At 61.1% G+C, this 65,231-nt stretch overlaps 4 protein-coding genes and 1 long non-coding RNA gene across 20 annotated transcripts in view; 3 read left to right on the top strand and 2 right to left on the bottom strand.

The window, feature by feature from the left end:
• Positions 1-4,758, bottom strand: part of AMHR2 (anti-Mullerian hormone receptor type 2) — a 9,600-nt gene extending 4,842 nt beyond the window's left edge. For 5 of the 7 annotated variants that reach the window (XM_064141014.1, XM_064141016.1, XM_064141015.1 and 2 more), the window contains exons 1-8: positions 4,713-4,758; positions 4,291-4,443; positions 3,074-3,226; positions 2,483-2,578; positions 1,881-1,984; positions 983-1,210; positions 272-386; positions 1-126 (exon numbers count right to left, since the gene is read on the bottom strand). The exon at positions 1-126 is cut by the window's left edge and continues 23 nt beyond it. In XM_064141014.1, coding sequence (XP_063997084.1) covers positions 1-126; positions 272-386; positions 983-1,210; positions 1,881-1,984; positions 2,483-2,578; positions 3,074-3,226; positions 4,291-4,443; positions 4,713-4,737 — 1,000 coding nt within the window. In that variant the 5' untranslated portion in view covers positions 4,738-4,758. The remainder of the gene's footprint in view (positions 127-271; positions 387-982; positions 1,211-1,880; positions 1,985-2,482; positions 2,579-3,073; positions 3,227-4,290; positions 4,444-4,712) is intronic. The other 2 variants (XM_064141018.1, XM_064141020.1) reach the window with 2 other exon arrangements.
• A 6,154-nt stretch (positions 4,759-10,912) lies between these two features.
• On the bottom strand, positions 10,913-24,489 carry SP1 (Sp1 transcription factor). Of its 3 annotated transcripts, none has more exons than XM_064141046.1 (6): positions 24,335-24,489; positions 22,886-22,980; positions 20,608-22,129; positions 14,803-14,971; positions 13,532-13,731; positions 10,913-11,279 (listed from the first exon to the last, which is right to left on the bottom strand). In XM_064141046.1, exons 1-6 carry the CDS (start codon positions 24,339-24,341, stop codon positions 10,960-10,962), a joined length of 2,313 nt encoding a protein of 770 aa, XP_063997116.1. In that variant the 5' UTR covers positions 24,342-24,489; the 3' UTR covers positions 10,913-10,959. The 3 variants fall into 3 exon arrangements, with proteins under 3 accessions (XP_063997116.1, XP_063997118.1, XP_063997117.1); XM_064141048.1 differs by lacking the exon at positions 24,335-24,489 and adding an exon at positions 23,752-23,824; XM_064141047.1 differs by lacking the exon at positions 24,335-24,489 and adding an exon at positions 23,674-23,686.
• Positions 24,490-37,051: 12,562 nt separating this feature from the next.
• Positions 37,052-38,825, top strand: SP7 (Sp7 transcription factor). The gene is made up of 2 exons (XM_064141007.1): positions 37,052-37,987; positions 38,042-38,825. The coding sequence occupies exons 1-2, from the start codon at positions 37,052-37,054 to the stop codon at positions 38,144-38,146; spliced, it is 1,041 nt and encodes a 346-aa protein (XP_063997077.1). The 3' UTR covers positions 38,147-38,825.
• A 3,601-nt stretch (positions 38,826-42,426) lies between these two features.
• On the top strand, positions 42,427-55,398 carry AAAS (aladin WD repeat nucleoporin). 7 transcript variants are annotated; one of them, XM_064140982.1, is made up of 17 exons: positions 42,427-42,504; positions 43,247-43,381; positions 44,223-44,368; positions 44,777-44,835; positions 44,962-45,053; positions 45,340-45,386; positions 45,881-45,979; positions 48,547-48,690; positions 49,184-49,304; positions 49,970-50,094; positions 50,382-50,442; positions 50,595-50,685; positions 52,098-52,191; positions 52,303-52,370; positions 53,408-53,489; positions 54,190-54,274; positions 55,028-55,398. In XM_064140982.1, the coding sequence occupies exons 2-17, from the start codon at positions 43,259-43,261 to the stop codon at positions 55,160-55,162; spliced, it is 1,572 nt and encodes a 523-aa protein (XP_063997052.1). In that variant the 5' UTR covers positions 42,427-42,504; positions 43,247-43,258; the 3' UTR covers positions 55,163-55,398. The 7 variants fall into 7 exon arrangements, with proteins under 7 accessions (XP_063997052.1, XP_063997053.1, XP_063997050.1 ...); XM_064140983.1 differs by lacking the exon at positions 42,427-42,504 and adding an exon at positions 42,571-42,646 and having other exon boundaries at positions 44,241-44,368; XM_064140980.1 differs by lacking the exon at positions 42,427-42,504 and adding an exon at positions 42,571-42,646.
• Positions 55,399-57,961: 2,563 nt separating this feature from the next.
• Positions 57,962-62,078, top strand: LOC135173815 (uncharacterized). Of its 2 annotated transcripts, none has more exons than XR_010301444.1 (3): positions 57,962-58,263; positions 60,898-61,077; positions 61,714-62,078. It is a non-coding gene; the product is annotated as an uncharacterized LOC135173815 (long non-coding RNA). The 2 variants fall into 2 exon arrangements; XR_010301443.1 differs by lacking the exon at positions 57,962-58,263 and adding an exon at positions 60,160-60,218.
• The last annotated feature ends 3,153 nt before the right edge of the window (positions 62,079-65,231 follow it).

Genomic DNA, 65,231 nt, shown 5'->3' with positions numbered 1-65,231 from the left:
CAGCCTGGCACCCTGGCGGCAGTGCCAGCGCCAGCCCGAAGTCGCCGATGGCACAGGTGCCATCCTCCCGCACCAGCACGTTCTGGCTGCTCAGGTCCCGGTGCGCCACGCTGGGCTTGTACAGGCCTGGCACGGGGTAGGGGGCAGGGCACAGGGACAGAGTGAGGGAGAGGGAGTGGCACAGGCTGGGGAGGGGGCAAGGGGTCAGTGCCACCCGGTGCCAGCTGAGGAGCTGGAGGGGGCGGGGGGGGTGGGGTGGGGGTACTCTCACCGTCCCGCCAGAGCTCCTGGTGCAGGAAGGCGAGGCCGCGGGCAAGGGACAGTGCCAGGCGCACGCTGCCAGCCCAGGTGCCCACATGCTGTGCCAGGAAGTGTCGTAGGGAGCCCTGGAGACACGAGTTGGGGGGGCCATGGGGCACCCTCCGTGTGTACCCACCCCCTCTACCAATACAGGGACTCCCATGTCCCGGTGTGGGCGTGGCTGGGGGGGCAACGTGTGTGGGCACTCCAAAAGCAGCCCGGGCACATCCGTGCGACCCTGCCGCATCCCTGCGCCCCCCCCCCCCAGCACCTTCCTGAGCGCCCCCCCGCAGGCTCCCGAAGCCATGAGGCACTGATGCCTACCCTGACCCCCGGAGACTTCCCACCCCCGTGCCCATTCTGACCCCCAACACCCTCCCGATCCCACCAACCCCATGCCCACTCCAAGACTCTCATGCCCACGCTGACCCCCCCCCCCCCCAACACTCTCCCACCCCCCATGCCCACTCTGGCCCTACATGCCCTCCCAGACCTATGCCCACCTCATGCCCTCCATCCCGCCCTAACCCCCAACGCCCTCCCACCCCTCTGCCCACCTCAAACCCTCCATGCCCACTCTGACCCCAGCCCCACTCCTATGCCCACCCTAACCTCCAACACCCTCCCATCCCTATGCCCACCCTGACCCCCACCCCACTCCCCCCATTTCCCCCTCCCTCACGGCAGGGTAGAGCTGCAGCACCAGGAGCCCCCCGCGGGCACGGTGCCCGCCGGCGCGGGCGGTGCGGAGCAGCTTGGCCACGTTGCGGTGCTCCATCAGCGGCAGCTCCAGCACCGCTCGCTCCGCCGCGAACCGCCGAGCGCCGCCGGCCGCGAACGCCTTGATGGCCACCGGCTGCCGCCGCAGCGTGCCCTGCCACACCGCCGAGAAGCGCCCAGCCTGCAGCACCTGGCAGCGCCGCCGCGGGTCAGCCGCCGGGCACTGGCGCTCTGCCCTCCCGCGGGGTTGTAGGGTGCCAGCTGGGTCAGCTGAGAATGACCGCGGCGCCCGTGGGTGACTCTAGTGGCATCCCAGTGTGCCCCCCGAGTGGCGGGATGCCAGCTGTGGTCGGGTGAGACCGATCGCGGTGCCCACGGGTGGCCTGCGTGGCACCAACGCTGTGCCCTCCCGGGGGTAGTGGGATCGAGCATGGCTGGGTGGGGCCGACCACAGTCCCGTGGGCGATCCGCCTGGCGCCCCCTGCGCAGCGGGATCCAGGCGTGGCTGGGTGGCACCAAGCACAGCACCGACGGGTGACTGTCGTGGCACCCCGCAGGTGCCCCTGGCGCGGCAGAATGCTAGCTGCGGGTGGCACTGACCACAGCACTCACGCGTGACCTGCATGACGCCAGCGCTGCGCCCCTCACCGCGGGGTGGAGAGATGCCAGCTGCGGTTGGGCGACACTGGCAGCGGTACCCACGGGCACTGCCGCGGGTGCTGCCCCAGTACCGCCCCCTTAAGTGCCCCCGGTTTGGGTGCCCTCCCCCCACCGCGCAGCAATGCCCCCATCCTGGATGTCTCCTCCTCGCATCCTCCCTGGGTGCCCTCTGCGGGTGCCCCCCCCCCCCCCGTGGGCACCTGCAGGAAGCGCAGCGCTGCCAGCTCCGGGCTCGGGGGTTCTGGGGGTGCCGTCTGACCCCTCCGGAGGGGTCGCCCTGGGGGGTTCCTCACCCGTCGTAGCCCTGGCAAGGAGACAAATGAGGCATAGGGGGGACTGGGGGCACACCCCTCTGGGCACGAAGGGGATGTGGCACCCCAGGGGCCCTGTGCCTGGGGGCATCTGAGTCCTGGGCACGCTGGGACACCCCCACCCAGAGACGCCCCCCCCATAATGCGGGTCAGAGGACTGGGGACCCCCAGGGGATGTGGCACTCCAGGACCCCCATATCTGGGCACATCTGAATCCTGGGGGCACCCCCACCTGGGCACCACCCGTCGAGGGCCCCTCCCCCAGAATGAGTGACACAGGAACTGGGGACACCTTGGGGACCCCCACCCTGGGGACTCCCAGCACCCCCACATTTGGGGACATCTAACCCCCCGCCCATAACGAGTGACACACGAACTGGGGGCACCAGGGACCCCCCACCCCGGGCAAGGGCGTGTGGCACCCCAGGACCCCCACATTTGGGGACATCTGTGGTCTGGGGACTTCCCCCCTCCAGTGTCCCGGTCCCTACCGAGAGCTGCCAGGCAGGTGAGGAGGAAGAGGAGGAGGAGGAGCAGGAGGGGAGGCGCAGCGCCTCCCAACCAGGAGGTGCCCACGGGGCCGGGCACTGCGGGACAGAGGCTGCGGTGACGCAGGGGACTCCCAGCCCTGGCGGGGGGGGCAGGGGAGGGACAAGACCCCGCTATGGGCGTGGGGGTCACCCCTTTGTGGGGAACATCTCGCGGGGGTCCCAGAACCGACACCTCCCGCACCACCACCCCCTGCCAGGGGTCCCCTGAAGGTCTCAGGGTCCCCATTAGGTCGCTCAGTGTCACCCTCTGAGTGCACCTGTGGGACCCCCCCCAACCCCCCCAACACGGCCCCTAAGGGTCCCAGGACCCGCCCCCGGCATCCCCCAGCCCCCTCCCCACAGGTCCCCCAAGAGTCCCAGGACGCCCCTCCCCCACCATGGGTCTATCACAGGTCCCCAGTGCCCCCTCCATGGGTGTCCCCCCCCAGGGCGCCCTTCTGTCTCAGTGCCCCCCGCCATGGGTGCCCTGAAGATTTCAGGGTGTCCCCCGCGCCCCTTCTTGGGTCCCCCCCCTCCAGTGCCTCTCAGTACCCGGGCCGTGGCGGTGCCCCCCCCCCGCGGGGGCGATGCCGTTGCAGAGGTGCCCATGGCACAGACACACCAGGAGGGGCCCTCCGGGGGGCCCCGCGGGGCTGGGGGTGCAGTTGGCAGAGGGGCAGGCGACCCCCCCGCTCCCCCAGCAGCCTGGGGACATTGATGGCGTCAGTGGTTCGGGGGAGGGGGTCCCCCTCTCAGGCAGGACTCCCTGCCCGGGACCCCACCCCGTCCTCTGGATCCTCCCTCCCCCCTGCACCCCCCCATCGCTACCGCCCCCTCCCTAGGACATCCTCATCCCTTGGAGCCCCCTCCCTGAACCCCCCCTGCTTGAACCCCCCCCCCCCCCATCTTCACCTCCCCCCCCGGGGACTGCCTCTACCCCGGGTCCCCCCCGTCAGAGGACCTCCCCCACACTTTCCCTGAGCCCCCCCCTCCCCAGGACCCCCCCACTCTGAGATCGTTCCTGAGACCCCCGCAGGCCCCAGAAGCCTCTCCCCGAGACCCCTCCCCGAGGCCTCTTTCCCCCGGACCCCTCACCCTAGGACTCGCCCTCCTTGAGACACCCCCCCCCGAAACCTCTCTCCTTGGGACCCCCTCCTTTGGGACTCCCCCTCGCTGAGACTCTCCCTCGTTGGGACGCCCCCTCGGGACCCCCTTCTTTGGGACTCCCCCCCGGCTCTTCCCCACGCCCCCCCCTCGCCAAGACCCCCACGCAGCCTTCCCAGCATCTCCTCAAGGCCAAGGTCGAGCGCAGCAGCTGGGAAAGGACCCAGACTCCCCCCGCACCCAACGGCTGCCCTTCCCCCCCCCCGCCAGGATTAGGCCCCTCCAACCTGCCCCAGCCCCTCCTGAACCCCCCCCCCCCCAAAATTAGGATCCCACCCCGGGGGGGGTCTCACCTTGCTCCACCTCCTGCCCCCCCAGAACAGAGCCAGATTCTTCCCTCCCCAGATCAGGATCTTATTCCGGGGGGGGTCTCACTTTACCCCTTCTTACCCCTCCCCCAAACCTGCATCCCACCCCGGGGGGGTGGGTTTCACCTCATCCCCTTCTGCCCCCCCAAAGAACCCAGACCAGGACCAGAACCATCTCCCCCCTAAATTAGGATCACACCCCGGGGGGGGCTTATCTTACCCCCACCTCCTGTCCCCCCCCCCGAACCAAGCAAGACACCCCCCAAAGCAGGACTCTCCTCCCGGGGGGGTCCTCACCCTGCACCAGCGCATGGCTCTGGTTCCAGATCCCGATGCAGCACTGCCGGGGGGGGCACCGGACGGTGCCAGCCTCGCGTCCCCCCCCTGCCCCGTCCAGCCCCCCCCTCACGCTGGGGTCTTTGTAGGAAACGCAACTCAGGTTCTGAGGGGCTGAAGAAATTGGGGGGGGGGGAGCGCATGGGGGTGATAGCTCCCCCGCAGCCCCTGGAAATCATCTCCCCCCCCGCAATTAACTCTCTCGGACCCTAAAACTCATCTCCTACAAATTCAGCCCCCTAAAAATCACCCCCCCAGATTTACCATCCCGGACCCTAGAAACCCTCCTGCCCCCCCGGGTTGACCCTCTCAAGGGCAGGGGCAGGAGGCTGTGCCCCGGGGGTGTTTCTCTGGGTGGGGGGGGGGGGGGGGGCAGCACCCACCTGGCAGCCCCAGAGCCTGCCCCATGGAGCCTCTCCGGCGGGTGGGAGGTGCAGGATGCTGCCGCGGGGAGGGGGCGCAGGGAAAGCAGCCCCCGGGGGGAGGAGGAGGAGGAGGGAGGAAGGTGCTGCCCCCGCAGCAGGGAGGAGAGAGGGTGAAAGGGAGGTGGGGGGGGGGAGTGGGACAGGATAGGAGCCTGGCATAGGGTGTGTGTGTCCCCCCCCAGGTGTAGCTGCAGCCTCCCGAATGGAGTTTCCTGCCCCTCTGTTCCCCCCCCCCAACTTGAGCTCTGGGCACCCCCAGTTAAAGTGCCCCCCCCCAAACGCAGCTTCCTGCCCGGTGCTGTTCCCCCCCCATTAAAGTGTCCCACTCAGTCTGAGCCCTGAGACCCCTCTCAAATTAAAGTGCCCCTCCCAAACGGAGCTCCCTGCCCCCATTATTGTCCCCCCCCCAAATCCGCCTCCCTGCCTCGTTACCCCCCCCATTCCCTCTTTCCCCCTCCCCTTTCCCAACCTCATTCTCCCTCCTCTCAAACCCACCCCCCCCACCTTCCTCCCGACCGCACTCCCCACCCCTCCGTCACCTCCCCCCCATCCCAAACCCCCTCCCCAGCCCCATCCTCCCTTCTCCCCCAACTCAAACCCAACCCTCAGCCCTTCCCCCCCCCCGCGGCCTCCCCCTCTTTCCCTCCTTGCCTCACCCCCCCATCCCCAACTCATCACCCCCAAAATTCAACCACGCCCCCCCCCCATCCCGTGTCTGTGTCCGTCCCCCCCCATCTCGTGCCCCCCCCGTCCCCTCCCCCCCCCCCCTCAGGTCCTCTCCAGCGACTTCATCTTTATTATCAAAATCTTTTCTCTCCTGTCTCTGGTACAAAGAAGCTCAAAAAAAGAACAAATACAACAAAGCAGCACTTGGGGCTGCCTCCCCCCGCACCCTCCCCAAACTTCTCCTTTCCCCCTCCCCAAACATTTTTTTACATTAACAAATCCTCCCCCCCAAAAAAAAAAGAGAAATCGAATTTGGAGCCCCCCAAAATGCTTTGACAGAAAATTATTGCCTAAGGGGGAGGTCGTACGAGGGGGGGGGCACATTCTAACCCCCAAATCACTTCAAGCCCCCCCCAGTCTTTTTCTGCATAGAAAATTAAGGAGTGTCCCCCCCCGAATTAAGGAGAGGGGAAAGGATTTTGCCCCCAGACTTCCACCTCCACAAGGCTGTGAGGTGAGGGGGGGGAAAATTGAGGGGGGGTTGGAGAGGTTTGCGGGGGGGAAGAAAGTTGGGGGGGAGGGGAAAGGGTGTGTGGGGGGGGAAGGTTGCGGAGGAAATAAAAGTTCGGGGGGGGGAGGGAGACAGCCCCAAGCTGTCCCCCCTAAATCAAGGCACATTTGTGGGTGTCCCCGCAGGGGGGGGGTCCTGGGCGGGTTCTGGGGTGGGGGTCTGCTGGGGGCGCTTTGAGGGGGGCACAGGGCCGGTTTGGGGGGGGGGGAAAGTGGTTGGAGGGGGGGGCTGCTGGGTTGGATTTGAGGGGGGTCTGCTGGGGGCACTCTTGGGGGACACTGGGGGCGTTGTTTGAGGGAGGGACAGACAAAGAGGGGGAGGAGTGGGCTCGGCTGTGACCCCCCTCCAACCTCCCCTCCCCAAAATTCCTCAAGGTACCTTAAAATTTCTTAACCCCCAAAAGTCTTCAGAGCATGCAAAATCCTGAGCCCCCCCCCCAAAGTCTTCTGAGCCCCCCAAAACCTCCATCCCCCTCCCCAATTTTTCTGAGTCTCCCCAAATCCTGAGCCCCCCTAATTGTCTGAACCCCCCCAAAAATCTTTTGGCACACCCAAACCTCCAACCCTCCCTTCCCAAATCCTGAGCCCCCCAAAATCTCCTGCCCCCCAAGCCTCTAACTCTCCCTCCCCAGAGCCTCTCCTAACCTTCCTGAGCCCCCACTCACACGCGAGGGGGGGTCCCCAAGCAGCCATTGCGGGGGGGGACTTTCTGGGGAGGCCTCCCCCTCCCACCACATTTCCATAGCAAAGTTCAAATTCCTTTGGGGAATACCACTTGGGGGGGGGGGGGGCTGCACCCCCAAACTCTCAAGGCAGGGAGGGAAGGGGAGGTTGGCACTTGATTTTCGGGGGGGGGGGGGGAATGACCAAAACCTTCAACAAATTAAATTAACCAAAATTCCTTTTTTTTGACTTTTTTCTTTTGTCTTTTTCTCTCTACAAATGATAAATGGGAAGGGGAGGGGGGAGAGGGTGTTAAAAAGGGGGTGCAAAGAGGTCTTTTTTCGGGGGGGGGGGGCAGCTCATAGTGCTTCACAGATTTGATTATTAAAATACAAAGGTTAAAGTTTTTGTTTCTTTCGTTTCTGTTGTTTTTTTCCTATATAAAAATATACAAATGCAAAAATAGAGCTCCAGAGAGAGAGAGGAGGAGGAAGAAAAAAAAGGGAGGGGGGTAGATTTTGGGGGTACATCCCTCCGCCCCCCCCCCCCCCCAAAATAAACCCCCAGAGCTTTGTACAAGAGACACAAAAAACCCAAACCCCAATACAAAGACTTTGGAGCTTCAGGGTTTGGCCACCCATGGGTCAGGCCCCCATGGAGGGGCTTAGGAGGGAGCTTAGGGGGGGCTGCAGAGGTTCAGAGGGGTCTGGAGGAGTTTATGGGTGGCTGGAGGGATTGGGGCGGGTCTGGTTGGGCTTAGAGGGGGGATGGAGGGGTTTAAGGGAGCCCTGGTTAGCTTTAGGGAGTCCCTAGAGGGGTTACAGGGGTCTCTAGTTTGGTTTAGGGGGGCTGGTTAGCTTTAGGGGGTCCCTGGTGGGCTTCAGGTGGTGCCAGGAGCAGTTTAGGGAGGTCTCTGGAGGGGTTATTTGGGGAGGGTCAGGTTTGGTTTAAAGGGTCCCTGGAGGGGTTATGGTGGTCCCTGGAGGGTTATGGTGGGGGGCTGGGTGGCTTCAGGAGGTGCCTGGAGGGGTCTGGTTTGGCTTAGGTCGGGGAGTCTGGAGGGGCTGAGGGTCCCTGGGGGGGGTGTGTGTGTGAATGGCTCCATAAGGCTTTATGGAGGTTTGGGGGTCCCCTAGCGGGTTCTGAGGGGCTCTCGGGGGACCCAAAGGGATCTAGGGGGGACCTGGGTGTGCCCCAAATGAGCCTAAGGGTGACCCAAAGGGGTCTAGGGTTGACCTGAAGGGATATGGGAGTGATCCAAGGGGATCTGGGGGTGACCTGAATGGATCCAGAGCTGATCCATGGGGATCTGGGGGTGCTTTCGAGGTCCCCCCAGGGCCAGCTCAGCCCAAAGCCCATCCCGGGGAAGTGGAGAGGCACAGCTGGGAGCCTCTCTGGATCCCAGGGGACTTTCCTGCTTCTCCCCGGGGACCTGCAGGAAGCTGCCAGGGCCAGGCAGGATCCAGGGATGGGAGAGAACTGGGAGAGGAGAACCGGAAACTTCCCACGGCCCCCTGGGAGCCTCCCACTGGGATCTGGGCACCACTCCAGATCCAAACCGGGAGCCAGACTCCCGATTCCTGGGACTGGAGTCCCCCTCCCTGGGACTGGACTCTGCTCCTCTCTTCTCCTCTCTCTCCTCCTCAGATCCCTCTTGGTCCTCGTTTCACCCCAAAGTTCCTGCTGGAAAAGGAGGATTTCCCTCCTTCCCTCCCCCCCCACGAGGGGGACTTTGGGATCCAGATCCCAGCACTAGTGGTGGGTGGGGGGGAGAGGGGACAAAAGCTAAGCTGCCCCACAGCACCCCTGAGCTGAAGTTCTCACCTGGGACCAGAACGGAAGCTGGGATCCCTTCGGGATTAGGATCCCTGTTCTCCCCCTCCCTCTCCCCCCGCGAGATGCCTCCAGCTGGAAGACAAAGGGCAGGAGCCAGCAGGAAGAGGAAGGTGTGGGAGGAAGAGAGGAAGAGGCCGGAGCCATCCCTGCTTCTTCCTGGGGTGGGAAAAGCCAGGAACTGGGAAAACAAAAATGGATTTTCCCACCCCAAAATTCCTCATTTCCAACATCTTTCTTTTGGGGGGGGATGCATAAGGAGGTCCAAGAGGTGACCTCCTCCTCCCCCTACTGTGTCCCCTTCACTGGGGGCCAAACCTCATCTCCTGCTGAGGAATTCCAATTTTGGGGATAATTCTTAATTTTCAACCCAAAGGTAGCCAAAAATCACCAAGTTTTGCTCCCCCCTAGCCCCATCCCCCCAAAAAAAAATCCAAGAAGCTTTGGAACCATTCCAAGTGGGAACCTGGACAAAGCCCCCCTGGAGAAACCCACCATGATTCCAAAGAGGAAAAAACAGGGACTGGGGAGGGGGGAAAAATCCCAGGGATTGAGGAGGGAAGAAAAAAATGATTGGGGGGAGAGAAAAAAACAGATTGGGGAGGAAAAAAGGCTTGGGATGGGGGAGGAAAAATGGGAATGGGGAGGGAAGGAAAGAACAGGTTGGGGAGGGAGAGAAAAAGGGATGTGGAGAAAAGGGGACTTGGGAAAAAGAAGACAGAAAAGAGATCTGGGAAGACGGGGGAAGGGATTTGGGCTAAGGAAATAAAAGATTTAAAAGTCCAAAGAGAGGGAAAAAAATTCCACCAGGGATGGAGGAAGACCCAAAAAAGACAAAGAGCAAAACAGCTTCAGCCCGAAGGAAGCTGGGAAAAGGAATCAGCTGCAAAGCAAAGCCAAGGCAAAGAGGGGTGGGGGGGAAAGGGGGAAAGGGAAAGGGGGAAAGGGGAAAGGGAAAGGGGGAAAGGGGAAAGGGAAAGGACTGCCCCCGAGGGCCACCTGCTGCGGGCTAAGGCGTGGAGCCGCGGGCGCGGCTGAGGCTCTCTCTCCGCTACACCTCTCAGACTTTAGGTACAATAATACAGACTCTGAGATCTGCTTTTTTTTTGGCTTTTCCTTGCTTTTTTTTGTCTTTTTTCTTGCCTTTTTTTTTTTTTCTTTTTAACCTTTTTTGTTTGGGATTTTTTTAAGCTTTTTGGGCCTTTTTTCGTCTTTGCTTTTTTTTCCCTTGGGGTTTTTTGGCCTTTTTCGCCCTTTTTTGTTGTTTGGGTTTTGGTTTTTTTGGGCCCTTTTGGCCATTTCCTCCCCATTTTTTGGTTGGGTTTTTGGCCTTTTTTTCTCCAATCCTTTTTTGTTGTTTTGGCTTTGTTTTGGCCATTCCTCTCCCTCCTTTTTATTGGTTGGGCTTTTTTTTTCCTTTCCCCTCCTTTTCATGGCCTTTTTTTCCTATTTTTTTGTTGTGGCTTTTGGGCTTTTTTCTTCCTTTGTTGTTTTTTTCTTTTAATTTGCCTTTTCCTCATTTTTTTGCTTTTATTTCTCTTTTTTGGGCATTTTTTTTCTACTTTCTCCCCCTTTTTTGGCCTTTCTTAGGCTTTTGTTTGCCTTTCCTTGGCCTTTTTTATATTTTTTTCCATTTCCCCCTCATTTTCTCCTTTTTTTTTTCTAGCCTTTTTGTTGTTTTCTTCCTTGTTTCCCTCCTGTTGTTTTGGGTTTGGTTTTTTGGGGAATTTTCTGGGTTTGGTTTCATTTTCATTTGGTGTTTTGTTGTCCCACTCAAGTTTTGAGTTTCTTTTTCGTCAGGTCTGGTTCCTAGGTTGGTTTTTTTGTCTTCTTTCGGTTTTTTTCATGGCTAAAAAGTAATTTTGGGTTTTTTGTCTTTCTGACAACCTCATCACTGAAACCAAGGCCTGAAGGCTGCTGGGGGAGAGGGGAAAAGGAGGGAAAAAAGGGGGAGAAAAGGGACGAGAAGGGGGAAATGGGAGGCAGAAAGATGGAAAAGGGGAAAAAAAGAAAGGAAAACAGAAGAGAAAGAAAAGAGGTAGGGGAGAAGGGGGAGAACAAAAGGGGGGAGCAAAAGGGGGGGAGGGAGAGAAAAAAGGTGGAGAAAGAGGAGAGAGGAGAAACGAGAGGGAAGAGAGGGCCAAAAAGAGGCCAAAAGGGACAAAAAAAGGACCAAAAAGGGCCAAAACCCCAATAATAATAAAGCCAAACTTAAAAACTCTACAAATCTAAACTCTGGCCTTGGAGCGTGGGCAGCAGGCCCCGGGCGGGAGCAGGGCAGCTCCCAGGGCCAGCCCGGTGCAGGGAGCTGGGCTCGAGTGCTGGAGAGGTGACAGAGCTCAGGTCACCCCAGTGGCGCCAGCAGCTCCCTCTGGCACCTCAGTGCAGGTCCCCTCCCCCACTCCCACCCCTTCCCCCTGGGCCTGGCGGCCACTGCCTGCTGCCCTCCCCGCGGCCCAGCCCCAGTGCCCCCTCAGAAGCCGTTGCCGCTGATGTTGATGGACTGCAGGTCGGCCACTTGCATGACGTTGATGCCGCTGCTGGCCAGGCGGGCGATGCCCTCGGGGCAGATGGCCTCCATGGCCACCATATTGGTGGCGATGAGCGCGGAGGGCGCGGAGCTGCCGTTCCCCTCGGCCGAGCCCGCAGAGTCCATGGCTACGGCGGAGACGTTCATGGCCACGCTGCTGCCGGCCGCTCCCTTCTTGTTCTGGTGCGTCTTGATGTGCTTGGAGAGGTGATCGCTCCGCATGAAGCGCTTGGGGCACTCCGGGCAGGCGAACTTCTTCTCCCCTGCGGGGAGGAAGGGGCGAGAGAGAGGACAGGTGAGGGGGGTGGAGAGCTCCAGGCCAGCTCCAGGCCAGGTGCAGCTCAGGCAGGACTGCTCCAGCCGGCAGCAGCTCTGTCACTTCGCTCGGCCCCAGCACTGCCCCAGGGCACTGCCAAACCATGGCCCTCAGCAGCACATCTCCAAGGCTTGGAGAGCTCCCCAAGGACTGGGACTCCACCACTGCCCTGGGCAGCCTGGGACAAGCCTGGAAAGTTTCTTGGCCAGGCCAAGGGGCACAAAGTTGAGCCCAGGAGGTGCTACTCGAGCAGGAGGAGAAAGCTGTTTGGGGTGAGGGTGCCAGAGGCCTCGAACAGGCTGCTCAGAGGGGTTGTGGAGGCCACAGCTGGAGGCCTGGGGCCAGCTCTGGGCTGCCCAGGGGCAGAGGGACAGGGAAGGGCTGGGGAGAGTCCAGAGGAGGCTGGGGAGAGGCTGAGGGCCTGGAGCAGCTCTGTGAGGAGTAGAGGCTGAGAGCCTGCAGCACAGCAGCCCCAGAGGGCATCTGAGCAGTGCCCAGCAAGAGCGGAAGGAGCTGGGGTGGGGGGCAAGAGCCTGGGGCCAGGCTGTGCTGAGTGGTGCCCAGGGGCAAGGGGCACAGAGTGGAGGGCAGCAGGAAGAGAAAGTTGTTTGGTGTGAGGGTGCCAAGGCCTGGAGCAGGCTGTCCAGAGAGGTTGTGGAGTCTCCTTGTGTGCAGAGATGCCAACTGCCCCTGGGCACTGTGCCCCTGGGCAGGCTGCTGTGGGTGCCCTGCTGGGGCAGGGTGGGGTTGGCACTGGGTAAACTCCAGGAATTCAGCAGTGTGGGATTGTAGAACTCCTACCCTTAAGCAGGTCCAACACTTCCACTCAACTCGGTACCATCTGCCAAGTGGCAGTGCCCTCCGTGCCCTTGTGGAGATCACCAATTAGACACTGAACAGAAACTGGGCACAGCATGGAGCCTTGGGTTGGTCAATCTTGAGAAGAGGAGGCTGAGGAGAGAGCTTCTGGGGCTGTGCCAGGGCCTGAGGGGAGGCTGGAGACAGGGGGGGCCTGAGATCTCCTGTCCTAAGCGATGGCACAGGAGATGCCTTCAAGGTGCCCCAGGGCAGGTTCAGTTTGGCCATGAGGAACCATTTCTGCCCCTCGAGGGCAGAGTCTCAGGCCTGGCAGTGCCGCTACGGCACACTCGAGCCCACCAGGCAGCCATGGGGGTGTTGGGCTGCTGGTTGGACTGGATGAACTCGGGGGGCTTTTCCAACCCTGACTCCATGCATCCTGGTGGGTTCCCTGGGATCATAGATGTCAGGGGTTGGAAGGGACACAGAGAGATCATCCAGGCCAACCCCCCTCTGCCAGAGCAGGACCATGCTGAGCTCAGGGCATGCAGGGACACATCCATACAGGCCTGGAAAGGCTCCTGAGAAGGAGGCTCCAGAGCCTCTTTGGGCAGCCTGGGCCAGGCTCTGGGACACTCACAGCAAAGTTCCCCTTGGGCTGCGCTGGAACCTCCTGTGCTGTGCTGCAGCTTCCACCCACTGCTGCTTGGCCTGCCCCAGGGAGCAGTGAGCAAAGCCTGACCCCTCCTGCTGACCCCCAGAGCCTGTCCCCAGCCCTCAGATAGTCACAGACATTGATCCAATCCCCTCTCAGGCTTCTCCTCTCCAGACTCTCAGCCCCAGGGCCCTCAGCCTCTCAGCTCCAGTCCCCTCATCATCCTCACAGGCCTCCCTTGGACCCTCTCCAGCAGTCCCTGTCCCTCTTCAGCTGGGGAGCCCCAAACTGAAGGCAGAGCTCAAGATGAGCTCTCAGCAGGGCAGAGCAGAGCAGAGGGGCAGGAGAACCTCCCTGCCTCTGCTGGGCACACTCTGCTGAATGCCCCCCACGACCCCACTGGCCTCTTGGCCCCCAGGACACATTGCTGCCCCATGGATGCTCTTCCCCAGCACTCCAAGGCTCTCTCCCCAGGGCTGCTCTCCAGCAGGCACCTCCCAGCCTCTGCTGGTGCAATTTTCATCCCTCTCCAGGCGCAGGACTCTGCACTTGGCTTTGTGGAACCTCATTTGGTTCCTCTGTGCCCAGCCCTCTGTCTGCCCAGCCCTCTCTAGATGCCCTCACAGCCTGCAGCTGTCTCAGCCAAGCCTCCCAGCTTGGTGCCATCAGCAAACCTGCTGAGCAGCCTCTGTCTGTCTGTGCCCTCATCAGTGGCACCGATGCCGGTCCCCTCCTGTGGCTCCCACCTGTGTGCGTGCGCTTGTGCCGCTGCAGCTCATCGCTGCGGGTGAAGCGCTTCCCACAGAGGATCCAGTTGCAGATGAAAGGTCTCTCCCCTGTGTGCCATCTCAGGTGGGCCCTCAGGTGAGAAGTTTTGCCATAGACCTTCCCACAGCCTGGGATGTGGCAGATGTGCTGCTTCTTTTTCCCTGGATCTCCAGAGCTCCTGAGAACAAAATGGCAACAACAAAAAAGGCAACGAAGATTATTCAGGAGAGGTTAAAAGGTACTGAGAGGTGGAAAAGGAAGGTGAAGCACGAAGAGAGATGGAGAGCAGAAGCAGGTCCCAAATGGGAGTAATGAAGTATGACCTCTCGCCCTGGGGGGATGGAGGAAGAAGCTCCTGCAGCAGCACAGGGAGGGGAGGACCTGCTGGGAAGCAGCTCCACAGAGAAGGAGCTGGCACTGCTGGGGCACAAGAAGGTGCCCAGGAGCCAGCAACCTGCCCTGTGGTGGCCAAGAAGCCCCCTGGGGTGTCCTGGGGGCATGCAGCAGAGTGTGGGCAGCAGGGCAAGGGAGGTTCTGCTGCCCTCTGCTCTGCCCCGGGGAGGCCACAGCTGGAGCCCTGGGGCCAGCTCTGGGCTCCCCCCAGGGGCAGAGGGACAGGGAAGGGCTGGGGAGAGCCCAGAGGAGGCTGGGGAGAGGCTGAGGGCCTGGAGCAGCTCTGTGAGGAGCAGAGGCTGAGCCCTGGGGCTGAGAGCCTGCAGCAAAGCAGCCCCAGAGGGCATCTGAGCAGTGCCCAGCAAGAGCTGAAGGAGCTGTGGGGGGCAAGAGCCTGGGGCCAGGCTGTGCTGAGTGGTGCCCAGGGGCAAGGGGCACAGAGTGGAGGGCAGGGGGAGAAAGTTGTTTAGTGCGAGGGTGCCAAGGCCTGGGGCAGGCTGTCCAGAGAGGTTGTGGAGTCTCCTTGTGTGCAGAGCTGCCAACTGCCCCTGGGCACTGTGCCCCCGGGCAGGCTGCTGTGGGTGCCCTGCTGGGGCAGAGTGAGGTTGGCACTGGGTGAGCTCCAGAGGTCACTTCCAGCCTCACCATGCTGTGACACAACCAAGGGCAGCTCATGCCCCTCGTGCTAGCAGTGCCCTTAACAACCCCCGAGGCAAAGGCTGAGCTGTAGGTCCAGGGAGATCAGCAGGCACCATCCACCAGCTCAGGGTACTCCAGGCCCCATCCAAACGTGGCCTTAAAACCCCTCCAGGGAGGATGGGGACCTGAGGAGGCACTTTTGGGGTTCCAGCCTCACCTCCCCTCGTTGTCCTTGCAGTAGGGGCAGGTACAAGCCTCTCTCCTGGTCTTCTTCCCTTGCTGAGGCTGTGGGTCTGGGCTGGTCTCTCCTTCCTCCACGGCTGTGTTCTCATCCCCCAGCCCATCCCCACTCGTGCCATGGAGCCCCAGCTGAGTCCCGTGGTCACCTGGAGGAGCAAGCACAGGAGAGGTCACTGTGGCAGCTGCAGCAGCCTGGAACCAGGGAAAAGGTCTCCAAGATCATCCAAGTCCATCGCAGCCCAACCACAGCCACAGGTCTCTTGGAGCCCTCCAGTGATGAGGGCTCCACCACCTCCCCCGAGGCAGGCTCTGCCAATCCCTGAGCACCCTCAGCATGAACAGCTTCCTCCTGACAGAGCAGCAGGGATGGCAGCAAACCCTTTCCCTCCGTTCCCTGAACCCAGCAGGGTCTCACCTGGGTTGGGAAGCTCATCCCAAACCTCCCTCAGCTTTCCACCAAAGCTCTCACAGCCCCCCCACATTCTGGTCCCTGCTCTCTGATGTCCATCCAGAACCTCAGGAGCTCCACCCCCCAGGAAAGAGCCTCTCAGGGGCCCCTCCAGCCCCCAGGGTGGAAGGAAAACAAAGAGGGGGAATGGAAACAGCAGAGCTCTGGGCAGCTCCTGGTGGCACAACACCAAGGAAAGGTGGCATCATGGAGTCCACCATTAGTAAGTTTGCAGATGGCACCAAGTTGGCAGCAAGTGTGGATCTGTTAGAGGGCAGGAGGGCTCTGCAGAGGTACCTGGACAGATGGGCACAGCCCAGTGCCAGATTTAACAACTTCCAGTGCCAGGTTCTGCACTTTGGCCACAACAACCCCAAGCAGTACCACAGGCTGGGCACAGAGTGGCTGAGAGCAGCCAGGCAGAGAGGGGCCTGGGGGTGCTGGGAGAGAGGAGCTGAAGAGGAGGCAGCAGTGTGCCCAGGTGGGCAGCAGAGCCAATGGCATCCTGGGCTGGCTGAGGAGCAGTGTGGGCAGCAGGACAAGGGAAGTTCTTCTGCCCCTGTGCTCAGCACTGCTCAGGCCACACCTTGAGTGCTGTGCCCAGTTCTGGACACCTCAGGTTAACAAAGATGTTGAGGTGCTGGAAGGTGCTCAGAGAAGGGCAGCAAGGCTGGGCAGGAGCCTGGGGCACAGCCCTGTGAGGAGAGGCTGACGGAGCTGGGGGGGTGCAGCCTGCAGCAGAGGAGGCTCAGGGCAGAGCCCGTTGCTGCCTGCAGCTCCCTGCAGGGAGCCTGTAGCCAGGTGGGGTTGGGCTCTGCTGCCAGGCACCCAGGGACAGAACAAGAGGGCACAGCCTCAAGCTGTGCCAGGGCAGGGTCAGGCTGGGTGTGAGGAGGAAGTTCTGCGCAGAGAGATTGGCACTGGGATGGGCTGCCCGGGGAGGTGGTGCAGTGCCCACCCCTGGGGGTGTTTAAGAGAAGGCTGCATGGGGCACTTGGTGCCAGGGGTTGGTTAACCAGAAGGTGTTGGGTGAGAGGTTGGACTTGATGATCTCAGAGGTCTTTTCCAACCTGCTTTCTCCTGTGACTCTGTGAACAGGAGCTTTGCTCTCCTGGGTAGGCCTCAAATTGGAAGGAGCCCAGACCTGCAGGGGGGCACATCTGCTGGGTGAGACCTTTGCTGCCGAGGCTAGAAGCAGCCAGAAGCCACCGAGGCAGCAGCCAAAGGCTGAGAACAAGACAAGGAGCCCTGAGTCAGCCTCCAGTCTGTCTCTGCCTGCACCACAACTAAGCCATCCTGACTGCAGGAACATGGTGCCAGAGCACACCTGGGCCACACACTCAGGTGGGCAATGTCCTAGCAGCCTGTGCTGGAGGATGGGGATGGCCCCAAGGAGAGGGAAAGCCCCTGAGGGTGGTGCCCTCCCAAGCCCTCGGCTGAAGTGCATCCAGAGATGAACTGATGGAAACCTTCTGCTTGGAGCAGACCTTTCAGACTACCCAGGCAAACTGTGCCATGGCTGCTGCCAACCCACAGCCCTCAGCACCACATCTGCAGGGGTGGGGACTCCACCACCTCCCTGAGGAGTCTGTTGCATGGGGCAGAGATTGTTTCACATGCTCAACCTGAACCTGCCCTGGGGCAAATTTGAGGCTATCTGCTCTTGTCCCATGCTTAGGAGAGGACCTGGCTCCAGTCTCCTCTCAGGGTACTGCAGACCTCCAGAAGGTCTCCCTTCAGCCTCCTATTCCCCAGCCTCACCAGCCCCAGCTCCCTCAGCTGCTCCTGGATCCCACTTGGCTTTGTCCCCTCAGCATGGCCTGAGAAGGGGTCCCAACCTCTGGGGCCTCTGCTCCTGTACCACCCACAGCACCCACCCAGGATGCCCTGAAGCACGGTGTGGAGGAAGCAGGACACAGGTAACCTCTCTGAGCTTGGGGACAAGGCCCTGGCAAGGAGCCCCCAGCAAAGACACCTCCAGGCTTGGTGGGATCAGGAGGAGGCAGCGCCTGGGAGGGGCAGATAAAGGCCAGGTCCAGGCTGCTGCAGGATCCTTGGAGGGGTGAGGCTGGCACAGATAAAAGGGAAGAGGATGATGAAGGCCCAAAGAAGGTCCAGAGCTGGGAAGGCAGGAAGCTCCTTCACAAGGAGTCACAGGGTGAGCAGCACCCAACCAGTCTGACCGGCACAGCTGCAGAGCTGCTCCCACTGCCTGGCCTCCAGCAGCAAGAGGAGAGGGAGGGAGGCAGGCGGCAGAGAGGAAGGGAGGCAGGCAGGCGGCAGGGAGGGAGGGAGGGAAGGAAGGAGGGAGGGAGGCAGGCGGCAGGGAGGGAGGGAGGGAGGCTGGCAGGCGGCAGGGAGGGAGGGAGGCTGGCAGGCGGCAGGGAGGGAGCAGGCTGCTTCCTGTGGGATCCATTCCCACCTTCCCCTCCCCTCTGCAGACGATGCCATGAGGATGTCTCATCCAGGCCCTGCCACAAAGCTGCCTTCAATGCCAGGAGACAATCAGGGCTTTGTGTCCAGCCCTGCGGGAAGTGAACTGGCAGCAGGGAGCTGGGCAGAAGACTCCAAAGGCTTCCTGCTCCCCTAACGGGGGTCTGGTCCTCAGAAGCCTCCCCCTGGCCTCCACGAGGGTGCCCTTGGCCCTCAGAAGGGTGTCCTCAGCTACCAGAAGCCTCCCCCTGGCCCCCAGAGGGGTTTTCTAGCTCCATCCTACCCCTCAGTTCAACCAAGCATCCTGAAAAGGAGCCTGGCCTGGTGCTGCCCCTGGGCAGGGGCACAGCTGGCAGTGGCAACATCCTCCCTACTCCAAGCAGTGCTGCTTGGGCAATCCCTCCCAGTGCCACCTCCTGCTGAGAGAGATGATCCTGCAGCTGCCACCAGAAGAGCTCAGGGGAAGTCAGCAGGAGGAGAGCAGAGTTTGGCTCCAGGACATCCCTCAGCCAGAGGGGCGACAGGGAGGTGGAGGTGGGCACGGGGAGTTGTGGGGGGGCACGACACGGGACAGGGATGTAGAAAAGTCCCTGTTGGTGTAAAGGGGAAGAGGAACCCTGGTGGTGAAACCACCCCCACCCTGCTGGGCACGGAGCCTCCACAGGCACGATGTCACCAAGCTCAGCTGTGGTGACACTGAGGTGACACTGCTGCCACCCCCCCAAGAGCATCCAGGTGACACTGAGGTGACACTGCTGCCACCCCACTAATGGCACCCAGAACCCCTTTCCTTCACCCAGCTGTGAGTTGACTTCCAGGTGACAACCTCCCTGAGGTTCACCAAGAGCCCCCTGAGACTGGTGACATCCCCGCTGACCACTCTCCTACCAGGGTGTGGTACCCGCGGCCAGCCGAGGGTCTTCCGGGGACAGTGGCAGCCATGGAGATGTCCTCCCCAGCTCCAGGGCCACCTTCTCCTGGCCACCACCTAGCCAGCTCCGGGGGCTGTTTGCCCACATCAGCCCTGACCCACCGGGGACTGGCTCAGAGCTCTGCTGGGCATGGCCCAGCTGGTAGGGAGGAGGAGAGGAGGGAAGAAGGCAGCGAGGAGAAAAGGCAGGAGGAGGAGCAGGGCAGGGGGAAGCTGCAGGCAGTGGGTGGGCTCCGGACGGTTTTTCACTGTCCCACCCCTGGGGGCAGAGCCCGGCCCCGAGACAGCAGCGGCAGCTGCCCACGCCCGGCTCCGGCAACCGAGCCACGCACACGGCTCCGGCAGCAGCCTATCGCGACACGGGTGGCTTCAGTCCTACCTCAGACCCGACCTGTCGCGACACAATCTCCTCTGGACCCATCCCAAACTCCTCCGGACCCCAGCCTGTCACTACCCAAACCTCTCAGACTCCTGCAATCCAGCCCAGCCCGGGTGGCCAAAGCCCATGGGGCATCTCCACCACCCCCCCACCTCCAGACCTCCCTCCACACCCTCCCCCAGACCTCCACAGGGTTCAACCCTCCCCACTCCCCCTCAGCCCAGGGAAATCCCAGGATCAGGCTAATCCCGGGTACAGCAGGGCTGGAGCTGGGCTCTGCTGTAGCAACAGCCCCAGACAAGGCTGCCGAGGAGGCACCAGTGGGGTTGAGCAACTGGGAGGTGTTGGGGGGTGGAAGTGCTGCTGCTTCTCCTCCCCAGCGTTGTGACTAAATCCAGGAGGAGCCTTTGGAGCCCCAAACCAAGTGGAGGGGAGAGAGAACTGGAAAAACAAGTGGAGCCCCAAGGGGCTCCCTCCTGGCCTGGTGTCCACGCTTGGATCTCCAGAGCGGAGCTGCTGTGGAGCCTCCAGGCTCTCCCAAACGCTGCCAAGGGTGGGCCTGGACCTCCACTGAAGTCCTCACCCCCCATTCCACACTGCAGCCTTCAGCTGTGCTCTTTGAACCCTTCCTGGCATCTCTCGACCGCTTCCATGCTGTGGTCCTTGACCCCTTCCCCACCAAGCTCCTCACCTCCTTTCCCCAACCCCTTCCCCTCTGCAGCTCTCACTCCTTCCCCACCGAGGTCCTTGCCTTCTTCCTCACCGAGGTCCTCATCCTCTCCCTGATGCTTTGGGATCAGATGGGATGGATCCAGTGGGATCTGTGCAGCTGGCCCTGCTCCAATGCTCTGTGGCCACCACAAGCTGCCCATGTCCCACACCAGCACCTAACTGGAGGCTGAACTGCCCTGGCAGCAGCCTGCTGCTTCCAGACCTGCCAGGGGAAGTCCACAGGAACTCTGTGGCTCCAGACAGGGCAGGAGTTTTGGCCACTATGAAGAAGTTTTGACTGCTCCTAGTGGCTCCCACACCCCAAAGCTGAGCCCAGAAGTCAATCAGACCAGAACCTGCCCTCAACGACGGTTAAACGTCTTCCCAGGGCCACCACAGGCACTGGCCCACTTGCCACCTGCTCCTCCTCCTCCACCTCCCTCCTTCCCCACTCACAACCATCTCCTTCTCTGTCCCTCAATCAGCCTCCCAAAACTTTAATTAGATCAAAACCTTCCCCAAAACTATCTTCTGGTGACCAGAAGGTCCAAACTTCCTTCCCAGGGCCACCAGAGACACCAGCCCACTTGCCACTTGCTTCTCCTCCTCCTCCTCCAACATCTCCCTCCTTCCCCACTCACAGCCAACCCCTCTTTAGCAGCCACTCAAGAGTTAACCAGACCAGAAATTCCCCGAAGAAGCCTTCAGGACTCTCAACATTTCCACCCCTGGGCCACCTTCAGGACTGTCAAGACACTCAACACTTCCACTCTATCTGACATCAACCACAACCATCTCCAGCTCTGGCACAGCCACAGCAGGGCTGGCACTAACAGGCCCCATTCCAGCTCCTGCTGCAAGGACCCCAAGCGGCACTCACCGGTGGCGTTGGCAATGGCCAAGGGCAACCCCTGGAGCTGATGAACCTGGATCCCAGAAGCTCCCAAGGCACTGAGGTTAATAGTCTGGAGGCCTGGCACGGAGGAGAGCTGGGCAGCATTGACAGTGACGGTGCCACTGGGCAGGGAGGCGATGGGGGTGAGTGTGGTGCTGGTGCTGCCAGTTTGGCCCAGGGAGACTCCCTGCATGGGGGCCAAGGTGATTGTCTGGGCCTGGGGGTTCTGCACTTGGAGGTTCTGGAGCTGGATGGTCTGCCAGCTGACCTGCCCGTTGGGCCCCACCGTGGGCGTGCGAATGATGATGGGCCCTGAGTTGGGCACAGCCTGGAGCTGAAGGTTCTGCAAAGCATCTTGAGAGATGGCCTGGGTGGCAAAGCTCTGCCCAGAGAGAGGGGTGGTCTGGAGGGCTTGGATGGTTTGCCCACCTTGGACAAGCTGGGGCTGGATCAGGATTTGTTGCTGCTGCTGCTGTTGTTGTTGCTGCTGGGACTGCTGACTCTGCTCTCCCTCTTTCTGCTGCCCACCTTGCAATGCCACCCCAGAAACTGGGCTCTGCAATGAGTCCGAGCTTTGCCCACCACTGACCCTCTGGGGGTTCTGAGACTGGACGCTGCTGCCCACCGTGGCACCAGTGGAGAAATTCATGATGCCCATGTTAGTAGTGGTGGTGGTGGTGGAGTAGCTGTTGGCGTTGGTGAAGAAGGCTCCGGAGCTGGCCTGGGACGTGGCCACGTTGGTGGAAGTGGCAGCAGAGCTGGAGGTGACAGTTTGGGAGCTGCTGTCTGGAGAGCCAGAGCTGCTCATGGTCACCGTCTGCGAGGTGGCAGCCAAGCTGGCAGCCACGCTGTTGACTGGCAGCAAGGTGATGTTGCCATTGAGGGCCACGGGGACATTGGCCACATACTGGGTTTGCCCTGAGAGGGTGTTGTTGGCCAAGCCCACGCCCTGGATGGGCACAGCCTGCTGCAGCAGGTTGGGCATGGCGATGAGGTTACTGGTCCCAGCCCTGCTCGTGATGATCTGCTGATTGGTGCCAGGGATGATCTGGAGCTGCCCGGCAGCGTCCTGCTGGACGTTGACTTGGGTAGGGGTGGTGGCAAACTGAAGCTGCTGCCCATCGATGGTTTGAAACTGGGGAATGACCTGGTACTGGATGTTTGGGATGACTCCTGGCAGCCCTGTCAGGACCTGCTGGTTCTGCAGGTTGGAGGCTGTGGTCACCACATACTGCCCGGCGCTCACTGGGCGGCTCTTGGAGCCCTCCCCGCCGTTGCCACCGTTGTTGCCACCTTGCTCCTTGGAAGGGGTCGGGGTGGTGGAACCGGTGGAGATGATCTGCCAGCCGTTGGCAGACTGAGCAATCTGAGCAGCAGCAGCACTCAGGTCCAGCTCACTGCTCCCTCCTCCCTGCTGCCCACCCTGGGAGCTGTTGGAGTTCTCGTTGGGAGACTCGATCCGGCTGCAGGTGGCTGCCAGCAGAGCCAGCGGGGAAGGCTGTGATTCCTGGGAAAGGAGGAAGGGAGGGAGGGGGAGGAGGAGGGGGAGGAGGAAAAAGGAGGAGGAGTTCAGGAGGTGGCCCAAAAAAGGAAGGGGTAGGGAAACAAAACATAAACCAAAAAACCCAAAGCCCAAACAACAAACCAACAACCAACCCAACCCCAACATTAAAAGTAGGGAGGAGCCTCCCTGAAAAAGATAAACACAGCTTCCTGAAAAACACAACTGCAGACACTGGGACGGGCCGAACCCACGGGGCAAATCCTCTGGAAAGGAGGAAAGGGAACGAGCCAGCATGTGGGGGGGGGGAAACCAAGGAGAAAGATTCCCCTCCCTGAAGCCCTGCAGGGGGAACAATCCCAGAGATCGAAAACCAAACCCCTGTGAGCAACCCCCCCCCCCGCTGGAAAGGAGCCAACTAGGAGCTGTGGTGTTTACTGGGCGCAAGGGAATTGTTCCCTCTCCCTTTCCTGGGAGCAAGGAATGTTTTGGAAGGCGCTGAAATGAGGAGGAGGAGGGGAAGCCGCTGCGGGTCGAGGAGTTTGGCTTCTGGGGCCGAACCCAACCCCCCGCAGCGTTTCACCGCCGCCGCCCTCCTCTTCCTCTCTCCCCGGGCGGGAGGGAGCCTCGCCTCGCCTCGCCGTGACGCTCGGCAGGGCCAAACACCCTCGGCTCGGCCCTGGACTTTGCAACGGGGAGGGGTAAATTCCCTCGGGAAGGCTTCGGCTTTGGGGCTTGTTCCTCCCTCCCCCCGCGGCTCACCTGGCCCTCCCCGCTGCCTGCACTGCTGTTGCTGTTGGCGTCGCCTTCGCCCTTCTCGGGCTTCACGGCTGCCATCTCCTCGGGGCTCTCTTGGTCTGCCAGGGTGGGGAAGGGCAGAGGGAATTAAAGGGCATTTTGGGGCAGGAAAGGGGGATTGGAAGTGCGAGGATACGCTGGGAAGGGAGGCCGGGTAGAAGCGGGGAAGGGGGGCAACAGGCCGGCGAGCATTTTGCGGCGGGATCCATGTGCAGCTCGGGCACCGGAGGGAAGGGTTGGGAAGGGGCTGGCGACCGGAGGGAGCTGCCAAAGGGGAGCTGGCAGCGGGACAGGCGGAGGAGGACCTGGCCCGGCTCCAGGCTTCAGCTCCTCCCCAGCCGCCCGGGACACTCCCTGGCTTCCCGTTGAGGTCCTCCCCGAGCCTCCCCCGCCTTTTCCCTCAGCCCGACTGGCCCCGGAGCACAACTCCCGCCCCGGCCCTCCCGCGATCCGCCCCGGTCCTGCCGGGATCCACCCCGCCGCCCTCTGCCTGCCCTGCCCACGGGATTCCCCCACCGCGGCTCCAGCCCACGGAGCTCCCCAGGGTTTCCTCCACGACAGCCACGCTCCTGCTCCCCCCTAGTCCCTCCTCGCCCCCAATTCCCCCCTACCCGCGACCTGCGCCTCTCATTCCTGCGCCTCCGCCCCCTCAATAAATACCCCCTCCAGCAGAACACAGCATCCCCACCGCTGCCCCCCACCCTCCGGCCGCATCCTACATCATGGCTCCCCCCCCAAGCCCGAGCATTCACCCATAGCTTCCCCTTCCTCCCAGCCCTCCCCCCCCCGACTTCCCTCCCACCTAAAATACTCCCCCCCACCCCGGGCACCTCATGGCTCTTCACGGTTCCACTTCACCCCCGGTTCCTCTACCCCCGGTTCTTCCCCTCCATCCACGCCGTTCCCCCCCTGTCGCCCGCCCCATCCGCCCCCGCAGGTCGCCGTCTCCGGGGCGGGAGGGCAGCGGTGTGGGGAAAGCGCGTGTTTCTCCCCCACCCCCCAAATCCTCCTCTCCGCTCCCGCCGCCCCGGAATCCTCCTTCGCATCCCCTCACCGCCACCCCACCCCCCTCAATAACCAGGGCCTCCCGCCCCCGATAACCGGCACCACCCCCTCCCCCGCCCCAAATAATCGGGGCCGCGCTGCTCCCCCCCTCCCTGCTTCTTCCCCGCTCATCCGCGGCCAGCTCGGCCCGTCCCGTTCGCCGGGTCCCTCCCCCGAGGCCTTCCCCCCTCCCCCGGGTCCCTCCCCTGGCAGGTCCCCCCGGCTCGACTCGGCTCAACGAGGCCCGGCCCGGCGGGGCCCGGCCCGGCGTGGGGCGGGGCCGCCTCTGGCCCCTCCGAGCGGGCGGGCGCCGTCGTCTGCGTGTGTCTGGGCCCCCCCCTCACCACCCCCCGCCCCGCCGGTCCTTACCGCTCATGGTGGCCGGGGGGGGACGAACCCGAGTGGCGGCAGGGCGGGGGCGAGGAGGGGCGGGCGTGCCCGGCTCGCTGACGAGGCGGCCTAACCCCGCCGGTGACCGCCAAGGGGCTGCCGAGGGAGGGAGCCGCGCACCGCGGCCCCGGCCCCGCGGCCCGCCCCCTCCGCCTCGTCCACCAATGGGACGCCTCCGTGGGCTGCAGAATGATAGGAGGTGTAGCCAGTAGGGAGGGAGGGCGGGCCCGAGGAGGGGGGAGGGAGGCGGGGGGCACCCGCCCCGCCCCGTGGGGGAGGGGAACCGCCGCGGGCCGTGACCAATGAGGGAGCGGCAGGGGTGTGCTGGCGGTGGTGCGGGCCAATGGGAGCCCGCGCGGGCTCGCAGGGAGACCCCGTATGGGAGCGGCCGCGGCGGCGTGGGCCGCGGCGTGATGGGCGTGGGGCATCGCCAATAGCCGACGGGAGGCTGGGCGGGGGAGTGACTGACAAGGAGTCCAGCCAACCGACGATGCCGTTTCCGCCGTGGAGGAAGGCGGGCTCATACATTGACGGGCGTGTTGCCCAACCATAGCTCGGAGGCGTCCGCCGCGTCGGGGAGCCGCGCCAATGAGAGTGCCGCTCCGTCTCAAACTGGCAAACGGGCGCTGCGAAGAGGTGGGGCGGGCAGCCGGGCTGCGCCCTTGGAGGGGCGGCTCGGCGGGCCGAGAAGGCGGAAGCGGCGCCATCTTGGTGCTGGCTCCGCCCCAGCCCTACGCGCTCCTTGCGCAGAGCTGGGAGCCTCCGCTCCAGGCAGCTCCTCAGCCTGAGCCATGTCGCGACAGCGGCGCTCCTTCCCCCCCTCCATAACCTTTTCCTCTCACGACCCACTCCGTCACTGTCGCGACAGCCGCTTACCCGTTGCGACATGTCTTCAGCGCTGTGCAAGTGTCCGCAGGGCTCTGTCAGCGCAGCGTGGCCCCTGCTCCCTGTCACCACACGCCCCAAGGGCCTGTTACAGCAGGCAGCTATGTCGCGACAAGGCTTGTCACAGGAGGCCAGACCCTGTCAGGGTGTCGCGACAGCGGGGTCGGGTGGCCCTGTCTGCGTGCAAACACCTTCAGGGCTCAGTCGCCACAGAAAGACTCTCCCGACCCTGTCACGACAGGTCCCTCCTGTCCCACAGGCTGCTCCGTTACAACACGGCGGCCTCTGGGCATGGGACAGGGTTTTACGGGGGTGGTACTGAGGGCTCCGAAGGCAAACGGGTGCCAAGCTCCCTGCTGTGCCACGAGGGTCCTGGGAAGCGCTGGGGAGCCCCCACCCGAACACTCTCTCCCCCCCCGCGACTCCAAGGCCCCAGCGGTGGTTCGGGGCCCAGCACCATCTGGATGCTGCCTCTCTGCTGACCTCTTCCCACTTCCCACTTCAGGGGACACATCCTCCCAGCTCCCCTCATCCCACCCCTAGAACTCTGCTGCCTCAACCCAATTCCAGTGCCACCAGTTGGTGGTGGCTTCCCAGTGGGCCTCCGACGCCCCCCGACTCAATAATCCACTGAGTAAAACCGAACTCCCCTCCCTGGCTCTCCCACTCCCCTCCCACACTCTCTTTAGTCCCAGCCCAGTTCCTCCCCAGTCTCTCCCAGTTCTCTCACTCCTCCCCAGTCCTCTTAGTCCCCCCTTGTCCCTTCCAGTCCTTCCCAGTCCCCTCCAGTTCCCTCCCTTCTTCTCAAGTCCACTCTTAGTCCCCAGCTGCCCCAGTCCCTCCCAGTCTTTTCCACACCCCTCCCAGTCGCCCCCAGTTCCCCCTCCAGTTCCTCCCAGCCCCGCCCAGTCCCTCCTAGTGCCCCCCCAGTCCTTTCTCAGTCCTTCCCCGGCCCCTCCAGTTCCTCCCAGCCCTCCCCAGTCCCTCCTCGTGCCTCCCCAATTCCTCCCAGTCCCTTTCGGTTCCGGCGCCCCCTGGTGGCTCTAGGCGGTCGGTGCCAGCCCCCGGACGGGATCTCTGCTGTCCCCTAGTGGCGGCGCCTGGCACAGCTGCCCCCAACTGTCTCCCAAACAGTGTCCCCAACTCTGTCCTGTCCCCAGCAGTGCCCTGTTCTATCCCCAGCAGTGTCTCCAACCTTGTCCTGTCCCGACTCTGTCTCTAGCAGTGTCCTATCCTGTCCCCAACTCTGTCCTCAATAGGGTCTCTAGGTCTGGCCCTGTCATCACCCCAGTCCTTTCACACCCCGCAGAGTGTCCCCAGCCCTGTCTTTATCTCAGCTTTCTCCTGTACTCGACCCTGTCCTGTCCGTGTCTTGTCCCCAACAGTGTCCCCAACTCTCTCCTGCCCAAAACCCTGTCCCTGTCTCCTGTCCTGACCCCAACTCTGTCCCTGTGCTCCAGCCAGTCCTTTCCTGCCCCCAGCAATGTCCCCAGTCCTTGCTCCTTGTCCTCATTCCCAGCCCTATTCTGTCCCCAACCCTGTTCCTGTCCCTGCCTGTCAACACAGGGGTGCAGGACAGGGAACCAGTATGGGGGTAAACAGGGAGAGGAGAATGGGGACACTGGAATGAAGAATGGGTGTGCTGAGACCAGTCTGGGGGGGACTGGGGACACTGAAATGCGTGCTGGGGGCACTAGGGTGCATTTGGGGGCATTGGAAAGGAGTTGGGGGGCACTGGGATGTGTGTGGGTGCACTGGGATGGGTTTGGGGGCACTGGAAAGGATTTGAAGGGCACTGGGATGGAGGCAGCCCCCGCCTCGGGCACCCCCCTCGGGTCCCAGCGGCCTCCAGGCGACTCCCGACAATTTGGGGTTGAAAGCCACAGAAATGTGGCTGGCGCGCACCGAGCCCCGCCCAGAGAGGGGACAGGGCCGGAGGCGAGGGGGGGGCTAGGGATATCCTGGGATATTTTAGGGGAAGGGGTGAAAAGGGGGACCCGAAGCACCTCGGGCACTGCAGCTTGGCTGGGGGGGTCCCAGTGCGTCGAGGGAGGTCTCAGGATTGGGAGGATCCTAGGATACTATGGGAGGAGGGGCTGGCAGTTGAGGGGGGGGTCCCAACAAGCCATGGGGGGGTCCCAGGGGCATGGAGAGGAGATGGTAGAGCCTGGGTGGTCCCAGGACACAGTGGTGGGGAGGGGTCCTCAGGTCCCAGGAGAACTGGAGGGAGGATGTCCATGGCAGATGGGGAGGGGAGGGTCACAAAACAGCATTTAGGGGGACTTGGGGGGGGCCTCAAGGACCACAGTCAGAGCAGCTGGGACACGACGACTCAGGACATTGAGGAGAGGGGTCCCAGTAAGGGGAGGAGGAACTGGGGGACACCCAAATCGCCACTGGGGGGGGGTTCCCCTTGGGTGGCTGGAGAGGCCGGGGAGGTGGCTAAGGTCCCGAAGTGCCACCCTCGCCACCACCGCTCTGATGTGGCCTCGGTACCACAGTGCAATGAGAGCCACGTGTTGGGGGGGCACAGATGGGGGACAGACGGGAGGGGGGCGTCCGCCTTGATATTTTAGGGTCCCCTCCTGCCACCTCGGGATCTGTCCTGTCACTCTGGGGGGGTCTGTCCCTGTGCCCCCTCCTCCCCCCATCCCTCCCTACCCTCCAGGTCCAACTCTGCTCCCCTCTCCTCTGCCCCCGAGTCCATTTTTGACCCCCCTTGGTCCATTCTTCCCTCACCAGGGTCTGTCCTGTCACCCTGAGGGGCTGTCCCTGTCCCCCCTGCCCCACGTCACTCCGTGCCCCACCCCCCGTCCGTCTTTGCCACCCCCCAGTTCGTCTCTGCCCCCTCCCGGATCCATTCTTGCCCCCTCCCTCTCGGGTCCCTCCCTGCTCCCAATTGGGTCTATCCCTGCCCCTCCCCGGGTCCCTCTTTGTCACCCCTGGATCTTTCCTGTCACCCCGGGGGGACTGTCCCTCTCTGTCTGTGTCGCCCCCTCCCGGATCTCTACCTCCCCAGGTCCATCTCTGCGCCCCCCAGCCCCGATCCATCCTTGCCCCTCCCCTGGGTCCCTCCTTGCCCCCTCCGCCCCCCGTCCCCGACTCTGTCCCTGTGTCCCCGTCCCCACCCCGCGCTCACCGCAGTTATTTCCAGCCCGCCCGGGGAGGGGATAATTAGAGACTGGAAGGAAACGCCGCGGGCGTGGGCACTGCCCGGCCCCGGGGCAACCTCTGCTCCTGGCTTCCCCGGACCCCCGCCCACGGACCCCCCAGCTCCAGCCAGCTCCTTTCAAGTCCCCCTTGGCTTTTGGGGTGTCCAACCCCTCCAGACACCCCCCCCCCCCAGCCCCTTGGCCCCCGCCGGACCTCCCCAGCCCCATAGAGCCCCCCAGCCCCTCCAGCCCCTCCCCCAGCCCCAGAGACCCTCTCAACCCCAAAGTCTACAGTCCCCCCAGCCGCTCACTCCTCCCCTCCCCAATGAAAGGCTGAACATGGGGTGCTGCTTCCCTGCCACACATGAGTGCGGGGGTCTCACTGTGCGGGGCGGGGGGGGGCTGCTGCTATTCAACTCCTCTCCCCCCTCCCCCCCCAAAAGCCACCGTGTCCCCCCCTGCTGTCCCCCCCGCCCCGCGGGTGCTGGCACTCGGTGCCCGGCGCACCCACAGAGCCTATTTCGGGGCCTCTGACCGCAAGAGAAACATCCGGGGGGGGCGGGAGGGGGGCATCTCGAGAGACGAAGGAGGAGGAGGAGGGGACACACACACACGTAAGGCACAGACGGGGCGGGGGTGGGACGTGTGGGCCACCGCTGCCAGGCTAGGGCGGGCATGGGGCACCTCTGGGGTGTGTCCCCCTGGCGGAGGGGCTGTTTTGGCGGGGGGGTGAGGAGGGTTTGGTGTCACTGGGGACACTGCGGGGGGGGTGTGTGAGGGGACACCGGAGTGGACGACACTGGGGGGGAGGGGCTTGAGGAGGTCGGGAGTGGGGAGGGTACCACATTCCCGCTGCTCCCTATTCTGGATGCCCCCTCTCCCCACCAATTCCCATCTCCAGTGCTCCCGGTCGCCCTTCCCAGTACCCCCAGTGCCCCATTCCCAGTGCTGCCTGTCCCAAGTCTTGGTATTCCCAGTGCTCTCCTTTCCCAGTGCTCCCAGTCCCCATTCCCAGTGCTCTCCTTTCCCAGTGCTCCCAGTCGTCGTTCCCAGTGCTATCCATTTCCCGGAGCTGCCCGTCCTCAGCACTCCCAGTCTCTGCTCTCAGTGCCCGCGGTCCCCATTCCCAGTGCTGCCCGTTCCCAGTGCCCCCAGTCCCTGTTCCCAGTGCCCCCCGGCACAGACGGAAGCCATCGCTGGGCTGTTCGTTTGCCCGTTCCCAGTGCCCCCAGTCCCTGTTCCCAGTGCCCCCCGGCACAGACGGAAGCCATCGCTGGGCTGTTCCTTTGCCTGTTGCAGTGCCCCCACCCCAGCTGCCTCCAACCGCGAGAGTTCACGGTCACAGATGGGTGGGGGTCCCCAGCCCCTAGGGACAGGGACATCCTGGGTCTGGCATGGGGATGAGACCCCCCAGAACTCGTGTCAGGGGGTTAAGACCCCTCAGATTCATGCCAGGGAGGCTGAGACTCCCCTAAATTCATGTCATGGGGGATGAGCTGGCCTGACAGCTGAGGGGAATGAATCAGAAGAGGTGGGAAGGGAGGAGGAATGGAGGTAAGAGTGGAGGGAGGGAGAGAGGGTGGAAGGAAGGCTGGAGAGAGAGGGAGGGATGGTGGAAAGGATGGAGGGAGAGGAATGAGGGAAGGGAAGAAGAGATGGAAGGAGGAGTGGGTGGAAGGAGGGAAAGAGAGATGGAGGGAAGGAAATAGGAAGGAGGAGTAGAAGGGGGGAAGGAGAAGGACAGGAGGGAGAAGGGTGGAGGAGTGGAGGGAGAGATGTAAGGAGGAAAGGATGGAAATGGGAAGAGGGAATAGAAGGAGGGAGAGGGACAGGAAGGAGAGAGGGATGGAAGGACAGAGGGACAGAATGAGGGATGGAGGAAGGAGTGGAGGAAGGGAAGAAGGGATGAAGAGATGGAGGAAGGGTGGAAGGAGGGATGGAGAGAGGGAAGGAGATGGGAAAGGGGAAGGGAAGAGGGAGAAGGACAGGAGGGAAATAGGGATGGAAGGAGGGAGGGAGAGATGGAGGGAGAAAGGGATGAGAGGGAAGGAAGAAGGGAGAGGGAGGGAGGGATGGAAGGAGGGGAGGAAGGAATGAGGTCCAGAGAGTGGCTGGAGGCTGGCAGGGGAGATCCAGAGGAGCTGCCGGCAGGACCCCTCCACACTTTGTTCCCCCCCCGCCGGGCTATAAATACCCAAGAACCATGGCCCCGAGCGTGGCCCTGGGGCCCGTGGGTAACCGCGGGGTTCAGCCCCGCCCTGTCATCAACCTTCCCCCAGCTCCCCTCGGTGGGGACCACCAAGCTCTGAAATGTCCCAGGGAACCGGGGGGGGGGGTGTGTGTGTGTGTGTCTCTGCCACCCCAACCCCCAATTCACACTCCCATGCCAAGGGGCACCCAAGCATTTGGGGCACGGGGTGGGAGGTCCCAAAACCCTTGTGGACACTCCTGCCCCCCCTAAAATACACCACTCCACCCCCCACCCCCCATGGCTTGCCCCCTCCCTTTTGGGCTGAGGAAGAGGAAGGGCTCGGAGCAGTCGTCCTAGTTTGCTCCCAGTTTGTGGGTAGTGCAAAGCCCAGCAAAAGGGGGGGCGGGGGGGGGGGGGGGGTGTGTGGGGTGTGCGGCGGTTGTGGCCTTCGGCCGCGGCGCCGGCGGCTCCGGAGTGGAAAACCCTGAGTCAGGGCTGGGAAAGGGCCCCGCTGATTGCCGGGGGAGCAAGGAGGGGGAGAGGGGGAAAGGGGACAGCGACAAGGACGAAAAAAAAAGGATGTGTGTGTGGAAATGGGGGCACAAAAAGGGGGAAAAGGAAAAAGGAGTTGAAATAATGCCCCTGCCCCCAGCCCTGGTGCCCTCTGAGCATCCCTTGTGCCCAGTTCTGCACCACACGTGCCCAGAACCAAGGCTATCCCCATCCCTCTCTTCCTCTGTCCCCATCCCTGCTCTCCCTCTGTCTCCTTCCCTCTCTCCCTCTGTCCCCATCCCTCTCTCCCTCTGTCCCCTTTCCTCTCTTCCTCTGTCCCCATCCTTGTTCTCCCTGTCCCCATCCCTCTCTCCCTCTGTCCCCTTCCTTCTCTCCCTCCATCCCCATCCCTCTCTCCCTCTGTCCCTTTTCCTCTCTTCCTCTGTCCCCATCTCTTCTCTCCCTCTGTCCCAGCCCTGCTGCCCCTGTCCCCAGCCCTGCTCCATCCCCAGCCCACCATGACTCCTGTCACCATCCCAGGTCCCCCAACCCCATTCCTGATACCTCCAGCTGCAGCCTTGGTCTCCTCCATCTCCACCCCTGCTCCATCCCCATCCCATCCTTGTCCCCAGTCCCCTCTGTCCCCATCCTGGGTCCAATTCTGTCCCAGGCTCTGCTGAGTGCCCATCCCTGCTACCTGCAAGTCCATCCTGTCTCCTTCCTTGTCCCCATCCCTATCCTGTCCCAGTTTCCACCTCTTGTTCCCCCATCCCAGACCCTCATCCCTGCCTCGTTCCCCCTGGCACCAGAATGGGTTGGTTTTGCCCCAAAGACCCAGGGTGGTGCAGGTCTCCCCCACCCCATGCACTTTCCTTCCATGTCCCTTTGCCCTCCCCAGACCTCTCTTCTTCTTTTGCCCATTTCTTTCACAGCACTTTCCCCATTCCTCCCCTTTGCCATCCCTTTCCCCCTGTCCCCTTCCCATCCCTTTCTCCCTGTCTCCTGCCCAGTCCTTCCTTCTCCCTTCCTCTTCCTCTCCCCTTTTCTTCCCCACCCTCTTCTCCCCTCTTTCCCCCTTTTACCTTCCTGTCAGTGTCTCTCTCTGCACTTCCTTGCCCTTCCCCGCTCCTTTCCCCTTCCCTCTTCCTGCACCCTTCTACCCCTTTTTCCCTATCCCTTTCCCTGGCCTTCAGCCTCCTCCTCCCTTCACAACTTTTTCTCCCTTTCTCTTTCTCTTTGATTTCTCTTTCCTTTCTTTTTTCCCCTTCCCATTTCTTCTCCCTTTTCACTCCTGATTTATTTTTCTTTTTTCTTTTTCCTCCCTTTTCCTTCCTTTCTCCTTTTCTCACTTTCTCTTTGCATTCTTCTTTCACATTTTTATTTCCTCCTTTTCTTCCTTATTTCTTTCCTTCTTGAAATTCCTTGTTCCTTTTGCTCCAACTCTTTTCCTCCTTCTCCTCCTTTCCCCTTGTATTCTTTCCCCTTTTTCCCCTTTTCCTTTTTCCTTTCCCCTTTCCCCCCCTTTCCCCCTTTCACTATTTCCCTCTTTTCCCCTTTCCTTCTTTCCCCTTTTTCCTTCCCCTTTTCTCTTTCCTTACTTTTCCCTTTCCTGCTTTTCCTTCTTTCCTTTCCCCCTTTCCCTATTTTCCCCTGTCCCTCTTTTCCTCCTTTTCCTCTTTCAACCTTTTCTTTTTCCCTTTCCCTTTCCCCTTCCCCTTCCCCTTCCCCTTCCCCTTCCCCTTCCCCTTCCCCTTCCCCTTCCCCTGCTCCCGCCCCTGCCCTTGCCCCTTCCCCCCTCCCTCTGCCCTCCCTTCCCCCGACCTTCCCCCCTACCCCCCCCAGCGAGGGGCGGTTCGGGGCAGGGCTCCCGGCCCCGGTCCCGGCCCGGCCCAGCCCCGCCGCAGCGACACAGAGGGGCGGGAGGCGGCGGAGCTCCCTGCTCCCTCCCTCCGACACCGAGCCCCTGGACCCCCGACACCGGCATCCCCAGGACCCTATTGCATCGAGCCCCTGGACCCTCGGCACGGGCACCCCGGACCCCCCCCCCCCCAGGATCCCCCGGCGCAAGCATCCACGCGGCCGGTACCACCTTGGCATCCCCGGACCCGCGGAACCCCGGAGCGCGGTGAGGAGCTCCCGGGAGCAGGGATCCCTCGGGATGGCAACACAGCCCGGGATAGAGAGCCCGGGACGCGAGAGCCTTTCGGGATGCGGGAGTCCCTCGGGACATGGATCCCTTGTCATGGAGACACTCCCCGAAACAGGGAACCCTCGGGAATGGGGCCACCCACTCGGGACACGGATCCCTCGTGGAAAGGGAGAACCCCCCCGGGACAGGGATCGCTGCTCGGAGCGGGGGGGCACCTCCATACCCCTGGGATACGAAACCCTCTCGGGATTCAAATCCCTTCCCCCCGGGACAGGGACCCTGGAATATGAGGGCTGTCAGGATGGGGCATAGGGGGTGGGGGTGGTGTTTCTCCCAGCCTGTGGGACAGGAATCCTTTGGGATTTAGGACTCTGCAGGATCAGGGGAATCCACCGCCACCCCCCCGCACGACCCCCCCGGCCCTGGAATATGAGATACCCTTCCATGATGGAGGATCCCCTGGGGACAGGAACCCCCACACCGGGGGCAGAACCCCACCCCCTCCGAGTCAGGAAGAGTCCTTTGTGACATGGGACCCCCCCCACTCGGGACTGGGCCATCCCTCAGCCCATGGCCGCAGGCCGGGGGGGTTGTTTGATGGCTCTGGAGGGGGAGGATTTTTAGCCCCTGGGCTTTGCGACTGGTTCTAGACTACTGTGTCCCCTCCCTGGCCCCACCCTGCCACCGCTGCCACCATCACACTGGGCACCAGAACTCAGTGCAGGGTCCCTGTGGCACTGCTGGGGTACTGAGTCTTGGGTGCTGGCAGGAGGGGGCTGGGGTGGATGGGACCGTGGGGACACTGGGGACACATCTGCCCCCAGGGCTGTGGCATCCCAGACTTGGCATTGGAGATGCCTCTGTGCCCACTGCCACTGTACCCTGGATCTGGAACCGGCAACACCTCTGTGCCTACTGCTACTCTACCCTGGATCTGGCACTGGGGACATGTCTGTGCCCAGGAGCCTGGCATCCCTTAGGGACACCTCTGTCCCCAGAGCCATCCATGGTGACAAGGCCACGTCTGCCCCTGGCACAAAGCCACCCTGAGACACTGTCACCAGAGGCCACCACAGTCCTTGGGAGCCACGGGGACCTGATCCTGCCTGTCGCTGTCTCTCTGCCCACAGGGGACACACACTGATGCCCTCCACCCTAGCAGGACCTGTGCCCTGCTGTCCCTGGGCAGGGGGCACAAGGATGTGGGGACAGTGGCCAGTGCCAGCTCCACCCTGAAATCTCCCCTGGGTGGGGACAGCTTCACCGTGAGAGCAGGGGAAGCCAGGAGCAGGGAGCTGGCGTGGCCTGGAGGCTCAGGGGCCAGAGGCTGGGGGTGGCACAGTGGCCTGGGGGGTACTGGGGGCAGGAGCTTCGGGTGGCAGCACAAAGAGGACAAGGGATGGCATTTGGGGACCTGAGGTTGGGGACAAGGGCCTGGGGACAGAGCTGGAGTCTGGGGACCTGGCATCAGAGACTTAGGGGACAGGGGGCAAGAGCTGAGGTCTGGGGACAAGGGACCGGGGACTTGGGGGACAGGGATTGGGGTCTGGGGACCTGGGATCAGGGACTTGGGGGACAGGGGGCAACGGATTGGGGACTTCAGGGATATGGGATTGGGATCTGGGGAGGAGGGACTGGAGACCAAGGACTAGGGGCAAGGAGACAGCAACTGGGGACCAGAAACTGGGGACCAAGAACCATGATAGGGAAGTGGGAACTGGAAACCAAGGACTGGGTATGGAAGACTGTGGATAAGGAGACTGGGAACTGGGGACCAGGAACTGGGAATTGGGAATTGAGGAGCAGATGCTGGAGATCAGGGAAAAGGGGTGGGAAGCTGGGAGCCAGGAACTGGGCTCTGGAGATCTGGGGATAAGGAACTGGAAACTGGGGAATGGGAGCTGGAAACTGGGATTCGCAGACTGGGTATTGAGTACCAGGAACTGGGTACTGGAGATAAGGGACAAGGAACTAGGAACTGAGAACTGAGTACTGGGAACTCAGAACTGGAAACAGAGAACTGGGAACTGGGAATTTGGAACTGGAGGCTAAGAATTGAGAACTGGAAACTGGCAACTGCAGACTGGGAATATGGGACTGGGAATTGGGAATAGAGATCTTGAAACTGGGAACTGGGGACTGGAGACTGGGAATTCTGGAAACAGAATTGAGAACTGGAAAATGGGATTTTGGGACTGGAAACTGGGAATTTGGGACTGGGAATAGGGAGCTGGCAACTGGGAATTGAGGACTGGGAGTAGGGAACTGGGGACTAGGACTGTAGACTGAGACTAGGAGAGATGAAAACTGGGAATTTGGGACTGGAACCTGAGACCTCCACACCTCCAGAGCAGGACCTGAACCCATCCCCACTTTATGTGGCCTCTCTGGATGAGGGGGGGAGGCCCTGACCCTCCCCGACCCTCCCTTCCACCCCCTCCCCCCCGGCACTGTTGCGCTGAGCTGCGCTGCTGCCATCCTCAGCCCACATCTCTCTGGGCGCTGCTGGCTCCCGCTCCCGGCTTCCCGTCGGGATGGGAGCTGATTTATGGGATGTTGACACTATTTTCAGCGTGGCCCACGTTAGGCACTCGCCCTGGTTTTAATTACCGGCGGCAGGGCAGCGTTCCCGGGGCACAGGGCCTGGCCCTTGTTATCCTTGGAAAACCGGGAGCGGGGCTGCGGCCGCCGTAAAAATAGGAGCAATAAACCGCGGGGATTAAAAAGAGAGGGGAGGGGGGAGGGAGAGGATGGAGGGAGCCGAAGAAAGGGGGGGTGGGGGGGGAAGAAGGGAAAAAAAGGTGGAAAAACGGGTAAAGGGAGAGAGGAAAAATTAAGAGGATGAGGAAGCGGGAAAAGGGAGGGAGGGAATGGTAGAAGAAGGAGAAGGAGAAGGAGGAGGGGGAAGAGAAGGTGGAGGAGGAGGAGAAGGAGGATGAGGAGGAGGAGGAAGAGGAGGAGGAGGAGAAGGAGGAGAAGGGGGAAGAGAGAAATAAGTTGGAAAAATGGGCAAAAGGAGAGGGGAAAAGTATGAGGATGGGGGAGGGGGATAGAGGAGAGAGGAGAAATGAGATAAGGATAAGGAGGTGTGTGGGGGTGTTGGATGCAGTTTGTGCTACCCATGGCAGCTGAAAGCCATGGAGGGAAGAAAAGGGTAGGAAGTGGCACCCCCCGGAGGTGGGGGGAGGGAGTGGAGGGGGGAGGATAGGGGAGACGACCATGGAGTAATTTGATTAGAAAGGGAGAAGGAACAGGGATTAGGAGCAGAGGGGGAAGGGAGGAGGCCAAGGAATAGTGGGGGGAGGTCAAGGGGGTGGGAAGGGGCTGCTTCCCCCCCCCCCCCGCTTCCGCTCTCCGCTCCCACAACCCTGTTATGAGCCCTTGGAGAAGTGCCCAAGAGGGTCTGAAGGTGTTTTTGGGGTGGTCTCAGCTTGGAGGGGAGAAGAGGCACAGAGGAGTAGGGAAGGGTGGGTGAGGTGGGTGCGTGCCCTGTTGGATGCCCCATTGGAGTAGGTGACCCCCTGCAATGGGTGCTCCGTGGTGCTTGACACCCCCAAAACTGGGTGCCCTACTGCACTGGGTGCCCTATGGTGCGTGACACCCCCAAAACTGGGTGCCCCATTGCCCTGGGTGCCCCCCCAGCACTGCTTACCCTCTTGCCCTGGGCCCCATCCAGCCCTTGGTGCCCCCCCCCCCAGCACCCTAACACCCATCTCCCTCTTCCCACAGGCTACCGGGCACCATGACCCCGTGCCCCCACTGACGTCTCCAGCACCACCTCGAAGTGCTGCCACCCGTCGTGTCCATCCATCACCACTGCTACCGCCATGGGTGACTCCTACACTGCCGCCTTCCCCAGCACCCCGGGGCTGCTGTCCCCCTCTGCCAACCCCCAGGCATCGCCCGGCCCCTATGGCCCCGACTATGGCCCCTTCGGCCACCCCTTCCCAGCGCCCACCGGTGCCCAGGAGGTGCTGGGCGGCCCCGTGGTGGTGACAGCCAAGGGGCACCCCCCGGGCGACTGCCTGCCGGGGGTTTACCCTTCCTTGGAGATGCCTCACCCTTATGGCTCCTGGTACAAGGGTGGCATCAGCGGGGGGTTGCCAGGGAGCTCGGGACCTGCAGCCCCCTCCTGGTGGGACGTGCACCCCAACGGGGGGTGGCTGGGGGGGCCGCCGGGCAGCGAGGGACTGCAGGGCTCCTTGCAAGCTCAACCCACCCTCAGCCCCCCTCTCCCCGCTTACGGCTCCGACTTCGCCTCTCTCAACCCCTCCCCTTACACCGGCAACCCTGTGGTGCCACCCTCTGCCCCGAAACCCACTCCCGGAACCGCCGACACCCCTAAAGGTCCCCGCGGGGGTTCTTTGGGTGGGGGTCGCCCTGCTTGCGATTGTCCTAACTGCCAAGAATTGGAGCGTTTAGGAGGGGGCGCGGGAGGGGTCGGATCCGGCGGCGGATCCCGGAGGAAAGCTGTTCACAGCTGCCACATCCCGGGCTGCGGGAAGGTATACGGCAAAGCCTCGCACCTGAAAGCCCACCTGAGGTGGCACACCGGGGAGAGACCTTTCGTCTGCAATTGGCTCTTCTGCGGCAAACGCTTCACCCGCAGCGACGAGCTGGAGCGCCACGTCCGCACCCACACCCGCGAGAAGAAGTTCACCTGTCTGCTCTGCAGCAAACGCTTCACCCGTAGCGACCACCTCAGCAAGCACCAGAAAACCCACGCCGAAAGCGGGGCCGGGGGGATTGGTCCCCCGAACCCCGTTAAAAGCATTCCCGGTAACAGCGGAGGAGGCAGCGGAGGAGGAGAGCAGCAGCAGCCGCAGCCGGCGCCGTCGGAGGCATCCCCGCATCGACCCCCGCCGGCGTCGCCCGGCAAAGAGGCTGCGAGTCCGGAGACCGGAGGCTTGCTGGAGATTTAGAGCGTGGGCTTGTTGGCTTTTTTTTGTGGGGGAGGTATTTATTATTGGGGTTCTGACCCCGGCCCCCCAAAGTCCAACATCCCCCTTTAAAACCTCTCCCCCCACCATAATCCCACATCTCCTCCAAACCTGGGACCCAACACCAGAGCTTTGGTGGAGACCTAAAACTTTATCCTCCATCCTCCCCCTCCAGGGGTATTTATTATCGGGGTTCTTCCCCCCCCTTCCCCAAAATCTTATGCCCCACTCCCTCTAAACGCCCCCCATCACCTCCCCCACACCCAAGCAGAGTTCACCCCCCAAATCGGTGCTTTGTTACATCTCTAAACCTTCAGCCTCCCTTCTCCTCCCACTTCCTCCGGGGGTATTTATTAAGGGGATGCTGCACCCCCCCCCCCCCCCCCAATCCCCTCCACATACCTCCCCCAAACCCAACCCCTTGTTCCCTCCCAACCCCTCCCCTCCATCAACTCTTCATTAACAACTGTAATTTATGCCTTAAATTATGGGGGGGTCCTTCTCTGAGTACCCTGCGGAGTGTCAAAGTGAGCCCCCCTCTTCTTCCCCCCCGTGTGTGTCTGCTCCCCCCCTGCATAACGCTCAGGGACCAGGTTCAGTCTTTTCCCTCCAGCCTCGCTAGGGGTAATGGAATGGGGACCCCCTCCCCCTCAACTCCACCCCCACCCCGGGCTGTGACCCCCCTCCTCAAAATAAAATTGAAGCAATGAAGGGGTTGAGATTGAAGCTGGGACAACCCCCCCACATCCTCCCCCCAGGAAATGAAGGCAATGAAGGGGTTGAGAGTGGAGCAGGGACCCTACCCCCACCCTCTGCCACCAGCCAGGCTGAGGCCAGGGGCAGGTTTGTTACAACCATGGATAGGCTCTGCCTGCTGCTGCTGTGACTCCTGGGGTGGGGTCTCTGTGTCCTCCCTTGAGGTCCTGTCACCTCCTTGGGGTCAGTGTCACCTGCCTGGGGTCACTGTCACCTCCTTGGGGTCATTGTGTCACCTCCTTGAGGTCACTGTGCCGCCCCTGTACGGTCTCCTTGTCCTCCCTTGGGGTCCCTGTGTCAGCCCCTTGGGGGTCAGTGTCACCTGTATGGGGTCACTGTGTCACCTCCTTGGGAGTCACTGTCACTTCCCTGGGATCACTGTGTCACCCCAAGGCATCACTGTGTCCTCCTTTGTTTGGGACACCCTAGGGCCACTCTGGCTCTGCCACCTTGGTCCTTGTGTTTTCACAGCCTGGTACTGCTGCTTTCTTGTGACCTCACATCCCTCTGCCTCCTTGTCCCCATGTCCCCAGGATGCTGCTGCCCTACACCCTTGTGTCCTCATAGCCCCATGTCCTTGTGTCTCCATGTCCCTGTGTCTCCACAGCCCCGTGGTGCTGGGTCCATTTGTCCCCTGTCCCAATGTCTCCCCGTTCCATGTACCCATATACTGCTGTCCTCACATCTCCGTGATCCTTATGGTCCCATGGCCATCTGACCCTGTGTCCCCAGAACCCCATGTCCCCCATCCCTTTGTCCCCACATTCCTCTCTCCCTCCCCCCCATCCCTGTCCCAGTCTCCACCCTGTCCCCACACCACTCCTGAGGACCTATCAGGACCTTTCCACCCACCCACGGCAGCATCCCCCCTCCCCACGTCTCCAACCCCTCAGGGACACCCCCGCACCCCTATGGGCACATCCCTGCCTGTGCATCAGCATCCCCTAACCACACCACCATGCCCGGGGCAGGAGACAGGGGGTGGGGGGCACATGGCAGCTCGTGGGCACGTGGCAAGGCCAAGTGTGACTGAGCACACACCAATTTTGGGCTCTGGGGGTTGGCAGGGACTCCAAAACCGCCCCCATCCTCAGTGCCCACTCCCGGCCCTCTGCCAACCTTTTGATGGCCCCAACCCCAAAAACCACGGAAAAAGGCAAAGGGAGGCAGAAACAGATCCTGAGGCAGCGCCCAGCTGGGGAGGGATGATGTTGGCACCCCCCTGCTCCACACAAGGACAGGGACAGCAGCGGGTCCCTTGTGCCAGCGTGGTTGTGCCACCTAAAGCCAATTCGTGCCAGCACTGGGTCGAGTCTCGGTTGGTCACAGCTCTATCTTTGACCCCTAGGGGGGTTGGGGGACAGCACGCAGAGGAGGGGACACTGAGGCACAGTGTCAACGTGGGGGGGACATGCTCTGGTGCTAGCACCAGACAGAGGATGCCAGAGCATAGCTCTGGGGGGGAGGAGGGGAGGAAGTGGGGGGCGGTACTGGGGTGCCACTTCTCCCTGTGTTCCCCCCCGAGACAGATTCGTTATTCTGGGGAGCTGGCGGGGTGGGTGTCGCCAGTCGTATCCCCCCGCCCCTCAGCCCTGCTCGCCGTGGGTGGGCTGGTGCCAAGCAGCGTATCCAAGAAGCCTCTCCCAGAGCCAAACCTCGACCCTGGGGGCGGCCACCGAAGGTCTCGACCGCTCGGAGCCTTCCTCTAACCGCGCAGCCCAAATTCCATCCAACAATTCCAACCCCCCCTCCATCAAGGAGACAACCTCCCCCCCCCCTCCCAAATTTGGCACCGCAAACATTTTCCTCCCCACAGCTCGGGGGAGAGGGCGGGGGGAAAGATGCCTTTTTTTTTTTTGAGGGGGGGGTCCAAAGCCACCGGCTCCTGCTTCTGCGGTGGCTCCGATGTCGGCGGCGCCGGCGCAACCCAGCTGGTAAGTGGGGGAGGAATGCAGAGCCCCCCCCCGCACCCCCACATCCCACATCCCGATCCCAATCCTTTCTCCTCCCCCTCCTCCCTTCCCTTTCTCTCTTTTCCAGCCGCTGCCTTCACTCCATGTCCTGAAAAAAGACTCAAAAAGCTTCTGCGGCCACTGGGGAAAACAAAGATAAAGGGAACTGGAGTCGGGAGGGGGCACTGGGGGCACCGGGAGACAGCCAGGGTGGGGGCTGGGATGGACTAAGGGAGAGGGGTGTCAGCTGCAGGTCTGCTTCAGTGAGGTGTGGGTACTCGTGGGGCAAGATCCAGGCACTCACAGGATTAGGGATGGGGTGTGTGATACCTGGGCACCCATGGGACCTGGGCATTTGCGGGACATGGGTATGGAACACAGGGGACTTGGGCACCCATGGGAGTTGGGCACTCGTGGGACATGGGCATGGAATGAAAGGGACCTGGGCACCCACGGGACCTGGGTATGGTGAGGGGGCACATGGCCACCCACAGGACCCAGGTATGGTGGTGGGGGACATGGGCACCCACAGGACGAGGGTATGGGGGAACTTGGACACCCATGGGACCTGGGTATGGGATGAAGGGGACCTGGACACCCACAGGACTTAGGTATGGGATGGGGGGGACCTGGGCACCCATAGGACCTGGCTATGGTCAGGGGAACCTGGGCACTCATGTGAGCCAAGTATTGTGGTGGGGGACCTGGGCACCCATTGGACCTGGGCACTGGTAGGACACTGGTATGGAATGCAGGGCACTGGGAATGCAGGGCTCATAGGAATTGGGCACTCGTGGGACATGGGCATGGAATGAAGGGGACCTGGACACCCACGGGACCTGGGTATGGTGAGGGGGCACATGGCCACCCATAGGACCCAGGTAAGGTGGTGGGAGACCTGGGCACCCGGGGCACCTGGGCACCCATGGTACTTGGGTATGGGATGAAGCTGACCTGGGCACCCACGGGACCTTCATTCTAGCGAGACCTGTGTATGGGGTGGGGACACAGCAACACCCTCAGGACCCAGGACCCCGTGGGACCCATGCACGGGCATACAGACATGGACACCCGTGGGACACCAGCGCCTGTGGGACCCCAGCATAAGGGCACCCGAGCACCTGCAGGACCTAGGCACCCATCGGACCCCCTTCCTGAGGAATGCAGGACACGGGGGTGCCCCGGGGGGACCTCGTGTCTGGGGGGAGGGTGCAGGACACAGGGGTGCTCAGGGACCCTGCAGCAGCGGTTCAGGCCACCGGGGCCGGAGTTCCGTAGCGGCTCCTGGTCCCACCGTAGCCCCGTTCGGGCACCGTGCGGTCCTCTCCTGCCTCTCTTAAAGGGGCCATACCACACCGCTGGACCCCACACACTTAATCATCCTCTCGTAGTGAATGGGAACCCCAAATTCAGCGGAGGGGCTTAGTCATAGTGGGGAGAACAAAGGACCGGAGAGAAAGACCCGGTGCGGGGGTTCCGACCCTCCCTGCCGCCCCCAGAGGGGCTCGAAGGAGGGTCGCGACCCCTTTAATTGCACTCCACCAGGCGCCGCTAGGGGGAGCGCGGCAGGAAACTGACCCTCGGCGGGGATTGACCCTCGGCGGGACCCGTCCGCGGCGGGCGGGAAAAACGGTGAGGGGGGAGGATGGCGGCACCGGGGCGGGGGCCGGGTCGAGGGGCGGGACAGGGCTGCGCGGCCGAGCCGCGGGGGGCTGGGGTATCCCGAGGGTGTCCTGTGGGGCTGTAGGGAGCCGGGCTGGGGGCTGTGAACGAGGTAAGGAGAGGGCATGAGGGCCTGTGTGTGTGGGTTCAGGGTGGCTTGGGGGTGGTTTGCGGGGGGATGGAAGAGAGGCCCCAGGGAGCAGCCTCCCCGCTTCGGCTCCCCTCCGCTTCAGAGCGCCCCTCCCTCCCCGTTGGGCGAGGGGCATCCCCACAGAGCTCTCTGGGGGGGCTGCGGGTAAAGTGGGGAGGGGGAGGTCTGAAGGGGCTCCTGAGGTGGGGATGGTTGTGGCGGCGGTGGGACCCCCCCACGCTCCGGGTCACTCACAGAGGCTGTAAATGGAGTTGGGAGAGGGAGGAGCAGAGCGTGTGGGAGGGGGCCTGGGGCCCGAGCCACGTCGGGGGGAGAGGATGTGAGGAGCGAGTTGGGGGTCCCCTTCTGCCACTGTGGGGGTTGTGTGCGTGGGAGTGCGGGGCTGGGAGGATCTCAGGCGTCTGTGACTGGCACTGGGATGGGCTGCGCAGGGAGGTTGTGGAGTCTGGAGGTGTTCAAGCCTGGATGGGGCACTCGGTGCGAGGGTCTGGATGGTCGGACAGGGCTGGGGGAGAGGTTGGGCTGCAGGAGCTTGGAGCTCTCTCCTGTGCCCGGGCCCAGCCCCGCGGCAGGATGTGCTCCTTGGCGCTGTTCCCGCCGCCGCCGCCGCCCGGGGACGTTACCCTCTGCGAGTTCAACAATGCTCTGCTCTGCGGCCGCCTCCACGAGCAGCTGCCCCTGGCCTTCCAGAGCCAGGTGAGACCCTGACCCCCCGCCAGCCCCGTGTCTATGGCTGGGGTTAGAAGAGGCCTTTAGGTCATGGACTCCAGGCCTCACACCCCACCCCCCCAGCACTACCCCAGGGTCAGTACCAAGCCCTGGCCCTCAGCACCACAGCTGCAGGGCTTGGAAACACCTCCAGGGATGGAGGCTCCGGCACTGCCTCTGGGCAGCCTGGCACAGACCTGGGCAACCTTTGTGGGGCAGAAATTGTTCCTCATGGCCAAGCTGAAGCTGCCCTGGGGCACCCATCATTTAGGACGGGAGATCTCAGCCCCTCCCTGGCTCCAGCCTCCTCTCAGGTCCTGGCACAGCCCCAGAAGCTCTCCCCTCAGCTCCTCTCCTTCAGCCTTACCGCTCCCTCAGCTGCTCCTCCCCAGCCTCTTCTCCAGACCCTTCCCCAGCTCCGTTCCCTTCTCTGCTTCTGCTGCAGCTCCTCAGTGCCCTCCTGGCACTCAGGTGCCCAACCCTGCCCCCAGCATTCCAGCTGTGGCCTCCCCAGTGCCCAGCCCAGGGGCACAATCCCTGCCCTGCTCCTGCTGCCCACACCATTGCTTGGCCAGCCCAGGCTGCTGGTGCCCTTCTTGCCTACCTGGGCACCCCCTGGCTCACCTCCAACTGCTGCCACCAACACCCCCCTCAGCTCCTTGTTCCCCTGGGGGCATTTCTCAGCTACTCTGCCCCCAGCCTGAAGCCTCCCCCAGGTTGTTGTGCCCCAGCCCTCTCCCCTAGGATGTTTTTTGCTCCTTGGGGGTTTTCTTCATCCCTTCACACGCCAGGGGAGGGCTTTCCCTAGGTGCTCCCCAAGCCCCCTTAGCTGCTCCTGTGCCCTCAGCTCAGCCAGCTGCCCACCCTCAACCTGCCCAAGGAGACCCTCAAAGCCCACAGTCGTCTGGAGCACAGCACCAGACCAGCCTTCACCCACCACCAGGAGGCCCTCTGGAAGAGATGCCTGAGTGCATGGTGAGTCCATGGTGTGTGTCCCACCCAAACTCCCCCCAGGACCCCCTGCCCTGCACCCTTTTCACCCTGGCACACGCCGGGCACTTTGCTGCCCCTTCAAGCAGTGGGAGGAGGCACAGCCTGATCCTGAGGGTGCTGAGGAGAGCCTCAGACTGGAGGGAGAGCTTGGTGGGGGTCATGACAGAGCTGAGAGCACAGCAGGCACTGGAGGCCCTCAGCAGGCACTGGTGGGAGGCCCAGCAGGTATTGGGTTGAGTGCCCCCAGCTGAGGGGTGCACTGGTTTGGAAGGCTCTTGAGGGGGTTCTCAGCAGGGACAGGGGGTTTGAGGGCATGAGGAGAGAGAGGAGGCCCCAGTGCTGTGGTGGCAGCAGTGCCTGGCTGGAGGCTGATGGAGCTGTGTGCTGCAGGAGGGCCGTGGGGCTCTACGGGGTGCTGCAAGAGCTGGCTGGAGCTCAGGAGGAGGAGGGTGAGTGCAGGAGCTGGCCTCTTCTGGGGCTTTGAGCCTTCAACCTCTTCTTCCCTCCTTCCTCCTCCCCCTTCCCCCTTGCCCCCCTCCTCCTGGACGCCTCAGAAGGGCTTTCTGTGTCTGCAGGGCTGCAGTGGCTGAAGGCTGCCTCCAGCTGCGCTCTGGCCGCCTGCCGCTGCCTGGCCTCTCTGCATGGGTCCTTGTTCCCTCACCTCTCCGTGAGTCTTTTGGGGCTTTAACCTTCCTGCTTGGCAAGGCAAGACCAGAGCCATACTGAGAGAACTGGTTTGGGCTGTTGCGGGGAGGAGAAGGGGGCAGAAATCACCCCAGAACATTCCCCCCCAGCCCCTACTGCTTCTGCCCAGCTCCGAACGCTTGCTGCACAGAGGGCAGGAGGAGGGCTGAGGGCAACAGGGCTGAAATGGAGGTGGGGGGCTTGGATTTGGGGTCCCCAGTGCTGTCCCAGTACAGCCAGCTCAGCCTTGTCCCCCTGCTCCCCAACAGCTGACCACTGAAGACCTGATCACTGTCTTCTCCCAGGCCGTGGACTGGTGAGTCCTGGCCTGCTCTGGACCCCTTCAAGGTGGGAGTGGGGCTGAGTGAAGGGATGAGAAGCACCAGAAGGGATGGGGAGCACCAGGAGAGGATCCCCCTCATTTATTTGGAGGTGCTCAGAGTCCCTCTTGAGGGATTTCTAGGTCCCCTCTGACTGTGTGCGATGGTAAGGCAAAGCCTGTCCAAGTGCACTGCAGCTGGGGAGGAAAATGGTTTGAAACAGGGGCAGGGCTTGGAGAAAGCTTTCAAAGGTTGAATCTGGACTTGTCCTGGACTTGGACCTTCAGAAAAGCCTGCAAAAAATGCCAGGAATTAGGAAAAGCTCCCAGAAAATGGTCCTGACTCATCAGCCAAAAGCTTTTATTTCACTGCTGGCTCAGGGAGCTGCTGGAGTGGGGCATGGGGATGGCTTTTTTGAGAGCCCAGCACCTCTTCCTTGAGCCTCAACTGCTTCAAGACCCTCATGCTGGCCTGTCCTCCCCATCTCCAGGGCTGGCTGCACCATCAGGGCCTTTGCCTGGCACCCCCATACCAACAAATTTGCTGTGGCTCTTCTGGATGACTCCATCAGGGTCTACAACTCCAGCAGGTGAGCTCTAGGCAGTGTCCTGGGGATCTTCCTCCCGTTGAGGTCCCTCTGATGCCTCTCCCTGCTGCCTCTTTTCCCCTCTCGCACCCGGCCAAAGGCTTCCTGCAGGGTCTGCCCTCTGATGCCTTGGGCTTGGCTCTCACTGGCACCATCTGGCCCCAGGTTGTGGAGCAGGAACTCTGCAAGGACGTCCCCAAAACTTTAAGGCATTAGCCCTGAATGCCAGCATGGAGGGGTGGGAAGGGAGCTCTGGAGCTCACCCAGTGCCAACTCAGCAGAGCTTGGCCCCAGGCTCTTGCCCCCCACAGCTCCTTCAGCTCTTGCTGGGCACTGCTCAGATGCCCTCTGGGGCTGCTCTGTTTCAGGCTCTCAGCCCCAGGGCTCAGCCTCTGCTCCTCACAGAGCTGCTCCAGGCCCTCAGCCTCTCCTCAGCCTCCTCTGGGCTCTCCCCAGCCCTTCCCTGTCCCTCTGCCCCTGGGCAGCCCAGAGCTGGTCCCAGGCCTCCCTGGGGCAGAGCAGAGGGCAGCAGAACCTCCCTTGCCCTGCTGCCCACACTGCTGCATGCCCCCAGGACACCCTTGGGGAGCTTCTTGGCCACCACAGGGCAGGTTGCTGGCTTCTGGGCACCTTCTTGTGCCCCAGCAGTGCCAGCTCCTTCTCTGTGGAGCTGCTTCCTAGCAGGTCCTCCCCTCCCTGTGCTGCTGCAGGAGCTTCTTCCTCCCTGCTTGCATGACCCTGCCCTTGTCCTTGGCACTTAGCCTGGCAGCTGGCACCCCTTGCACACCTCTGAGTTTCCTTTCCCCTGCAGCTCTCCCTGCTGAGCACCAGACTCTGTCACCTGCTCCTGCAGCCCTCCCCACACCTCCTCACTGATCCCTTCTCCTCAAGCTGGGTTTTTCAAGCTAGCAAGTGCCTTCTGCCACCCTGGGGCTGGCACCAGGCCACCACAGTCACCTTTTATACCATCTGAGGTGTGCTCTGGCACTGTGCTTTCCTCTGTCCCACCCCCACCCACGGCTTGAAGGTCTCCCAGGGGCTCATCCTCCCCTTCCCGCTCTGCTTCTGTCCCCTGCCGAGGTCAGAGTCACGGAATGAAGCAGGTTGGAAGAGACCTCCAGGAGCATTGAGTCCAGCCTAGCACCTAACCCTTCTGGTTAACCAACCCCTGGCACCAAGTGCCCCATGCAGCCTCCCCTTAAACACCCCCAGGGGTGGGCACTGCACCACCTCCCCGGGCAGCCCATCCCAATGCCAATCTCTCTGCGCAGAACTTCCTCCTCACACCCAGCCTGACCCTGCCCTGGCGCAGCTTGAGGCTGTGCCCTCTTGTTCTGTCCCTGGGTGCCTAGCAGCAGAGCCCAACCCCAGCTGGGCACAACCTCCCTTCAGGGAGCTGCAGACAGCAATGAGCTCTGCCCTGAGCCTCCTCTGCTGCAGGCTGCACCCCCCAGCTCTGTCAGCCTCTCCTCACAGGACTGTGCCCCAGGCTCCTGCCCAGCCTTGCTGCCCTTCTCTGAGCACCTTCCAGCACCTCAACATCTTTGTTAACCTGAAGTGTCCAGAACTGGACACAGCACCCAAGGTGTGGCCTGAGCAGTGCTGAGCACAGGGGCAGAAGAACCTCCCTTGTCCTGCTGCCCACACTGCTCCTCAGCCAGCCCAGGATGCCATTGGCTCTGCTGCCCACCTGGGCACACTGCTGCCTCCTGTTCAACTGCCAACCAGTACCCCCAGGCCCCTCTCTGCCTGGCTGCTCTCAGCCACTCTGTGCCCAGCCTGTAGTGCTGCTTGGGGTTGTGGCAGAACCTGGCACTTGTTCAAACTCCTGGCACTGGACTGTGCCTATTGATCCAGCCTGTCCAGGTACCTCTGCAGGGCCCTCCTGCCCTCCAACAGATGCACAATTGCTGCCAACTTGGTGCCATCTGCAAACTAACTGCTGCTGGACTCAGTCCCCTCCCCTAGATCATCAGTGAAGATATTGAACAGGACTGTGCCCAGCACTGATCTCTGGGGCACAGCACTGGTGCCAGCTGGATGTGGCACCATTCACCACCACTCTCTGGGCCTGGCCATTCAGCCAGTTCTTAACACAGCACAGGGTGCACCTGCCCAAGCCAAGGGCTGCCAGCTGTGCCAGGAGTTTGCTGTGGCAGACAGTGCCAAAGGCCCTGCTGCAGTCCAGACAGACTCCAGCCACAGCCTGCTCCATGTCCACCAGGCTGTCACCTGGGCATAAAGAGAGAGCAGTTGGTGAGGCAGGACCTGCCCTCCTGGGCCGTGCTGGCTGGGTCTGACCCCAGGCCAGCCTGTAGGTGCCTGTGGGAGCACTTTGGAGGATCTGCTCCATTTTCTTGCCTTGCACTGAGGTCAGGTCTGTGACTTCCTGGGTCCTCCTGCCCCTTGTGGATGGGCACCACGCTGGCAGCTTCCAGGCTCCAGGGACCTCTCCAGTGAGCCAGGACGGTTGATAAATGCTTGGAAGTGGCCCGTGGGGTGTGCTTTAGGTGGTGTGAGGGCTCTGGGTGCCCTTCTTTGCCCTCTTGACACCTGTCCTGCCCTGGCAGTGCCACCATCCCCTCCCTGAAGCACAGGCTGCAGCGTGCTGTGGCTGCCCTGGCCTGGCAGCCTCTCTCTGCCTCCATCGTGGCTGTGGCCTGCCAGAGCTGTGTCCTGCTCTGGCACCTGGACCCCACCTCCCTCTCCACCAGGTGCCAACCCCAGGGGTGTCTCCTCAGACCTCTTTTGGGGAGGGTTTTGGGGGTTGGAGTGGGATGGATTAGGGGGATTGGGAAGGGTTGGAGTGGTTTGGGGGGGGGTGAAGGGGGAATAGGGATGGGGTTGGGGGATTGAGATGGTTTTGGCAGGCAGTTAGCATGGATTGGGGGATAGGAGGGGTGTTGGGGATTGGGTTCAGGTGATTTGGAGGGGTTGGGATGGATTGGGGAGGTTGGGATGGGATTTGGGATGTTTTTGGGGGAGTTGGAATTGCTTGGGGAGGTTGAAGGGGGAATGGACATTAGGTGGTTTGTGGAAGGGTTGAGGGTTGGAGTGGGGTTGGGGGTGGCTGGGGGAGGGAGTTGGGATGGGTTGGGATGAGGTTTGAGATGGTTTTGGGGAGTGAGATGGTGTGGGGGTGGGTTTGGGACTTGCCTCAGATGCTTTGGAGCTAACTCCAGGTGGTTTCTGTCTCCTCCCCTGCAGACCTTCCTCTGGCTGCGCCCAGGTCCTGTCCTACCCTGGGCACAGCCCTGTCACCAGCCTGGCCTGGGCACCCAGTGGGGAGCTGCTGCTCTCAGCCTCACCAGTGGACACTGCCATGCTGGTGAGGAGCAGCTGGCACCTCCTGGGAGGTCACCCAGGGACTGTGGGGCTGCTGGGGGCCAGGTGGCATCTCCTCAGGGGGTGGGGGTTTGGTAGCTCCTGGACTTGAGCTAGACTCAAAGGAGGTCTGCAGGTTGAAGAGGCTCTGCTGGTGCCCATCCAGAGAAGAATGGTCAACAGCCCAGTGTCCAAAGGGACATCAGAGCTGGGTGGTGGCCCTCAGGGGGCTATACTGGGACCAGCACAGGCAGGGACCTGCTGGAGCAGAGCCAGTGGAGGCCACAGGAGTGCTGGGAGGGCTCAGCTGTGGGGCCAGGCTGGGAGAGTTTGAGGTGTTCAGCCTGGAAAAGGCTCCAGGGAGACCTCCTGGTGGCCTTGCAGGGCATAAAGGGGACAAGCAGAAAGCTAGGGATAGAATTTTGAGCAGGGCCTGTTGGAACAGGACAAAGGGAGGTGGTTTGGACTGCCAAGAGGGAGATGCAGACCACGTAGAAGATCATCATGAGGGTGCTGAGAGCCTGCCCCAGGGTGCCCACAGAGATGGGACCTGTACCCCATGTCTGGTGCCATCCCAGCTCAGGCTGTTTGGGCTGTCCCCTCATCCACCCAGCAGCACCCCCAGCTCTAGGCTCAGGTCCTGGTAGTGTCCTTGTCCCCTTCCTGCAGGTCTGGGATGTGTCCACTGAGAGCTGTGTCCAGCTGCAGTGGTTTGGCGGGGGAGGAGTCACCTACTTGGCCTGGTCACCTGATGGCAGCAAGGTGCTGGCAGCCACCCCCGCGGCGGTCTTCAGGTGAGCTCCGTGGTTTTGGGATCCCCCTGGAGGCGGCCTCAGGGTGCTCCAGGGCAGGTTCAGCTTGGCCATCAGGAGCAGTTCCCCAGCCTGGGCCAGGCTGCTCAGAGGCAGTGCCTGTCCCTGCTGGCCTTCCTAAGCCCTGCAGCTGTGGTGCCGAGGCCACGGCTTGGTGGTGCCCTGGGGCAGTGTTGGGCTGAGGCTTGGACTCAATGACCTCTAAGGCCTCTTCCAAGCCATTCCATGGCCTCAGGACTCTGCTCCTCACCTCCCTCCATCCCCTGTAGGGTGTGGGAGGCTCAGACCTGGACCTGCGAGCGGTGGCCAACGATCAGAGGACGCTGCCAGGTACCTGCTGGCAGCTTCCCCATGCCTGTGCGGCAGAAGGAGCCTGCCAGGCCTTTGTAGGGGCTCTTTTATTAAACCTCCCCCCACTTCCAGTTGTCCCCTGCTGGAGGGGTGGGTGCTGAGGTGGCTTTGTTGTGTCCCCTCCTCCCCAGACAGGCTGCTGGAGCCCTGATGGCAGCCGACTGCTGTTCAGCGTCCTGGGAGAGGCTCTCATCTACTCCTTGTCCTTCTCGGAGTACAGAGGTGAGTCTCTGCCACACCTCCTGCCAGGACTGAGCTGGGCAGCAGCTCCTGGAAGCTCCTCAAGTGGTCTTCTCACCCAGGTGGCTCTGGTTGACCTTGTTCAGGAGGTGTTTGGCTTGCAAAAAGGCCTCCAGGATCACCCAGGCTGACTAACCTCTGACTGCCAACGGTGGTGCCAAGCCCTGGGCCTCAGACCACAGCTGCAGGGCTTGGAAACACCTCCAGGGATGGGCACTGCCCTGGGCAGTCTGGGCCAGACTTGGAGAATCCTTCCAGGGCAGAAGATTCTCCTCATGGCCAAGCTGAAGCTGCCCTGGGGCACCCTGAGGCCATCTCCTCTTGCCCCATCGCTTAGGACAGGAGATCTCAGCCCCTCCCTGGCTCCAGCCTCCTCTCAGGTCCTGGCACAGCCCCAGAAGCTCTCCCCTCAGCTTCCTCTCCTTCAGCCTCACCCCCCCCAGCTCCCTCAGCTGCTCCTTCCTAGCCTCTTCTCCAGACCCTTCCCCAGCTCCGTTCCCTTCTCTGCCTCTGCTGCAGCTCCTCAGTGCCTTCCTGGCACTCAGGTGCCCAACCCTTCCCCCAGCATTCCAGCTGTGGCCTCCCCAGTGCCCAGCCCAGGGGCACAATCCCTGCCCTGCTCCTGCTGCCCACACCACTGCTGAGCCAGCCCAGGCTGCTAGTGCCTTTCTGGCCCACCTGAGCACCCCCTGGCTCACCTCCAACTGCTGCCACCAACACCCCCCTCAGCTCCTTGTTCCCCTGGGGGGCATTTCCCAGCTCCTCTGCTCCCATCCTGGAGCCTCCTGGGCTTGTGACTCAAGGGCAGGACCCAGCCCTTGCTGACCTCATCCCAGTGGCCTCAGCTCTGGCTCCAGCCTGCCCAGGGCCCTCCAACCCCTAGCAGATGAAGGCTCCAGCCAAGGATTTTTTGTTCCCTTGCCACATTTCCATCCTTCAGGGCACAAAGGGCTGCAGCCCAAGCCAGGGTACACAGGGAGCTGTCTCTTGAAAGTATCTTGAGAGCCTCTCCAAACTCAGCAGCTCCTTGGGGTTGAGTTTTTCCACCTCTCAGGTTATTTCCTACCCCCAGTTGTGATCTTCCAGTCACAGAGGGTTTGCAGGAGGAGCTTTGGAGGAGCTTCAGCACCACTGCAGGCCTCTGTTGCATGCAGCTGGCTTGGTCCTGATGCTTGCTGAGGGCAAACCTCCTGCACCCTCCAGCCCAGGGAGAGGATCCAGGCCATCAGCTCCTTTGCTCCTCAGCTGCTCTAGGAAGCAAGAGAGAAATTCTGGAAAGCTCTGGGCATGGAAGTGTGGCTGGGAGCAGGGAGAGGACACCCAGGGGGTGACTCCAGCAGGAGCCAGGAGATGACCCTGGGGAATAGGAGGTGACTCAGGATGTCCTCTCTCAGGGGAGATGCAGGGGCAGGTGGGAGGCTCCAAGGCAGCTTCAATCATGGCAGATGTGTCCTTGACCACCTTTGAGACCCTCTATGGGGAGGAGAGGTGAGTCTGGGGGTGTTGGGTGGCCCTCACCCCAGTGTCAGCTGCCCCTCATCTCTGGGGCTGTTGGCTGCAGGCTTTTAGGGTCTAACTGTAGCCCTGTGCTGCTTCCAGGATCGGAGGAGACATCCAGGCCATGGTGTGGGACCCCACGGGGGAGAGGCTGGCAGTGATCATCAGAGGTAGGAGGCAGCTCCTGCCCTGAGAGGCCTCTCCAGTGGGCAGAGCACCCCCAGCAGGGTGAGACCTTGGGCTGGGGAGGCTGCAGCCCCCTCCCATCCTTCCTCCCGATGACTCTGCTCATCCACATCCTGAGCTCCATCCCTGTGCCCCAGCAAGCTCTGCAGTGTTCCAGCACTGCCCCTGGAGCCACCATGGGGTCCTGCTCACCTTGGTGTGAGGGAAGTGCAGTCAACAGCTGAGTGTCCTCCACCTCTGGCTCCAGCTGCTCCCTACAAGGACCTGAGCCCAGGGAACTATGGAATGGGTTGGAGAAGACCTCACAGTCCAGCACTGCCCCAGGACACCACCAAGCCCTTGCCCTCAGCACCACAGCTGCAGGGCTTGGAAACACCTCCAGAGATGGGCACTGCTCTGGGCAGTCTGGGCCAGGCTTGGAGAATCCTTCCAGGGAAGAATATTCTCCTCATGGCCAAGCTGAAGCTGCCCTGGAGGCCATCTCCTCTTGCCTCATCACTTAGGACAGGAGATCTCAGCCCCCCCACCCTGGCTCCAGCCTCCTCTCAGGTCCTGGCACAGCCCCAGAAGCTCTCTCTCCTCCAGCCTCACACCCCCCCAGCTCCCTCAGCTGCTCCTCCCCAGCCTCTTCTCCAGAGAGCTCCATTGCCCTTCTCTGCTTCTGCTGCAGCTCCTCAATGCCCTTCTGGCACTGAGGGCCCAACCCTGCCCCCAGCATTCCAGCTGTGGCCTCCCCAGTGCCCAGCCCAGGGGCTCAATCCCTGCCCTGCTCCTGCTGCCCTCACCACTGCTGAGCCAGCCCAGGCTACTGGTGCCCTTCTTGCCCACCTGGGCACCCCCTGGCTCACCTCCAGCTGCTGCCAGCAGCCCTCCCCCAGCTCCTTGTTCCCCTGGGGGCATTTCCCAGCTCCTCTGCCCCCAGCCTGGAGCCTTCCTGGGCTTGTGACTCAAAGGCAGGACCCAGCCCTTGGTGCCTTCATACCATGGGTGCAGCCTCCCTGCTGCTGTCTGTCTCTCTCAGGCTCTCCAGATGCTGCCTGCAGCCAGTCCTATGTTGCTGTCTTCCGCACTCGCAACAGCCCAGTCTTTGAGCTGCTGCCATGGTGGGTGTGGGGTTGAGCTCAGGGGGGCTTTGGCTGTAGGTCTGGGATCTTTGAGTTGGGTTTTAGTTGAGGGTTTGGGCTTTGGGTTGAGTTTTGGGTCGAAGTTGGGGTCTTTGGGTTGGGTTTTTCGTGTCAAATTTTGTGTTAAGATTGGAGTTGAGGTTGGGGATTGGGCTTTGGGTTTTGGGTTGAGTTTTATGTTAGGATTTGGGTTGAGGTTGGGTCTTGGGATTGGGTTGAATTTTGGGTTGATGTTGAGTTTTGGGTTCTGGTTGCAGTTTGGGGCTGGGATTGGGATTTTGGGGTTGGGCTTTGGGTCGAATTTTGGGTTGAGGGTTGAGTTTCGGGTTAAAGTTGTGATTTGGTGTTAAGCTTTGGGTGGAGTTTTGGTTGTTGAGCTGGGGTTGAATTTTGGGTTGGGCTGAGCACCAGCAGTCCCTCAGTGCCAGGTGGGTTAGAGCAGAGCCTTCTGGTAGCCAGGAGCTGCCCTCCTGTGCTCCAGCTTCTCCCAGTCCATCACCAGTTCCTCCCAGTTCCATATCTGCTCCATTCCCCACCTCAAAACTCCTTTTCCTCAGGCTTTCCTTGCTTGGTCCCTCCTGGCAGCTCCCATTTAACCCCAACCCCCTCTCAAGAGTGCCAGGTGGTTGCCCCTGTGCCCAAGAGGTGCCCAGGACTGAGATTTGCTCTCTCTCCGCAGTGGTTTCCTGCGAGGGGAGCGAGGAGCTGAACCTCAACTCATCTCCTTCCATCCCAGCTTCCATAAAGGAGCTCTGCTGACTGTAGTGAGTGGTGGCCCCAGGGCTCTGCTTCATTTCTGGGGACTCCTCAGGGTTGGCCATTGAGGAAGGGTGGCCCTGGAGGTGCCACAGAAGCTAGAGCTGGGGGAGAGTAACCTCAGGAGGTTCAGTCAGGGCAGAGGGAGAGAGAAGCCCCCCGGGGCAGTGGAGGAGGGAGAAGCCCCTGGGGGGATGGAGGAAGAAGCTCCTGCAGCAGCACAGGGAGGGGAGGACCTGTTGGGAAGCAGCTCCACAGAGAAGGAGCTGGCACTGCTGGGGCACAAGAAGGTGCCCAGGAGCCAGCAACCTGCCCTGTGGTGGCCAAGAAGCCCCCTGGGGTGTCCTGGGGGCATGCAGCAGAGTGTGGGCAGCAGGGCAAGGGAGGTTCTTCTGCCCTCTGCTCTGCCCCAGGGAGGCTTGGGACCAGCTCTGGGCTGCCCAGGGGCAGAGGGACAGGGAAGGGCTGGGGAGAGCCCAGAGGAGGTTGGGGAGAGGCTGAGGGGCCTGGAGCAGCTCTGTGAGGAACAGAGGCTGAGCCTTGGGGCTGAGAGCCTGCAGCAGAGCAGCCCCAGAGGGCATCTGAGCAGTGCCCAGCAAGAGCTGAAGGAGCTGTGGAGGGCAAGAGCCTGGGGCCAGGCTGTGCTGAGTGGTGCCCAGGGGCAAGGGGCACCAAGTGGAGGCTGGGGAAGGTCCTTACTGGGGTCATAAGGGGTTGATGCTTGGGTTGTATCCTCTCCTCACCTCCTCTTCCTCCTGCAGTGTTGGTCCACAGGCAAGATCAGCCACGTGCCCTTCTTCTTCAGCAGTGCCCAGCTGCCCTGTGCCAGCCCTGGCTGCAGCCCTGCCATGCCCAGCGCCAGCGCGAGGGAGCAGCCTCTCTTCTGTGAGCTCTGAGCCCTGCTGGGCTGCTCCTCCCTGGCCTCTTGGGGGTCTTCAGAGCCTCTTCCTAGTCTAAATTCCTCATGGTCTTCAAGAGATCTTCAGAATGAGGCCTTGAAATGCTCCCTGGGGTCTTCAGGAGGTCTTCAAACCCTCCTTGGGGTCTTGAAGCCCTCCCATGGCTCTTCAGCCCATCCTTGGGCGCTTCTTGGGCTGGTCCTGCACAAATTAAATTTGCTTCTCTCCTCTCACCTTTCCTCTCCTCTCTTCTTGCTTTGGGGGGGGGAGTGAAGGGGCCCTGAGGGTGCTTCCTGGGAGGGGCAGTTCCAGGTCTAATTTCTGAGGTCCAAACCACCTCGAGGTGAACCTGAAGGAGAAAAATTTCCCCTCCCTGAGCCTCAAATTTGGAGTTAAAAATCCCAGGGGAATCTGTCAGCAGATCCCCCTGTGTCTCCTCTGTTGTATATAAATCCCTCAAGAGTAATCAAAGAAGTCCTGAGTAGCCCCAGCTGGTGTTTAGAGCTGTACCTATAAACTGAGTGTGTAGGAGTGGCAGAGCGTGGAATTTGCCTTGTGTGCGGTGTGCTGTTTGAAAAGCCAATAGGCAGAGCGACGCTGGGCTGAATGCGCTGCCCCCGGCCGGGAGCAGAGGCGCTCTCGGTTGTCTGTGCTGCCCCCCTGTGTTTGCCCGTGGGTACTGCAGTTGCGCAGCGGAGTGTGTTGTGTCGCCGGTGCTGAGTGCTGCCACCGTGTGTTTCCTTGTCCACACTGCAGTTCCTCAGCCGCGGCGGTCCCCCGTTTTCCTGCCTCGTCTCTAAATGCCGTGCACGACTGAAGTGCCTGAAAGCTGAGGGGAGGGGAGGAGAGGAGAGGAAGGTGAGAGGTGGGAGGGAGAGATTCGAACTTGTTTGGATTTGTAAGTATTCGAGAGAGGAGTTAAAAGCAGAGGGCATCGGGAGTGGGGCGGTGCTGTGGGAGCTCCCTCAGCCTCTCCTTACAGAGCTGTGTTCCAGGCCTCTCCCAGCCTTGCTGCCAGATAGCAGCAGACATTCCAACCAGCATGCTGTCTCTAGGGAAAATGCCATAGTGACCTGTCCGAAGTGATTTTTCTTTTTGCAGCCTGAAGATTTGTTATGAAAGAGTTCTGGAGTGGTTTGTGATTTTTTTTTTCTTCCCTTTTTAACCTTGTGTGAGCTTCTTTTTCTTCTCCTCCCCACATACTACATCACATAAAGGCTAAAATGAAAAGGGCTGGCAGAGACCCAGCAAAGCAGATCTTTGCATAGAGCAATTGTTTTGCTGCTGGTAAGGTAGGAAAATCAATAGTGCATCAAATCTGCTTTGTTCTTGAATCCCCAAGGGCTTGGGTTCCAGATGGGCACCTAAAAAAGAATTACCTCAGCTTCCATGTACAGATGAGGCCGGGGGAAATAATATATCCAGGTGAAGAAGGCATTGCTTTAAAGTGTGTTCATCTGGAAGTTTTTTACTCATCATGCACTTCAAATCCAACCCCAACCCAGGGAATACCACTTGGTTTTCCATCTCTGCCTGTTTGCTAGTGGTAGATGATTTGGTGTTTCTGGTTTGGAGTGCTCTTTGTTCTTTCACTGTTAAACACTGGAGCAGTTCATCTTGTGAGAGCAAGGGCACAGATCATAGAATCAGAGAATGGTTTGGGTTGGAAGAGACCTCTAAGATCATCGACTCCAACCACCTCACCATGGACAGGGACAACTCTCAGCTAGACTTGGTTGCTTGAGACCCCATCCTATCTGGCTTGGAACAGCTCCAGGGAAGTAATATCCACAACCCCTTTGGGTAACCTGACCTCAAAGCTTATCCAGTTCCAACTCCCCACCATAGGCAGGGACACTTCCCATTAGAACAGGTTGCTCAAGGCCTCATCCAACCTGGCCTTGAACATCCCCAGGGAGGTGATATCCACAACCTCTTTGTGCAATCTGTCCCACAGTCCACCTGAGCACATGGAGAAGAGAAGGAAACCAAGGTGGCTGAAAGACTTTTCTGCAGGCTGCACATCCCCCAGCTCCCTCAGCCTGGGACTGATTCTACAACTGGCTGCCTGGAAAAACACCCTTTGAAGAGTGAAGCCTTTTCTCATCCAGGACTAGAGCAAGGAAACACAGCCTCAAGCTGTGTCAGGGCAGGTCTAGGCTGGATGTTAGGAGGAAGTTGTTGGCAGAAAGAGTGATTGGCATTGGAATGGGCTGCCCAGGGAGGTGGTGGAATGGCCGTGGCTGGAGGTGTTGAATCCAAGCCTGGCTGGGGCTCTTAGTGCCATGGTCTGGTTGAGGGGCCAGGGCTGGGTGCTAAATTGGACTGGGTGAGCTTGGAGCTCTCTTCCAGCCTGCTTGATTCCATGATCCTAAGGAGATCTCCCATGTCCCACCCTAGCTGGAAAACATCTCCCGTGTGCCAGTCTGGTTGGATGCTCTCTCCATGAGGCTTTGGGGTTTGATTTGTTTGATTTCCCACCTGTCTTTTAGCCAAATCTCTCCCTGGTCAGATTTGGTGGCATTTGTTTGTTTTTCACTCCTCCTCCCACCCCTGCAACACCTGAAGTCAATTGAAGTCTCCTCCCACCCCAGCTGTGGCCACTTTGCCCTCCCTGCTCACTGCCCTTTATAAGCAGCGCAGGAGGAGCCTAGCCCCAAGCCAAGGGATCATTTGCCTGACATCCCAGGTGAGTGTGCACGGGTGAGCACCGGGTGCATGGTGGAGGGTTTCAAAGGCCCCGGCTAGCTAGGGCCACGTTAGGGCTAGGCTACTGACCGACAGCAACATCTACTTTAGCTCATGGGTGCTAAGTCTGTGTTATTGAGGCTGAGTTTTCTCTAGGAGTTTGGATTCTCGAAAGTTTTGCGGCGGCAGGACGGCAAGGGGCTGTTCGGAAAAAGGTGGAGAGCAGTGGCAGGACTGCAGGGGCTGCTCCGGGGGAAGGCGGAGGGCGGCGGGAGAGCGGCGGCGGGACGGCAGGGGTCGACCGGAGGAGGCAGCAGGGGTTTGTTTCCTCGCTCCAACAGGTTTGTGGTTTGGAAGGCTGTCTGACCCTCGCGGACACCCGCACAGGCTGTTCCGTGCTCCTGCAGGAGGTCAGCCCCCCCCCCGCCGCCGCTCGCGCCCCTCACTCTTCCCCCCCCCGCCGCCGCCGCTCGCGCCCCTCACTCTTCCCCCCCCCCCCGCCGCCGCTCGCGCCCCTCACTCTTCCCCCCTCCCCCCCGCCGCCGCTCGCGCCCCCCTCTCTTCTTCCCCCCCGCCGCCGCTCGCGCCCCCCTCTCTCCTTCCCCTCCCCGCCGCCGCTCGCGCCCCCCTCTCTCCTTCCCCCCCCCGCCGCCGCTCGCGCCCCCCTCTCTCCTTCCCCCCCCCCGCCGCCGCTCGCGCCCCCCTCTCTCCTTCCCCCCCCCGCCGCCGCTCGCGCCCCCCTCTCTCCTTCCCCCCCCGCCGCCGCTCGCGCCCCCCTCTCTCCTTCCCCCCCCGCCGCCGCTCGCGCCCCCCTCTCTCCTTCCCCCCCCGCCGCCGCTCGCGCCCCCCTCTCTCCTTCCCCCCCCGCCGCCGCTCGCGCCCCCCTCTCTCCTTCCCCCCCCCGCCGCCGCTCGCGCCCCCCTCTCTCCTTCCCCCCCCGCCGCCGCTCGCGCCCCCCTCTCTCCTTCCCCCCCCGCCGCCGCTCGCGCCCCCCTCTCTCCTCCCCCCCCTCGCCGCCGCTCGCGCCCCCCTCTCTCCTCCCCCCCCTCGCCGCCGCTCGCGCCCCCCTCTCTTCTTCCCCCCCCCCGCCGCCGCTCGCGCCCCCCTCTCTTCTTCCCCCCCCCCGCCGCCGCTCGCGCCCCCCTCTCTTCTTCCCCCCCCCCGCCGCCGCTCGCGCCCCCCTCTCTTCTTCCCCCCCCCTCGCCGCCGCTCGCGCCCCCCCTCTCTTCTTCCCCCCCCCCCTCGCCGCCGCTCGCGCCCCCCTCTCTTCTTCCCCCCCCCCTCGCCGCCGCTCGCGCCCCCCTCTCTTCTTCCCCCCCCCCTCGCCGCCGCTCGCGCCCCCCTCTCTTCTTCCCCCCCCCCCCCCCCCGCCGCCGCTCGCGCCCCCCTCTCTTCTTCCCCCCCCCCCTCGCCGCCGCTCGCGCCCTTCTCTCTTCCCCCGCCTGCGGGCACCTTTTAAGTGTCTGGAGGAGTTTGCAGAGCTCTGTCAGGGTCTGCAGACTTTGGTAGGGTTCTGTAGGAGTCTCTGGGCAACTTTTAAAGGTGTGGAGGGGTCTGAACATGTCTGTAGAGCTTTATCTATGTCTGTGGTGGTGTGTCGGTGAGTGTGGGTGTCTGCAGAGGTGTGTAGGGGTCCGTAGATATTTGTCAGGGTCTGAAAGTGTCTGCAGAGGTCTGTAGAGTTGAGTAGGTATTTGGAGGTTTCTGTGTGGGTCTGTAGGTGCCTGCAGGCATCATTTAAGGCTCTGGAGGGGTCTGTAGATATGTGCAGGGGTCTGTTAAATTTCTGGAGGGGTCTGGATGGGTGTGGGGAGCTCTGTAGGGGTCTGTATGTGTTTGCAGGCATCTGCAGGGGTCCGTAGATGCCTGTCGGGATTTGCAGGGCTCTGTTAGTTATCTGTAGAGGTCTGCCTGGGTCTGGAGGTGCCTTTTAATGGGTCTGTGGAGGTCTGGAGGGCGCTGCAGTGGTCTGTTAAAGGTGTGGAGGGGTCTGTAGGTGTCTGCATTCAGTGAAGGAGTTCTTTGGCTCCAGGACACTGTTGTCCAGTGTCGCTAAACTGTGACTGTCCCAGATGAGATAGAGGTGCACTGGCAGCGTGTTTGCAGATGCCCTCAAACTGAGTGGTGCTAGAGAGAAAGCAGAGGGGCAGGATGGCAGGCAGGAGAGCTGAGCCCAGGTGAATCTTATGAGGTTCAACAAGAACAAATGGAGAGTGCTGCAGCTGGGTGGGAGCAAGCCTGTCTGTCACTGCAGGCTGGGGGTGGAGATGATATAAAGCAGCCCTGAGAAGGCCTTAGGGTGCGTGGGAGAAGCTGAATATGAGCAGACTGTGTGAGCTTGCAGGCCCGAAGGAGTCTGTCAGAGGTGTGTAAGTGTTTGCAGGCTTCTATAGAGGTCTTCAGGCATATGCAGGGGCATGTAAAAGTCTCTGCATGTCCGTGTGTGTCTGTAGGGGCCTGTTAGAGGTCTCTAGGGTTCTATAGAGGCTTGTAGAGGTCTGCATGGGTCTGTAATGTCTCTGTGGGTCTGGAGGGGTCAGTAGTTAGTTGTTAGGGTTTTGCAGGGATCTCTAGATATCTGTAGGCATTTGTAGGTGTTGTGAGAGGTCTTTGAGTGTCTGTAGGCATCTGTTCAGGTGTGTATGGGTGTGTAGAGTTGTGTAGATGTCTGCAGGGGTCTTGTAAAGGCCTGTAAAAGGCTCTAGGATCATGTTTGGGGATTCCTGGGTCATCTAAAGAGGTATGAAATGAGGCTTTGGGGACATGAAAAGAGTTATTGTGGACATCTAAATTGGTCTGGGGTCCTCTGGGGGCTCCTGAGGGGTCTCTATATTTGGTGGCCACAAGGCAGCAGGCATCTGTAGGCTGGTGCCTTGCTTTGTGTTCCGTGCCTCTTGGCCAACCAGGAAGCACAGGGGATGGGAGTTCCAGCATGAAATGGGTTGAAGGATGAGGCTTCCTGTGAAATGCGTTTGGGGTGTATTTAAAATTGTCTCGCTGTTCTTTTTCTTGTTGATTCCTGCCCCCCCCCCCGCTTTCTTTAGGGAGCTTAATTGCTTTCGCCAAAATCAAGTTGGAGAGATGTGTGGAGCCTCAGCCACAAACCCTGACTGTTGGGGGATGCTTTGATAGCAGAATGCGGAGCTGCTGGAAACCCAGCTCCTCCTTGCAAGTGGTTCAGAATGGGACTCCCTTTGGAAAATGGGGACAGAAACATCTCTCTGGTGAGTTGCTGTGAAGTGCCATCCTTGGGGACTGATCTCTGACCACCTTGAACTTGTTATTTGGAGGAAAGGAATTTCTTCTGTAGGCTTGTTACCTCCTGCTCTGTGTCTCAGCCTCTTTTGTAGAAAGAAGGAGAGGAGTTGGATTAAAAGCCCTCCTGGACGGTTCTGCTGTTCAGAAGGGGTTTTGTATTTCTTCTATTACTTTCATTACTTGTTGATAATTGTATATATTTGTAAATATCAGTATATATTGTGTATATATGCTTGTGTATTTGTGCCACACTGTAAATACAGCTTAATTCCTTAACTTCCAGCTGCCTGAATTAGTGTGGTGCATTTGTGGGGAGGAGGGCAGGAAACTGCCAAATGGCCACATCTGTATTTAATGTACGTTCCTTTCTGCTTTCCAGCTGGAGAGCTGTTGCTGCTGATTTGCAGCAGGCCCGTAAAGGGCAGGGATGGGTCGAGGTTTTAAATGGTTGCTGTAAATAGCATTTATGGCTTTAGAAACCTCCTTGCAATTATAATTTAGATTGTGGGAAATGTTATTTTTTGTTAAAATAGAAAGTATTTACCCATATTTATTAAATCTTTTTTGGTATAATGTAGTGGGTGTTCTTTTCTCTTTTACAGAGAATGAAGATTATGGAGGGGAAACTGAGGTGACTTCAGAGCAGAGAAGTGATATTTTGGAGGAAAAAGCTGAACAGGTCTATTGGGAAGGAAGCAAAAAATCTGGAGGAAAAATCTGAGGTAAACAAGAGGACACAGGTGACATAGGGGAAAAAAGTGAGTTAGTCTCTAGGGGATAAAAATGAAGACTGTAGGAGGGAAAAGCTGAGGTGATTGGGTGGGACAGAGCTGACATTATGCATGAAAAAACTTAGGGTAATCCATAGGGGAGACCATGACCATTTTGGAGGAAAATCCCGAGGTAGGTGAGGGTATGTGGGTAACGTATTAAAAGAGAGACCTAAGGTAGTGTCTGTGAAACAAGATACTCTTGTGTCACCAGAGTTATAGTCAGAGGCGAGTCCCTTTGCCCAGAGTACCTTGCTCACCTCCCATTCTCCAGCCCGATGCAGATCCTATTTGCGATGTGTCTTGCTTTGCGATTCCACACCACGCCTCTTCCACCATCAGTGCCAGCTGCTGCTGAGGAAGCAGAACAGACTTAGGCTTCAGTAGCACCTCCTCCTCCATGCTGGAGGAAAACAGGGACCTCCCCAGAGGCACCATCCCTAGTCCAAGTGCCTTTGTGCTCAGCTGATAGCCCGTGTGGGGTGCCCGCATCCTTAGCGGGGTGCGGGTGTAGATGGCCCTAAACTGGAGAGAAGGAGCCTCCGTAGGCCCCTGGGACCAGGGCTGCCCTGTCGGTTGGGGCCCGCTCAGTGCCCTGGCGTCCCAGGCGCTTTTTGATGCCAGCAGCGAGTGCAGCGTGCTGTAAGCAGGATCGTGCAGCCTCTGCGGTGGCTGCTTTGCGTGCCCAGCTGGATTTGTGCGGGGTTCCCGCCTCGCAGCCCATCTCCAGTCCTGACTGGGAGTGTGCCGTGCACCGCTTGGGTGAGACAAGGCAAAGTGGGAGGGCTTTGCGGTGCTGGGGCGGCCTGTGGGTGGGAAGCTGGCCGGGTGGTGCCCATTTCCCGCGGGTGCGGAGGAGGAGGCGCCAGTGAGGCCTAAGCCTGCCCTTGCTCGGCGGTTGCTGGAACCGACAGTGGAAGAGGCACGACAGAGAATGGCGAGGTAAAGGACGTTGAGAAGAGGCGGGCCGTCGGTCTGGAGAAGAGGAGACGGGCGAGGCGCTCTGGGCAAAGGGAGTCACCCCTGACCGAAGGTGTGGTAAGTCGAGAGCTTTGCCGTCACCTCGAGTGTGGCCTGTGTGGCTTTGCGCTGGACAACCTCCACGTAAGTAGGACTCGGTCTTTGCTTGTGCCGTCGTTTGCCTTTTGGTGGTTTGGTCCTTTGGCTGCCCGGAGCCCGGCTGCCCTGTAAGGAGGGCGCGAGGCAGCGTCTCCATGCCCGTTGGGGAAAGGGATCAACCTGGTCCCCGAGCTCCCCCTGTAAGCGGGGTAGGGTCCTTTCCGCAGCCCCGGCAGCTTGTCAGCTGTCGTCTGCCTGTGCAGCGTGACCCCTGTACTCGGGGCGTGTTGCGGCTTTTGTCCTTTGGCCGCCCCTGAGGGCCTTTGGTGTCCCGAGGCTTCCCTGAGCTCCACAGAGTCTGGTGCGGCCAAGTCTGACCCTCTTCTCTCCTGCTGCGGGGTAAGGATGGCTGTCCCAACGGTGGCTGCCCAGAGCTTGCTCCCTTTCCTGGGAAGAGATGTGTGTATGGCCCCCGCCCTTGCCTCTGCGTGTGTGTGCTTGTGTGCCTGAGCGTGTTTGTGGTGTAGGTTGCTGTGAAAAGTGCTGTAGCTTAGCTTAGGCTTCCCAGGAGGGAAAGAGGGGCTCTGGGCAGTAACAGGGGAGTCTCCTTGGAGTGCCCGAGCGGAGTGGGAGCTCAGCTTGCCCCTCCTTGTCCTGTAGGGACACAGCGAAGGCCCTGTAGTTGAGGGCCTGGGTGTCTGCCTCCGTGGCAGCCTGTCCTGTTGTCAGGGTGGCCGCTCAAGAGCCCTGTGGTCGGGGCCTGTGTGATGAGCTGTGGAGCCTTCTGGCCCCCGTCTGTCCCTGTGTGTCGCAATCTTTCAAATCTATTATCACTATATGTCTATTGTGTGGTAACTTAGCAGGAGACGAGAGACTGGGCTGTAGGGCTGCTGTTGTCTGCATTTGGGCATTTCTTTTTTGGCGGTCACGCAAAAGATGCCATCTTCTGAATTACTTTGGGATTACAAAAATGGGAGTATTCCACGGGCTAATGTAATGTCGAATGTGGCCACCAGCCAATTGTTCAGCTACCATATTTTTTTGCGTATTGTGGCTTTTCTTGCCTTATTGGACGCTGCTCAAGCCAAACAGGATCATCTGAAAGCCAAGTAAATTGCAATACGGGTGGCTACTCGGCAGTGGCTGTCAGTAAAAAGAATGCTTGTCTGTGGTAAGCATAGCGCCCGTCTGATCTAGTACATCCTGTCTGATTAACGTCTGTAAACGTCCTGGTAACGGCATGACGTACAAAAAGGTGACAGCATGAGGCTCTTTTCCCAATTGTATCACATAAGAATTCCTCTGCAGCTCTGTTTGTCTGTGAGGGATTAGGGGTTTTGTATTCCATCTACTTTGTTTTTAATTGTAAATACTTGTAAATATGTTGTGTATATGTGCTAGTAAAATTTGGCTGTGCAATAAATACATCTACATCTCAGCAGTGGGAGCAAATTCCAAGTAAGGTAAGTTCCAAGAGAGGTAAGTACCTATCCCACCACAGAGATTTAGGGGGTTGGGGTTAGGATTGGAGTGAGATTAGGGGCTTGGAGTTTAGGAGTTGGGTGTTAGTATTAAGGGTTAGGGGTTACGGTTAAGGGATTTGGCTTAGGGTTAGTCCATTAGAATTGAGGTTGGCATGAGGGTGAGGGGTCAGGGTTAGAGTTAGGCGTTAGGGCTTGGGGTTAGGGAGTGAGGGTAAAGTTAAGGGGCTGGGGATCGAGTTTCGAAGTTGGGAGTTATGGGCAGGGGGTTAGGTGTGAGGGTTAGTGTTAGTCACCCATTACGGTTAGGCGGTTGGGGTTAGGCAGCTGTTAGGGTTTAGGGTTAAGGAGTTAGGGTTATGGGGTTGTGGTTAGTCACCCGTTAGGGTTGGATTCAGGGTTAAGGAGTTAGGCTTGGGGTTAGGGGTTGAGGTTAGGGTGTTAGGGTTTAGGGGGTTAGGGTGGGAGTTAGGGTTGGGGTTAGGGTTAGTCATATCCATTAGGGGTAGGATTAGGGTCGGTGGATGAGAGTGAGCACGTTAGGGGTTGGGGGTTAGGGTTGGGTTTAGAGTTTGGGTTAGGACATACCCGTTTTGGGGTAGGGTTAGTCCGTTAGGGTTGCGGGTAGGGGTTGGGGTTAGGAGTAGGGTAGGGGTTAGGGTTTGGGGTTAGGGTTGAGGTAGGGTTAGGGTAGGGGTGGGGTTAGGGGTGAGGATAGGGGTTAGGGGTGAAGGGTTTGGGGGTTGGGGTTAGGGTTAGTCACCCATTAGGGTTGGGGTTAGGGGTTAGTCACCCGTTAGGGTTAAGGGG

The sequence above is a fragment of the Pogoniulus pusillus genome, unplaced genomic scaffold (genome assembly GCF_015220805.1).
Source record: "Pogoniulus pusillus isolate bPogPus1 unplaced genomic scaffold, bPogPus1.pri S76, whole genome shotgun sequence".
Lineage (NCBI taxonomy): Eukaryota > Metazoa > Chordata > Aves > Piciformes > Lybiidae > Pogoniulus > Pogoniulus pusillus.
Note: the sequence above shows the minus strand (reverse complement) of the source record. Positions and strands in the feature narration are given on the sequence as shown.

Excerpts from the sequence above, each read along its gene's own strand:
- SP1 (XM_064141046.1), bottom strand. Across the intron at positions 22,130-22,885 it reads CAGGCAGCGGGGAGGGCCAG|GAATCACAGCCTTCCCCGCT; the intron begins GTGAGCCGCGGG and ends CTCCTTTCCCAG. Across the intron at positions 11,280-13,531 it reads GCACAAGCGCACGCACACAG|GGGAGAAGAAGTTCGCCTGC; the intron begins GTGGGAGCCACA and ends TCCTCCCCGCAG.
- SP7 (XM_064141007.1), top strand. The coding sequence starts at position 37,052 with ATGGGTGACTCCTACACTGCCGCCTTCCCCAGCACCCCGGGGCTGCTG. Across the intron at positions 37,988-38,041 it reads GGATTGGTCCCCCGAACCCC|CAGCCGCAGCCGGCGCCGTC; the intron begins GTTAAAAGCATT and ends GGAGAGCAGCAG.
- AAAS (XM_064140982.1), top strand. The coding sequence starts at position 43,259 with ATGTGCTCCTTGGCGCTGTTCCCGCCGCCGCCGCCGCCCGGGGACGTT. Across the intron at positions 44,836-44,961 it reads TGGAGCTCAGGAGGAGGAGG|GGCTGCAGTGGCTGAAGGCT; the intron begins GTGAGTGCAGGA and ends CTGTGTCTGCAG. Across the intron at positions 50,095-50,381 it reads ACCCCCGCGGCGGTCTTCAG|GGTGTGGGAGGCTCAGACCT; the intron begins GTGAGCTCCGTG and ends CATCCCCTGTAG.